The sequence below is a fragment of the Salvia splendens genome, chromosome 13 (genome assembly GCF_004379255.2).
Source record: "Salvia splendens isolate huo1 chromosome 13, SspV2, whole genome shotgun sequence".
NCBI lineage: Eukaryota > Viridiplantae > Streptophyta > Magnoliopsida > Lamiales > Lamiaceae > Salvia > Salvia splendens.
In genome coordinates, this window is record NC_056044.1 from 11,038,340 (window position 1) to 11,110,428 (window position 72,089).

General features: G+C 39.3%; 3 protein-coding genes and 1 long non-coding RNA gene across 4 annotated transcripts; 3 read left to right on the plus strand and 1 right to left on the minus strand.

Annotated features, from left to right (window-relative positions):
• The first annotated feature begins 12,387 nt into the window (after nt 1-12,387).
• Nucleotides 12,388-16,506, plus strand: LOC121761918 (wall-associated receptor kinase-like 14). The gene is made up of 3 exons (XM_042157633.1): nt 12,388-13,288; nt 14,960-15,037; nt 15,115-16,506. Exons 1-3 carry the CDS (start codon nt 12,562-12,564, stop codon nt 16,278-16,280), a joined length of 1,971 nt encoding a protein of 656 aa, XP_042013567.1. The 5' UTR covers nt 12,388-12,561; the 3' UTR covers nt 16,281-16,506.
• A 7,249-nt stretch (nt 16,507-23,755) lies between these two features.
• LOC121761939 lies at nt 23,756-24,749 on the plus strand. Its single transcript, XR_006042132.1, has 2 exons — nt 23,756-24,365; nt 24,496-24,749. It is a non-coding gene; the product is annotated as an uncharacterized LOC121761939 (long non-coding RNA).
• A 2,895-nt stretch (nt 24,750-27,644) lies between these two features.
• Nucleotides 27,645-28,463, minus strand: LOC121760478 (elongation of fatty acids protein 3-like; the record flags this gene model as incomplete). The annotated part of the gene is made up of 1 exon (XM_042156136.1): nt 27,645-28,463. A coding segment is annotated over one exon (819 nt), but the record flags the coding sequence as incomplete, so codon positions are not given.
• A 20,244-nt stretch (nt 28,464-48,707) lies between these two features.
• On the plus strand, nt 48,708-49,969 carry LOC121761928 (probable galacturonosyltransferase-like 1). The gene has a single exon (XM_042157641.1). The coding sequence runs from the start codon at nt 48,821-48,823 to the stop codon at nt 49,802-49,804; it is 984 nt and encodes a 327-aa protein (XP_042013575.1). The 5' UTR covers nt 48,708-48,820; the 3' UTR covers nt 49,805-49,969.
• The last annotated feature ends 22,120 nt before the right edge of the window (nt 49,970-72,089 follow it).

Below are 72,089 nucleotides of genomic sequence, written 5' to 3' on the forward strand. Positions count from 1 at the left end.
AGAAAGGTACAATCAAATCTCTATTCTTCATTCCTCTCCATCGAAACTTTCTTTGACTCCCTCATGCATATAGTGAGTGTAGGAGATTCAAATCTAAGGGTTTAATCGGTGAGAATTTGTGTTTGTATGTGTGTATGCGTTTTGAATGAAATTGTATGAAGATTTAATGAATCATTGGTGAACGATGTATGATTATATAAAAACATGAGTGTGAGGACTCTTTTAAGCATGTTTGTGTGTTAAAACCATGAAAAGGTTGTGTTTGAATGAATGGGGATAAAATCCTAATTCGATTTTTTAAGCATTGAAAACTGTGGATTCGGACAGTAGATTCCGACACGATTTTGACCGAACAAATGAACTCCTTTTTATATTCGATTCTTTTTTTCTGAGTAAACTTCATGATGTCTTCTGTGTTGTGTGTAAATTTCAACCCTTTTAGATAAAAGATGAATTTGTGGTGAATTTTTGAAGTTGACTGCGCAATTCTGCCTGAAAATATTTTTCTCGACCAGTAGGTTACGTTTTCGAATTGACCGACCAAAAAGGGGTATTTTGATATGAAATTTAAACTGGAAGTTATTTGATGAGTCTACTGCATTGTGGAAAAGTTTTAGCCCCAACGGAAAAACTATTTTTGCACTGAAAAACTATTTTTGCACTGAATTTTTGGGTTAATTTTAGAAAACGGACTATAAATGGGCATTTTTCCAACAATATGTGAGTAATGTGGCTTATTATCTAATTTCGGACTATCCAGGGACCTAGCAGAAAGGATATGGGGTGTATGGCACAATTTTCTAGAAACATGGGGTGTATTATGTGATAATGGCAAAAATGTGTGTGTATTAAATGAAGAACCTGCTTTTGAGGGGTTCATGTGCAAAATGCACCCCCCTTTACCTCGGCAAACCCTAGCCGTTGCCACTTCCTCCCCTGTCTGCGCCACTAGCTCTCCTCCTCCCTCGATTTCGACGATCCTGCCGGTGAGGGTGCTGGTGCTACCCGCCGCGCAAGCGGCGCTAGAGCCCGGTCTCCTCCTGTTGGTATGGCAGTCCCTGTTCCTCCTCGGCAGTTGCCATTTCGTGAAGCTCTCTTCCGCTTCATCTCGTCCCATCACTCCGGGTACCCTACGAGGATAAAGCACTGGTCTTTTGTGTGCTTTCTCCCCCCGCAATGGCTGCAGATCAGTCTGTTCCTATCATCTTCTGTCCGTCGCTCTTCTCCTCGACTATGTGTCTGCCCCGACCGTCCCCCACTACGTGACGCAAGTCCCGTCCCGATTCCGCCGCTGGTTTAAGGTTCTCTTCCTTCAGCAACCTGGGGTTTGAGTACTCTGTCCTTTTTTGCTTCACGCCGGACGGTCGCGTAGGCGTCCCGAACCGAGGGCAAGGGCTCCCGCTTGAGAATTTCTCTTCGGGTTACTTCGTGTTCGTCGTTGAGGGCCATTAGGAATTGGAAGAGCGTGGTCTCTTGTCTCTCCCGATTGTAGGCCATGATATCCTCCGGGTCCTTCATCGGATTTGGCTTCTTTCTATCAATTGACATCTAAAGGTGTCACGACCGCACTTTAGGGTTAATAAAAGCGGGCGATCGTGATTAAAAGGACTTAATGAACAGACATAGAAGACTAGGGTTTCAATAAAAGTTTGACCAAGAACTTAAGTTTAATAAATGAAACGACCAAGGGTATTCATGTTTAATAAATAAAAAGACTAAAGGTTTGACATTATTCAAAAGATAATAAGTTTTCAAACATCCCAACAAACAGTTTCATAGTTAAATAAAAATATAAGAAAAATATCACAGCGGAAGCATCCAAGAGAAGAGTGAAGTAATGTTTGAAGACACAACGACACTCGGAGTTTCGGAACAGCAATAGTATTTTATTAATTCTGCTCAACACCACCAACCGCTCGTCGCCGCTCAACCTGCACATAGAAAAAACACATGCAGGGCTGAGTACTTATGAAAATACTCAGTGGCTCATGCCGAAAACATTTTCAAATAAGAGTATATGTTATCATGCCATACGTAAGTAACCATCGGGGTTTTACTTTAGAAAGGCCCGAGGCACCCAAAATATTTTCCATTGATCAAATAGCGACTGCGCAGTCATTTTCCCATAGACTTCAGCCATATCTGCGACACTCGGAGTTTCAAAACAACCACTAAATTTCTGCGCAGTCATTTTCTTTTATTGTCACGAATTAAATGACGAATTGTTATGTGTTTGCTTTGGTAACCTAATTTTGATTTGACCGAGTCAATTTCGTTGATTTTATGACGTGGCTTAAATTAATTGATGTGGAATGAAATATATATTGCGGTGAATTATATTTTAAGGGTTATGAAATTAATTAGGATCATAAATAATTACCTTGCCATTTTATGGAGAATATTTCGACCACTATTAATTATTAGAGAGGAAATTCTTTTTCTTGGATTAAATTATTTATTTTGGGATAATTATCCAAATTAAATCCAAAGCCTAATCATCTTATTTCTTCATGATAAAAATCGACCCCTATTATTTTTCCTAAGGGAGATGTCGAAATCTACTAATTTTTGGGAGGAGGGGATTATTCATTATTTATTTTGATCCCTTAATTATTTCTTTCCATGTTTTAATTGGAATGTCCTAGCAAATCTTTCCCTACTTTATTTTATTAAATATTTGGAAATTATTCCTTGTGGGAGGAATATTCCACACGCCTACTACCATATTATTTGGGAGGATTTTCATTAATTTTCTGCTCCGTATTAATTTACTCTGCTCCGTGGAAATACCAAATTAAATCATGGCTAATTAAATAGCCATGATTTTTGAAAATCCTCCTTATTTCTCCCTCAATATTCACGCCATTTCCTCCCATCAAATCTCCTCCAATCTCTCAAATCTTTATTTCAATTATTCCCCCAAATCTTGAATTAATTCGGAAATATTGTTTTTTCCAACTCTATAAATAGGGATAACCCAAAACCCCCTAACCCTAGCCCTACTAATCACACGCCTACTCCACTCTCTCCCTCACGCCCATTCTCTCTTCTCCACTCCTCTCACAATTGTTCTTCTACTCTACTCAAGATCCTTTCGATTTGCCAAGAGTTTGTTGAAGAATCAAGAGTTATATTTGTTTCTACCGATTGTTTCGTTCAAGAAAGGTACAATCAAATCTCTATTCTTCATTCCTCTCCATCGAAACTTTCTTTGACTCCCTCATGCATAAAGTGAGTGTAGGAGATTCAAATCTAAGGGTTTAATCGGTGAGAATTTGTGTTTTTATGTGTGTATTCGTTTTGAATGAAATTGTATGAAGATTTAATGAATCATTGGTGAACGATGTATGATTATATAAAAACATGAGTGTGAGGACTCTTTTAAGCATGTATGTGTGTTAAAACCATGAAAAGGTTGTGTTTGAATGAATGGGGATGAAACCCTAATTCGAATTTTTAAGCATTGAAAACTGTGGATTCGGACAGTAGATTCCGACACGATTTTGACCGACCAAATGAACTCCTTTTTATATTCGATTCTTTTTTCTGAGTAAACTTCATGATGTCTTCTGTGTTGTGTGTAAATTTCAACCCTTTTAGATAAAAGATGAATTTGTGGTGAATTTTTGAAGTTGACTGCGCAATTCTGCCTGAAAATATTTTTCTCGACCAGTAGGTTACGTTTTCGAATTGACCGACCAAAAAGGGGTATTTTGATATGAAATTTAAACTGGAAGTTATTTGATGAGTCTACTGCATTGTGGTAAAGTTTTATCCCCAACGGAAAAACTATTTTTGCACTGAAAAACTATTTTTGCACTGAATTTTTGGGTTAATTTTAGAAAACGGACTATAAATGGGCCTTTTTCCAACAATATGTGAGTAATGTGGCTTATTATCTAATTTCGGACTATCCAGGGACCTAGCAGAAAGGATATGGGGTGTATGGCACAATTTTATGGATACATGGGGTGTATTATGTGATAATGGCAAAAATGTGGGTGTATTAAATGAAGAACCTGCTGTTGAGGGGTTCATGTGCAAAATGCACCCCCCTTTACCTCGGCAAACCCTAGCCGTTGCCACTTCCTCCCCTGTCTGCGCCACTAGCTCTCCTCCTCCCTCGATTTCGACGATCCTGCCGGTGAGGGTGCTGGTGCTACCCGCCGCGCAAGCGGCGCTGGAAGCCCGGTCTCCTCCGGTTGGTATGGCAGTCCCTGTTCCTCCTCGGCAGTTGCCATTTCGTGAAGCTCTCTTCCGCTTCATCTCGTCCCATCACTCCGGGTACCCTACGAGGATAAAGCACTGGTCTTTTGTGTGCTTTCTCCCCCCGCAATGGCTGCAGATCAGTCTGTTCCTATCATCTTTTGTCCGTCGCTCTTCTCATCGACTATGGGTCTGCCCCGACCGTCCCCCACTACGTGACACAAGTCCCGTCCCGATTCCGCCGCTGGTTTAAGGTTCTCTTCCTTCAGCAACCTGGGGTTTGAGTACTCTGTCGTTTTTTGCTTCACGACGGACGGTCGCGTAGGCGTCCCGAACCGAGGGCAAGGGCTCCCGCTTGAGAATTTCTCTTCGGGTTACTTCGTGTTCGTCGTTGAGGGCCATTAGGAATTGGAAGAGCGTGGTCTCTTGTCTCTCCCGATTGTAGGCCATGATATCCTCCGGGTCCTTCATCTGATTTGGCTTCTTTCTATCAATTGACATCCAAAGGTGTCACGACCGCACTTTAGGGTTAATAAAAGCGGGCGATCGTGATTAAAAGGACTTAATGAACAGACATAGAAGACTAGGGTTTCAATAAAAGTTTGACCAAGAATATAAGTTTAATAAATGAAACGACCAAGGGTATTCATGTTTAATAAATAAAAAGACTAAAGGTTTGACATTATTCAAAAGATAATAAGTTTTCAAACATCCCAACAAACAGTTTCATAGTTAAATTTCGGAACAGCAATAGTATTTTATTAATTCTGCTCAACACCACCAGCCGCTCGTCGCCGCTCAACCTGCACATAGAGAAAACACATGCAGGGCTGAGTACTTATGAAAATACTCAGTGGCTCATGCCGAAAACATTTTCAAATAAGAGTATATGTTATCATGCCATACGTAAGTAACCATCGGGGTTTTACTTTAAAAAGGCCCCGAGGCACCCAAAATATTTTCCATTGATCAAATAGCAACTGCGCAGTCATTTTCCCATAGACGTCAGCCATATCTGCGACACTCGGAGTTTCAAAACAACCACTAAATTTCTGCGCAGTCATTTTCTTTTATTGTCACGAATTAAATGACGAATTGTTATGTGTTTGCTTTGGTGACCTAATTTTGATTTGACCGAGTCAATTTCGTTGGTTTTATGACGTGGCTTAAATTAATTGATGTGGAATGAAATATATATTGCGGTGAATTATATTTTAAGGGGTATGAGATTTAATTAGGATCATAAATAATTACCTTGCCATTTTATGGAGAAAATTTCGACCACTATTAATTATTGGAGAGGAAATTCTTTTTCTTGGATTAAATTATTTGTTTTGGGATAATTATCCAAATTAAATCCAAAGCCTAATCATCTTATTTCTTCATGATAAAAATCGACCCCTATTATTTTTCCTAAGGGAGATTTCGAAATCTCCTAATTTTTGGGAGGAGGGGATTATTCATTATTTATTTTGATCCCTTAATTATTTCTTTCCATGTTTTAATTGGAATGTCCTAGCAAATCTTTCCCTACTTTATTTTATTAAATATTTGGAAATTATTCCTTGTGGGAGGAATATTCCACACGCCTACTACCATATTATTTGGGAGGATTTTCATTAATTTTCTGCTCCGTATTAATTTACTCTGCTCCGTGGAAATACCAAATTAAATCATGGCTAATTAAATAGCCATGATTTTCGAAAATCCTCCTTATTTCTCCCTCAATATTCACGCCATTTCCTCCCATCAAATCTCCTCTAATCTCTCAAATCTTTATTTCAATTATTCCCCCAAATCTTGAATTAATTCGGAAATATTGTTTTTTCCAACTCTATAAATAGGGATAACCCAAAACCCCCTAACCCTAGCCCTACTAATCACACGCCTACTCCACTCTCTCCCTCACGCCCATTCTCTCTTCTCCACTCCTCCCACACTTGTTCTTCTACTCTATTCAAGATCCTTTCGATTTGCCAAGAGTTTGTTGAAGAATCAAGAGTTATATTTGTTTCTACCGATTGTTTCGTTAAAGTAAGGTACAATCAAATCTCTATTCTTCATTCCTCTCCATCGAAACTTTCTTTGACTCCCTCATGCATATAGTGAGTGTAGGAGATTCAAATCTAAGGGTTTAATCGGTGAGAATTTGTGTTTGTATGTGTGTATGCGTTTTGAATGAAATTGTATGAAGATTTAATGAATCATTGGTGAACGATGTATGATTATATAAAAACATGAGTGTGAGGACTCTTTTAAGCATGTTTGTGTGTTAAAACCATGAAAAGGTTGTGTTTGAATGAATGGGGATGAAACCCTAATTCGAATTTTTAAGCATTGAAAACTGTGGATTCAGACAGTAGATTCCAACACTATTTTGACCAACCAAATGAACTCCTTTTTATTCGATTCTTTTTTCTGAGTAAACTTCATGATATCTTCTGTGTTGTGTGTAAATTTCAACCCTTTTAGATAAAAGATGAATTTGTGGTGAAATTTTGAAGTTGACTGCGCAATTCTGCCAGAAAATATTTTTCTCGACCAGTAGATTACGTTTTCGAATTGACCGACCAAAAAGGGGTATTTTGATATGAAATTTAAACTGGAAGTTATTTGATGAGTCTACTGCATTGTGGTAAAGTTTTAGCCCCAACGGAAGTTGGGTGAATTTTAATGATTTTTACAAAATGGTTGCGCAGTTCTGCCAGATTTTTATCTCTACAAGATGACTACATTGTTATGTTATAAGTGATATACATGATTTATATATGGGTTAAAAAGCCACTCTATGATGAAGTGGTGTATTATTCAAAGATGTATGCTATGATGTGATTTCCATATGTTGATGGGGAGAAGGGAACCGCCGGGGACATGCATAATATTAAGTCAATGTTTGTGACTAATTGGTAATACACATCATCTAAAGGTGATAACGCGCGCGCGAAGTGTGATAACAAAGGAAAAGTAGTACTTGAGATTCTAAACGGTCGAGGTGGGCTCTCTTTTAAATAAGGACTATGTCCTAATGTTTTATCGATGGAAATAACTATGATTATCATGCCTTGATTTGTTTTCACGTGCCTATCTGAGGTGGCTTTTTGCCACTATTATATAAATCGAATTCGGGTCCTCGTAGGGCCGCAGACCCTACTTGGATTAGTGTACACCTATGGTAGACCGTGTGCTAGCGTACGGGCTGGCCGGTCTAGTGACCTGGTTTGCGGCCGCATTCCTTATCATGTATTGGCAGATATGGCTGACGTCTATGGGAAAATGACTGCGCAGTCGCTATTTTGATCAATGGAAAATATTTTGGGTGCCTCGGGCCTTTCTAAAGTAAAACCCCGATGGTTACTTACGTATGGCATGATAACATATACTCTTATTTGAAAATATTTTCGGCATGAGCCACTGAGTATTTTCATAAGTACTCAACCCTGCATGTGTTTTCTCTATGTGCAGGTTGAGCGGCGACGAGCGGTTGGTGGTGTTGAGCAGAATTAATAAAATACTACTGCTGTTCCGAAACTCCGAGTGTCGTTGTGTCTTCACAGATGACTTCACTCTTCTCTAGGATGCTTCCGCTGTGATATTTTCCTTATATTTTTATTTAACTATGAAACTGTTTGTTGGGATGTTTGAAAACTTATTATCTTTTGAATAATGTCAAACCTTTAGTCTTTTTATTTATTAAACATGAATACCCTTGGTTGTTTCATTTATTAAACTTAAGTTCTTGGTCAAACTTTTATTGAAACCCTAGTCTTCTATGTTTGTTCATTAAGTCCTTTTAATCACGATCGTCCACTTTTATTAACCCTAAAGTGCGGTCGTGACAAAAGGCTTTGGAGTCGGTTCCACAGTTGTTCGAGGGTCATTTTGCCCTGTTTGATGTTGCTTGCTTTCCGGTGTAGGTCGTAGACTTGGAGTGAGTCTCCTCCACTGCCGTATGTCACGGCTAGCCCCTCCCAGAGTTCTCGAGCAATTGGGTATTGCGATACCTCATTCACGAGTTCGGGCTCCATGTTGTTGATGATCCACTCGAACACGCAGTGATCCAATTTTTGCCATGTCTCGTGGCCGGGATCTGTTTCTGCCGGTGGTTCAGAATCCTTCGAGATGTGAGAGGTTAAACCCTTTTCCCCCAATTGCATGTTTGATGAGGTTCGCCCACAGTGGGTAGTTGTCTCCCGATAACTTGGTTGAGACGACTACCTCACCGAGGTTGTCTGCGTTTACCGTCGTCGGTCGTGGGGTGATTGGCGCGGTCTGGAGGTGTCGGAGAAATTCTGCAAAGTTCATTGTGATGTCGTCTGAGAAGTTCACCATCGAACTTTTATTCTCGTTTTCTGATTCTGACATCATTTTTTCTGATGATTGCAGGTTATTGCCTCTTGGTCGGGGTTCGAGATTGGTATTTGGACGATGATGATGTTATATTCTGAGTCCCTATTGCTCAACCTGCTCTGGTACCATATTGAATTGGTTAACCGAGAGGGAAGAAGCAATAGCCATGGTTGGGCTGAATTTTTGTGTGTTATTGATCGACTGGAGCAACTCTCTTAATATAGAGAGTTGCCCTAATTTACATATGGAAGGAGATCCCCTAATTATGGTCCTATCAATTACACATATCAATTACATACTAATCCCATGATTTGTTCCCTAATTACAGTTATTCTATTTCCATATTCTAACAGACTTCACGAAGGTTGGCCACTTCGGGTAGATGCCGTCGGCAAGATAGTACCCCATTTTATAGTGCCGGTTGTTAGCGGTGAAGTTGATGGTCGGCGCTTTACCATCCAAAACTTCGGCGAAGAGGTCAGATTGGTGGAGCACGTTTATGTCGTTGTTCGAGCCGGGGACCCCGAAGTACGCATGCCAGATCCATAGCCGGTAGTCGGCAACGGCCTCGAGAATAACAGTGGGGTGGGTGCCTTTGTGGGCGCTCGTGTACGACCTCCTCCGCGCCACCGGGCAATTCTTCCAGCCAATCGACTGTCCCAGCCAATCGACGCTGCCAAGCATCCAGGGGAATCCGTGCACTTCTTCGTGAAGGCGGAGCAGAAACTGGCAATCTGTCGTGCTTGGGTTCCGGAGAAATTCGTCGGTGAAGGCTGCCCGGACGCCTTTACAGAATTAGATCAAGCACATTCTCCTAGTGCTTTCTCCAATGTGGAGGTATTCGTCGAACACATCCGTCGTTTGTCCAGTCGCAAGCTGACGGATTGCTGCAGTACATTTCTGCAGCGTCGTGTGGCTGGGACGGTCGACGGCGTCAAACCTTTCTTGGAAGAACTCTTCCCGGGCCGCCAATGTATTTGCGATGTGGAGAAATAGTGGTTGCCGCATGCGGAAACGGCGACGGAAGTAGGTATCTCCCCATACCGGGTTATCACAGAAGTTGTTGCGTACTAACCTTGCGGCGGCTTCCTCCCGGTTACGATGGATGTAAGTCCGGGAGCGTCTTTGGGGCGGCGCGGCTTCCTCCGCCTCCCTGCGTCGATCTTCTTCAAGTGATTCTTCCATTATTCGACGCATTTGCTCAAATGGATCCATTAGATCGATTAACTTTGAGAGAAGAATAAAAGAGATGATTTGAAATGAAAATTGGAGTGGAAAGAGAGATGATTTGAGAGGATTAGATGTATGTTTGTGTGTGAAATGAGGATGAAATAGGAGTATTTATAGAGTAAAAAATAAAAAATAAAAAAAGGGAAAACGGTAATATTACTGTTTTCGAATTTTATTTTTTTTTATTAAATTCTAATTTTTTAAAAAAATGATTAATTACGTCAGCGTGACGAAACCCACTCGCGGGCCGGCGAGTGGGCGTTACGCATCTCCCCGGAGCGCGCCACGTCGCGCAAGCGCGTGGCGATACAGCTCGCGCGCTGTCTCGGCATGACGGGGGTCTCGGCGGGATGGTGACGAAACGGGAAGCTGCAACGCGTCCCGCGCCCGTCTCGTCACGGAGGGACGGGACTCAAGCCACCCGCATAACGCGTTGCGGGTGGCCTAAGATTTTACTTGTTACAATGATTGAGCCTCTAACGTATTCCTAGGCGGTCACTTATAGTAGACGGATAGGTCTTCAGTTTGCATGCTCAACGTCTGAGGGAAGACTTGGACTTTTGCTTATAGAGATGAAAGATTGAGGTTTTGGATGACCCATAGCAGGTTCTTCATGTAAAGATAACTGCTACTCCCTATGTCCACCTTTATAAGGTCACATTTGACAGGGCACGAGTTTTATAAAATGTAATAGAAAGTGGGTGAGTAAGGTTAGTAGAAGGTGGGTCCTATATTTATTTATTAGTTTTATAATAAAATGTGAGTAGTATAAAGTTAGTGGAATGTGAGGTCCATTACCAAATAATAGTAAAAGGTAAATGGGACTTGTATTGGTGGACCGGCGAAAATGGCAAAATGAGACATTTAATGATGATAGAGGGAGTAGTATCTTTTTTTCCTAATATTTGTTTATGTTATACTCCCTCTGTCCCATTAAACTGAAACGTTTTCCTTTTTGAATTTTTACGTTAAAAATATAACATTTTCCTTAAATGAAAACAATATCATCTCTTCTTTTCCTCTCTCAGCATCAACTCACAAAATAATGTTACACAAAATCTTGTATTGAAAAGCTAATGTTTCATATTTACTGGGATGAGAGGGTATAGGACAAGCACAATAGGGAACAAAGATATAACCTTTGGGATAAGCCGAGGGATCACTTATTAGCGATGGAATGCAGATCGGGAATAGGGGGAGAAGACTTTAAAATCTTTTCGACAAAGGAAATGAAATATGGTAGAGGAAGTGAACGAACTATTTTAACTGGGGAAAGAAAAAAATGGTTGGTCTCAAGAGAGAAAGTTACATTATTGTTTACAAAACTGGAAATGTATCATCCTAGTAGCTAAGATGGAGGGAATAGAATGCAACATCAATCTTTCCTCTTAAAATTTTATACTCCCTCAATCCCAATTTAAGTGGAACATTTCTAATTCGACACGAGATTTTAGGTAGTGTTGTTTTGTGAGTAAAGTAGAGATAAAAAGTAGCGAGAGTGACGTTTCTATATTTAGAAATAAGTTATTTAGAGCGAAACATCTTTAAAAGGAAAATGTGTCAGTTAGAGTGGGATAGAGGGAGTATTTGTTTATATTTTAAAACCAGACTATTATATCAACTCTTCCTAAAAAATAGGCATAACTGAAAATAATGAAGGGCGAAATAATAGGAAATAGATAAATATCGAAAATCTCATCCATTACATAAATACTCATTTTAATTAAATTTAATTACTAAGAGTCACAATTTTGTTACCATGTGTCAAATTTATATTCATTCAATCAAGAGATCAAATGGCTCTCCTAGGGTATCCACTCGACAGCTACGGGGTAAAACTAAGGAGATTAACGCTACTCAATACTCTCTAAAGTCTCGTTAATATCATGCAAGTAAACTCTTAATCTTAGCTAAAATAGTGTCGATTCAACATATTAATTATTAACTTAATTATGTTGTTAGTGTGTGTTTTAGCTTAATGAATTAAATAATTGCTATCGCCTTTGAAATTAAAGCTTGTTTCGGAAACTATTGTTAAATGTCAAAGTAAAGTTTGAACATACGACAATGGAGTGCAGAAGGAAGAAAAGTTTCATTGATTGACATATATGGAGTAATACTCCCTCGGTCCCTCATTAATCGACACATTTCCTTTTAGCACGAGTTTTAAAAATATAGAATTTTGTTAGTTTAAATAGAGATGTTAGTTAAATAGACAGAATAAAATAAGATAGATTAAAAAGTAGAGAGAAAAATGTAAGAGAGAGAATGAAAAAAAAGGAAACGATTCATTCAATTTAGGACATCTAAAATTACTTAACACGGACGGAGGGGAGTACTCCCTCCGTTCCATACTAGTAGAGTCATTTTGTCATTTTGGTATGTTTCAAAGTAGTGGAGTCATTTCGCTTTTTAGTAAAAGTCAATACATTTCTTCTCACTTACTTTACTTTCTTTTACTTTATTCTCTATTTATCTATCAATTTTTTTTTCTTTTCTAATTTATTTTTTCTTTATTTAACTCACACTTAACATAATTTTTTCTTAATTTATGTGCCCAAAAGGAATGTCTTCACTACTAGACAGAGGATTTATTATTTATCATCATATATTTATCCTTAATATCGCCACCTGATCAACATCGATCCAGATGCGATGTAGATCAACATGTCCAAATTTCTCCATTGATTCTTCTTCAAATTAAAATTTCCACTTACCTAAACACATTGCAATTGAGTCCACATACATACATGTACACACTTTCTTGATTCCTCAAAAATGAAATTAAAATTCCACAATTGTATCATCTTTATTGTAATTCACACAATCCTCACGATCGCACACTCATCGGCCGCGTTGTGCAACCACACATGCGGCCGCCGGAAACTCCCGTTCCCCTTCGGCTTCTCCTCCGCCTGTCAAATCCAGCTCAACTGCTCCGGCAACGGCACGATCCTCGCTGCCGACTTCCCCGTCCAATCGGTCAACGCCGAAACCATCCTAGTCAACCTCCCGGCCGTCTGCGGCCGCCCCGTGGAAGCGCTCCGCCGCCTCTTCACGGCGAACCTCGCCCCGACCTCCCACAACGCCGTCCTCCTCCACGACTGCCGGAATCAGAGCAGCGGCTGCCTGATCCCGACGACGATGGTGCAGACTCACTTCGAGCGGCTCGACTGCGACGCCGGGAACGCCACCGTCAGCTGCTACTCGGAGCCTGGCAATACGACGTCGTTTATCGACTACGGTAACCTCGCGAGGAGCGGATGCAGATCGCTGTTCTCGGCGATTTCGATGGAGGCTTACTCGAATAGCTTGTCGGTTTCGCTGGATGTTCAGGTCGTCAGAGTCGGGTGGTGGCTCCGCGGGGGCTGCCGCTGCTCCAGGAATGCGAGGTGCGTTCGTGTCTCGCCGCCGCTGGGCGGTGATGAAACGACGGCGTATCGGTGCGAGTGCTTTGAGGGGTTCGACGGTGATGGGTTTCTCGACGGAGTTGGATGCCGGAAAGGTAAAATCTGACGTGTCATTTTTCTTTTTCTTTTTTTTGTTCCGTTAATTATGCTTTCTTTTGCCTTTTCTTTTCTTTATATTTGACTTGACCAATCAATTGCTTTTTGCTTTTATGACACGTGACATGATATTAGGTAGCCACTCATAATCAGAAGATGTTAACAATTTAATTCGAGAAACATTTATAATTTGCTTATTTTCGTGTGTTAGATAAAGATTGAGAATAGCATATTTAAGGTTAAACGGAAATGTTAAGTTCCAAAAGTTAAAATCATTTTTCCATTAAATTTCTCATTGTTTAATATAATAAGAATTCTCACCGAGACATAATCATGATGTGTCGTGGAATATTGACTGGTGGACATATATAATGGTATTGGAAGTCTACGCGCATTATAAAATTTGATATTTTGATTTGGTGGTTGTGTAAATCTGATCCACTATCTAATATGACAAATTTTCTCCCATCATGCTATTGTAGAAATTTCGTAATTTTCATCATATTTGATTTGATGCAAACATAATTAAATGAATACTACTGTTATTTGCTACAATCATAGTAAAAAGTTTCCAGAGAAAAAGGCATTAAAATGGGGCAGTTGAATTGTGATGTTATTATGCTAGGGGAGATGGATTTATTTGATGATTAATTTAATTCAGCGTCAATGGATAAGGAGTTTACGGGTAAGAACTAAGAAGCTTTGTGGTTTTGAGTTGTAGATGAAATATGGTCAATTTACGGCTAATGAGTTTTGAGTTGTGAATAATAATAATCCTTATCATTTTTATCTTTGTAATAATTGGTTATGCAATTTATTCACACTAAATACTGGTAATAAGATAGAGTACATAAGTTCATGTATGTAAACATTTTCATGTAAAGATCAGAAACACAAGTGACTGAATTCTTTTAAATATGTGTTCTAAGAAAATAATATTTATTAAATTAAATGGAGATAAAATAAAATAAAATAAAATAAACAAGTAAATAGAGAGTAAGCTGGAAAAGATTACAAAATGTGTTGTTTCTTACTAAAAGTGTAACATGAGATAATCAGAAAATGAATATGCATCACTTGTAATAGATAGAAAATGAAGTAAGTAGAAATTAGTCAATGTACTGGTTTATGTCCTTAATTGTAAAATTAATTAAGACTAAATTTATGAGTTTATAAGTTGGTGATTACGGATTAAGTTTAGTTTCAGGGCATTTTAATAAGTTTGATTGAGAAATTCTTTTTTAGTTCTTGGAAATTAAGGGTTAAAATAGTATACCGGACTATCGTTTATCTTTTCTATATTAATCAATATTTCCTCACGTTCCCTATTAAATGGCCTCGTTTGACTTGACACGAGTTTTAAGAAATATAATGGAAAGTGTGTGGAAAAAAATAGTGGAATACTGGAATGTGAGCGGAATGAATTAGTGGAATTATGAAGTTCATTATCAAAAGTAGTACAAAGTAAGAGTGCCAATATATGAGAGAGGAGCGGAAAAGGAAATTGAAGCCAATTAACGCGGGACAGAGGGAGTAGTATTGTAAACTTGCTATTCTAGTAAACATTACTTCAATTGAAACTAGGTGTTTATTCATATATTTATTTGAAACTAATTATGAATTTGTTAAGAATTTCTATATAATGAAACTAAATATATGTGGTATGACAGAATCACAAGCATGTAATCCTTCGAACTATTTGTCTGGGAAATGTGGAGGAACAACCAGAGTTGGCGTTCTAGTTGGAGGTATGAATTGACTTAATTACCGCTCTCTCTTGCAATTTCAAAACTGAAGTAGTAACACATAACCTTGTGCTTCTTAGGTGTCGGAGCAGGTGCTTCATTAATGGTGACTTTAGGTCTCTTGTTCTGTTTCATTAGTAAAAGATCAAAACTAAGAAGCCGAAGCAAGAAAAGCAAAAATCTATTGGAAACAAGTGGAATAACAATCCCCATCTATTCCTACAAGGAAATGGAGAAGGCCGCCGACTCCTTCTCCGAGAAGAGAAGGCTCGGCAACGGCGCCTATGGCACGGTCTACCGCGGTAAACTGAACAACGACACCACAGTCGCCATCAAGCGAATCCGCCACAGAGACAGCGTCGGCCAAGTCATCAACGAGATCAAACTCCTCTCCTCCGTCAGCCACCCCAACCTCGTCCGCCTCCTCGGCTGCTCCATCGACAACGAGGAGCAGATCCTCGTGTACGACTTCATGCCCAACGGGACCCTCTCTCAGCACCTGCACCGAGAGAAGGACCCCGTCATGCCCTGGCCCGTCCGCCTCACCATTGCCGCGGAAACGGCCCAGGCCATATCTTATCTTCACAACGAAATGAATCCTCCCATATACCACAGGGACATCAAGTCAAGCAACATCCTCTTGGACGGGGAGTACCGGTCCAAGGTGGCGGATTTCGGCCTCTCCCGGCTAGGGATGGTTGAGTCCTCCCATATCTCCACTGCGCCTCAAGGTACCCCAGGGTACCTTGATCCGCAGTACCATCAGCATTTCCATCTCTCAGACAAGAGCGACGTGTACAGCTTTGGCGTTGTGCTGGTCGAGATCATCACCGCGCTGAGGGTCGTGGACTTCGCCCGGCCTCAGAATGAGGTAAATCTGGCTGCTCTGGCTGTGGATCGGATAGGAAAAGGGTGTTTGGATGAGATCATCGACCCGTTTCTTCGACCGAGCCTTGATTTGTCAGTGCATAAGGTGGCTGAGCTGGCGTTCAGATGCCTGGCCTTCCATAGGGACATGAGGCCTACCATGATGGAAGTGGCGATTGAGTTGGAACAGATAAGGATGAGTAAATGGGGATTGAATGTGGTGGTTAAGAAGCACGAGTACGACGTCGTCGCCTTTTTTAGCAGCACGAATTCGATGGATACGGTCACCGACTGTTCTCCTATTTCTGCAGCGGAGTCATGGCAGAGTGATCAAAGCTCTCCGTCTTCGAATAGTCTGCTAAATCGCGCACCGAGCTGATTACAGTAAACTTGTTTTGTAATAAAAGAATGAGCACATATGTATGTGATTGCTAGGCGTATATCATAATGTTTGTTTTAGTGCAATTATCAGTAAATCACTTGTGACTCTAAATGTACCATGTTGGACTGTCAATATACATTCAAACATTCACTCAAACTGATGGAGTGGAATTGAGATGGGCCTCAATATTTAAAATGATTTTACCTTTGGGCTCTTCATTTCAGATGTCATGGGCTGAAAATTTAAGTGAGGCCTATATTTATTGTTCGCCTTATTTACTTTTCTTAGTTTTTATTTAATTGATCTTTGGTTAAAGCATAGTTAACAGTTGTGAATAAATTAAATTAATTGTTTGGAATTAAGTTTTCCTTGAATTAATTTAACTTTAGGCATGTGAGCTTGTTTGACTAAATCCTAGGGATTTTTTTAAAATTATTAATCTCTTGATTAATTAGTTTCTATGTTTTAATGTGAGATTTGCGGTTAAATATATAAGCGAAATAGGATATGAATCCCTATAGGATAGGTGCACATCCTCCGTTTTTAATTTATATCTCGAAGCTAAGTTGCTTATTTATTTTTCTCAAATAAAGACAATAGCAAGGAAGTAACTTCCCAAGCAGAGGTAGTTTACCAAAGTTGTAAGGTTAAGGTAAACTTTTCTATCCTACTATGGATAAAAATATGAAATATTTTGACGCAAATGATGTTGTCTTGTCGTAAATGATTTTGTTTTATGTAATTATTTCTATCTGTTTTGGTTATACCTAATGTGCTCTGCCAAAATTTATAAATTGAATTCAAGTCCTTGCTAGGGGAGAGTCCTAACTCGGACTAGTGTACACGAGGACTGTGTGTCATGGTAAGGGATGGCCAGACCGTGGAAAGTTTGGCCTTTTAAGAAAATCTCGAGTTTTACTGGGACGTTGGCTTGATAATACATTACAAATGTATAATTATATTTTTTTGTAATGCGTTCACTAAGTACCCATTTACTCAACCCTGCATGTATTTTTGAATGTGAAGGTTGAGTCGTGATAGGGGGAGTGTGCTATTCCAAGTGGCATACTCTCGGCAATTCATGTATTCATACATGCAACCGTATTTCATTTGCTTTCATTGTGTTTTTAAAATAAGTTGAACCTTGCAGTTTTCTTAAGACTCTGATGTTTGATAAGTCGTATTGTTAAAACCTTTAAATCAAATCTTCATAATTGAGTGTATCCTATTTTTTATTTACTTTCTAGTATTCTATTAGTGCATGCTCGACAATTTATTCTTCTCTGTTTCTACCCCACTTCTTAATTCCCACTGTTAGGCATGGATTATTGATCTTTGCTTTCCTTAGTAAAGTGTGTTTGTGACTGGTGAAGTTGTAGTTGAGTAGTGTTTTAATGTTTTGAATGCTCTAGTACTCATTTGGTGTGTTTACTTATTTAGTACTCATTTCCCAAAATCTTAATTTTCTAGTTAATGTTTTCAGGTGCTGATTATTAAGAATGTTTGGTGTGTTTACTTATCTAACTGTGTTAACAATTATTTCTTGTGTTGTGTTGTCACGACCGCACTTCCTAAGGATAGAAAGTATGGTGGGTCGCGACTAATGGGGGAATGAAGAAGCGGGGAAGAAAGGGGAAACAATCAAGGGGTACGACATGTAGATCAAAAGATGAAACTTTATTACCAAATTATAGTCTGAAATCACGAAGCAACAAAGTTCGTAGGAAAAATAGTCCAACACAATAAAGAAAACATAAGAGTTTAAAACTTTACGTAGCGGAAGCAATTGAGAGTTAGCTACTACTATGTATGAAGACACAATAGCAACCGGAACATTTATTGAATATGGTCTCGGTCCAATGCTCAACATTCTCCGTCTCCCGTCCACGCTCAACCTACACATAGGGAAAACATATGCAGGGGCTGAGTACTTGATGCACTAAGAGAACTCATGCCCAAAATACATTTCATCACTAAAGTTATGTCAAACCACCGTTGAGTGAAACTCGGGTTTTACTTTAAAAAAATGCCGAGAAACACTAAAATCATTTCCATCGTAAAACATGGCTGCAGCCCATCATCATCATCATCCTCCATCATGTACCATATCTGAACCATCATGTGAAACGAGAATGTGGCCACAAACTCGATCACTGGACCGGCCGACCACAAATGACGGCTCACGATCCCCATCAGTGCACTAGTCTGAGTAGGGATTCACTCCCTAGTCAGACCCGAATTCGTTAACCATCAAAGTCTAGTAGGACATTATCCTAGTAGACAATCGGATAGGCAATTCAAAACATAAAATACGGCATGACATAACATTCAAACCACCCTTATCTCACCATATACATATCATTGCAAATAAAAGAGTTTAAGTAAAAGAGCCCACCTCGAAAGCTTAGAATATCCTTAAATAACTTCTCGTTCCGACTTTAGCGGCCGTGCGAACCACCTTTTCGGAAAATACATAAAGTACACATCAATCTCAATAACGAAGACATTTAGAATGCATGCACTCTAATTAACGTCTTTTATTTCATTTTCTCAGGTTTCGTGCATTTTTGATTATTCGGCGGCCGCCCAAGGCGTCGCGTGCGACGCCGGTCGGCCGCTTACGGTCGTTCTTTCCTCCGTTGGCTCCTCGTATTTTCCATGACGTCGGAATAAATTTTTAAAAATTACTTAAGCGCATAATTAATTTATCGCAACTATATTCCCTCAGACTATATTTATTTCTGTCTTAAGATAGAATTCCTCGTTGAAATATTCCGGAAATAAATTAAAATTTCCCATGATTAAATTAAATCATTCTTTATGATTAAATTATCGGCCCAACATAATTATTTCCTCACCTTATATCTCCAATTTAAATTAGAAAACCCCAAATGAACTAAAAGAGGGCCTAACCTAAAAAAACAAAGGCCCAAGTTCCACAAAAAAAACAAAAGCCTATTCTCTTAACTCCCCAACATACACGTCTCTCCATCTTTCTCCCTATCTTCTTCTCTTTCTCCATTCTTCACTGGTTTTAAAATACCCATCGCCCCTCCACTTTCGCATCGAAGCCGCCGGCTTAAACATCCGCTGCACCGTGCCGTCGAGCTGTTCCATCGCTGCTGCTGTCCGCGTCGCTCGCTGGAGTCGCCGGCTGCTGCGTCTTCACTGCCGCTCGCCGACGGTTGCTGCTGGAGTCGCTGGGGAGGTGCCGCTGCTGTCGCGGTTTTGCTCGCTGTTGTCGCCGGCGCCCGAACCACTCCGATCAGCCCCGCACTTCACTCGAGCAGCCCTGAATCGTCACCGGCAGCCCCATCAACCATTCGCAACAACCCCGAACCGCCCCGATTACAACCGAACCGCTAAGGTCTCACTCAAGTTATGTCCTTTTCATGTTTTCAATTTAGTTACAGGTGGGTTTAGTTCGTGATTGTTCGATTGGCGGTGTTCGATTTATGTTGATTGTTGAATTTCTTGTGGGAGGTGGGTGTATGAAAATAATGTATGAAATATATACAAAAATTCATGCTTTGGTGAATTGATAGAGATTATACCTCAAAAGGATTGAACTTGGTGATGGAGGAGCAAGAATGGTAGCAAGGTCTCTTCCTTCTCTCTCAGCTCTCTCCACTTCTCGGCTCCCTCTCTCCTTTTTTTCTTGTTGTGAAGTATAATGTGAGAAAAGGATTGAAGGGGCTAATGTATTAACTTGTGTGACTCTTGGGTGGTAGAATTAATGGTGGAAGATGGAAGATAAAGAGTATTGATGATGGAAACTCATGGAGTTGGCATTCCATTTCATGTGAAGGAGGATTGGGCTTGAAAAAAAAGAGAAGTCTATGAAGAAATTGGGCTAAAAATATCTCCCACAACTTTAATTAAATTGTTTGGGCCCATTTAGTTGTAGAGCCCAAATTTGTAAAATTATTTATTTGTTGGACTTTTTCGATTGTCATGGCCCAAAGTCATTTTTATAAAAACATTTGGACTCAAATTTTATTTGAGAAGCCCAAGTATATATATACTTTACATTCTCGCATGTCTTTTTATTAATTAAAGTTCACGGAAAACTTTAATTAATTTCGTCGTTCTCATTTCCAACAAAGATTAAGATAGCTATTGTAACAATTAGTACTTAAAAATTACGGGCGTTACATTCTATCCACCTTAATAAAAATTTCATCCCGAAATTTGCTCATTTCTAACAAACAAATCCGGGTACTTCTCTTTCCTTTTATCCTCGAGTTCTCAGGTAGCCTACTCATAACCAGCATGGTTGTTGCTCGGGCACTCTTTGGTAAAATGTCCATCTCCACCACATTTGTAGCATACATTAGTCCCAATTCTGCATTCACCCCAATGATTCTTCTGGCACTTGGCGCAGGGAGGCGCTCTCTGACGGTACTCTCCACCTTGGTAGGGAGTAGCTTGTTTTCCTTTGCCCCGTGCAGAGTTTGGGGTACCTTGGAACCTTTTGTTGTCGAGGCATTCTCGGCTCCCATCTCACTTTCTCTTCTCGCGGAAATTTTGTTGTGGTGTAGGTGGTGTTGGGGTAGTAGGCGTTGTTGTGCTTTCTCGTTCCATTGCTTCATCTACATCCAAAGCATGAGACAGTGATTCGGCATACGAAAGCCTTCCACGGCATGCCAGGGCCATTCTTATTTCATGCCTCAGACCATCACAAAATTTCTCCCCCATCTTCTCATCAGTATTCACTTGCTCTGGTGCATATCGAGACATATCGCATAAGGCACGGTCATATTCAGTTACTGTCATCCGCCCTTGCTTCAGATTGTAGAATTCGGCTTCCTTAGCCTTACGGTAAATCCTCGAAATGTACTTATCATATAATTGCTCCTTGAAGTCTTTCCAAGTTAGGGCGTCCAGTTGTTCCCGCGACATCGTTCGCTGCTTGGTCTCCCACCAATATTCTGCGGACTCAGTGAGCTGGTAGATCGCGTAAGATAGACGTTCCTGATCGGTGCACCTTAGGAATTTAAATATACGTTCTATGGCACGTTTCCATGTTTCAGCCTTGGCCGGATCTCCCATTCCATCAAACACCGGAGGGCATTCTTTTCGAAATTCCTTTTCGATGTTCGTTCTGGTTGCGGTGGTGGTGGTGGTGGTGGTTGTCCCTCAGGTCCCACACTACTCTGGGTTTCATTGTTGGCCTCGTTTTGGTTATGAACTGGTGCGCGTCTTGGAGGCATTCTGATTAACATATACGTTAGTACAATTATCCCAAATTTTCACCACTTGGAATTCGCTATTTTCTAAGCCTCATTCATTCCATCGATAAATACATTGCCTTAATAAAAAGTATAGTCCGGGCGTATATGACTTAGCCTACATCTAAGGCCTTTGAAGTCTACATCTCATAATATTATAAATCATACTCCATTCATTATCACGTCCAACATCAATTGCATAAACATTTCTCATTTCAAAACATTTTACCTTCTCTTTCGTTGAGCGCGGCGAGACGGAATGTTGAGCCTTCAATGAATACTCTTTTTGTCTAGCGAAACGAGTCTACACTAGATTGAATAAAAGACTCTCGGTCTAGAGCGGAAGGAAAAATGGCTCTAATATCATTCTGTCACGACCGCACTTCCTAAGGATAGAAAGTACAGTGGGTCGCGACTAATGGGGGAATAAAGAAGCGGGAAAGAAAGGGGAAACAATCAAGGGGTACGACATGTAGATCAAAAGATGAAACTTTATTACCAAATTATAGTCTGAAATCACGAAGCAACAAAGTTCGTAGGAAAAATAGTCCTACAGAATAAAGAAAACATAAGAGTTTAAAACTTTACGTAGCAGAAACAATTGAGAGTTAGCTACTACTATGTATGAAGACACAATAGCAACCGGAACATTTATTGAATATGGTCTCGTTCCAATGCTCAACATCCTCCGTCTCCCATCCACGCTCAACCTGCACATAGGGAAAACATATGCAGGGGCTGAGTACTTGATGCACTTAGTGAACTCATGCCCAAAATACATTTCATCACTAATGTCATGTCAAGCCACCGTTGAGTGAAACTCGGGTTTTACTTTAAAAAAAATGCCGAGAAACACTAAAATCATTTCCATCGTAAAACATGGCTGCAGCCCATCATCATCATCATCCTCCATCATGTACCATATCTGAACCATCATGTGAAACGAGAATGTGGCCACAAACTCGATCACTGGACCGGCCGACCACAAAGGACGGCTCGCGATCCCCATCAGTGCACTAGTCTGAGTAGGGACTCACTCCCTAGTCAGACCCGAATTCGTTAACCATCAAAGTCTAGTAGGACATTATCTTAGTAGACAATAGTCCTACAGAATAAAGAAAACATAAGAGTTTAAAACTTTACGTAGCGGAAGCAATTGAGAGTTAGCTACTACTATGTATGAAGACACAATAGCAACCGGAACATTTATTGAATATGGTCTCGGTCCAATGCTCAACATCCTCCGTCTCCCATCCACGCGCACTAAAATCATTTCCATCGTAAAACATGGCTGCAGCCCATCATCATCATCATCCTCCATCATGTACCATATCTGAACCATCATGTGAAACGAGAATGTGGCCACAAACTCGATCACTGGACCGGCCGACCACAAATGACGGCTCACGATCCCCATCAGTGCACTAGTCTGAGTAGGGACTCACTCCCTAGTCAGACCCGAATTCGTTAACCATCAAAGTCTAGTAGGACATTATCCTAGTAGACAATCAGATAGGCAATTCAAAACATAAAATACGGCATGACATAACATTCAAACCACCCTTATCTCACCATATACATATCATTGCAAATAAAAGAGTTTAAGTAAAAGAGCCCACCTCGAAAGTTTAGAATATCCTTAAATAACTTCTCGTTCCGACTTTAGCGGCCGTGCGAACCACCTTTTCGGAAAATACATAAAGTACACATCAATCTCAATAACGAAGACATTTAGAATGCATGCACTCTAATTAACGTCTTTTATTTCGTTTTCTCTGGTTTCGTTCATTTTCGATTATTCGGCGGCCGCCCAAGGCGTTGCGTGCGACGCCGGTCGGCCGCTTATGCTCGTTCTTTCCTCCGTTGGCTCCTCGTATTTTCCATGACGTCGGAATAAATTTTCGAAAATTACTTAAGCGCATAATTAATTTATCGCAACTATATTCCATCGGACTATATTTATTTCAGTCTTAGGATAGAATTCCTCGTTGAAATATTCCGGAAATTAATTAAAATTTCCCATGATTAAATTAAATCATTCTTTACGATTAAATTATCGGCCCAACATAATTATTTTCTCACCTTATATCTCCAATTTAAATTAGGAAACCCCAAATGAACTAAAAGTGGGCCCAACCTAAAAAAAAAAACAAAGGCCCATGTTCCACAAAAAAAACAAAAGCCCATTCTCTTAACTCCCCAACATACATGTCTCTCCCTCTTTCACCCTATCTTCTTCTCTCTCTCCTTTCTTCTCTGGTTTTAAAATACCCGTCGCCCCTCCCCTTTCGCTTCGAAGCCGCCGGCTTTAACAGCCGCTGCACCGTGCCGTCGAGCTGTTCCATCGCTGCTGCTCGCCGCGTCGCTCGCTGGAGTCACCGGCTGCTGGGTCGTCACTGCCGCTCGCCGACGGTTGCTGCTGGAGTCGCCGAGGAGGTGCCGCTGCTGTCGCGGTTTTGCTCGCTGCTGTCGCCGGACAGCACAGCTGCTGTCGCCGGCGCCCGAACCACTCCGATCAGCCCCGCACTTCACCCGAGCAGCCCTGAATCGTCACCGGCAGCCCCATCAATCATTCGCAACAACCCCGAACCGCCCCGATTACAACCGAACCGCTAAGGTCTCACTCAAGTTATGTCCTTTTCATGTTTTCAATTTAGTTACAGCGGGGTTTAGTTCGTGATTGTTCGATTGGCGGTGTTCGATTTATGTTGATTGTTGAATTCCTTGTAGGAGGTGGGTGTATGAAAATAATGTATGAAATATATACAAAAATTCATGCTTTGGGGAATTGATAGAGATTATATCTCAAAAGGATTGAACTTGGTGATGGAGGAGAAAGAATGGTAGCAAGGTCTCTTCCTTCTCTCTCGGCTCTCTCCACTTCTCGGCTCCCTCTCTCCTTTTTTTCTTGTTGTGAAGTATAATGTGAGAAAAGGATTGAAGGGGCTAATGTATTAACTTGTGTGACTATTGGGTGGTAGAATTAATGGTGGAAGATGGAAGATGGAAGCTCATGGAGTTGGCGTTCCATTTCATGTGAAGGAGGGATTGGGCTTGAAAAAAAAAGAGAAGTCTATGAAGAAATTGGGCTAAAAATATCTCCCACAACTTTAATTAAATTGTTTGGGCTCATTTAGTTGTAGAGCCCAAATTTGTATAATTATTTATTTGTTGGACTTTTTCGATTGTCATGGCCCAAAGTCATTTTTATAAAAACATTTGGACTCAAATTTTATTTGAGATGCCCAAGTATATATATACTTTACATTCTCGCATGTCTTTTTATTAATTAAAGTTCACGGAAAACTTTAATTAATTTCGTCGTTCCCATTTCCAACAAAGATTAAGATAGCTATTGTAACAATTAGTACTTAAAAAGTACGGGCGTTACATGTGTGGTGTTAAAAAAGATCCAAAAATCTTGTTTCTTAACATTCAATTTTCTGGTTTTCACCTACCTTTTGTTCTTATTGTATTGCTTGTTCATTTAGGTGTGTTTAATGGTGTTAGAAGTCTATCCGATTGTTTTGAGATTTCTGTTGTCTAGACGGGTCCGATTTGTATGTTTGTATGATTCTTGTTGGTATTTTTTTTTCAGCATTTTTTCACCAATGTTAAGTGTTTCCTCAATGAATCTTCAAGTTTTAGCTTTTAGCTTGGAGTTTTCAATGCACATTTGGAAGTATAAGTTTGAGTTGGTGTTTCTCATGCATTGCTAATTGTTTAGCTACCATTTAATCTCTTACACTTAATTTTCGTGCCTTCAATGTAGATTTAGGAGCCAAATTCAGCTTTTAGAACCATTAGTTGTAGGCTTTTATCCATTATTTTTGCACATTAGGTAATTGCAGTTAGGAGACAACTAGCACATATTTTCTTTTCTCTTGTGGTGGCCATTTAGCTTAGTAATATCTGCACTCAACTTCCATTACATCTGATTTCAATTAGCATTTAGAAGTCCATACACTTAGGCTAATTATATAGGCTTTTAGACCATCTTTTTACATGTCTCTTTCATAGTTTCTAGCTTTTTTTCAGGTGATAATATTCGTGTTAATTTCAGCTTTGTTTTTATTTTTGAAAAATTCTATTATTCATTAAGTGCAAAAATTTCTTGTCACTATCTAAGTTGCTCAGTTTGTCAACTTAGCCAATCTGCGTTCAAGTTTAATTGAATCACTTTAATTTCGTTTTATTTCCACTTTTAGTTCCCATATTAGTTTGAGTCTTATTTATATTTCGTATTTCAGTTCCCTTCCCCCTAAATCGCCAAATTCTTTTAAGTGTGGAATACTTGACGGATACGGCGTTCCACGTTGGATCGACACCCAAACTTACCATTTGCTAATCATTAGTATCTTGGAATGTGAGAACTTAGAGCATCTCCACGGAAGGAAGGTAAATAGAAAGGTAAAGAGAAATAACTATTATATTTACCTCTTTTTTGTGAAAACTTATTTTTCAATGGAAATGGTATTTGAGAAGATATTATAACTTCTTCAATTTTAAAGGGGTATGTGTACCTCTTTTTAAAAAAAAGATAAATATGTTAGTTTATTAGAATTCACTTTATTTAAGAAGGTATATGTAAATGTTTTGAAAAGATAAATGAAAAATATACATTCTCAATTTATCACTTTTTCTTGAAAATAATCTTATAAATAGTTGAATAAAAGGAACACGTCCCTACTACACATGTGCAAAACCCCTTCGCTCAATAAAGCAATAGAAATTAACCTTTGTAAACACAGTTATTAAAAATAGGTTTCCAGGCTCTAAATGTCAATTAAAAGTTTTTTTTACATCGGGGTCTATAAAAGATTACAAAATGGCTATTAAACATGGCCAAATTTTATCTCCTAAGATTATACTACCGATTTGTAGATTCAGTACAAGTAAGAGAAAGTTCTCGAAGCAAATTTTTGCTCTCTCATTGGATAATCTTATTAATATCACTAATATAACAAAGTAATTATGTCTGTGACATACTTATCATCGTGTGATAAGCTAGTTTTACAAAAGTACTACTGTATAATCTTCCTAACAACGCCAATTAGATACTATAATCCTTGTTAGCTTCTACAAAGTTCTGTTTATCAATTAAAATAGACATATGTTAGCTTCTACAAAGTTGTGTTTAGTAAAAGTCAATACATTTCTCTATAATTACTTTACTCTCTCTTATTTTTTTCTCTCTTAATCTCTCTACCATTTTCATTTTTCACTTTATTCTCTCTTTACTTAACTCACCTAATACAATTTTCTTAATCTCCGTGCCGAAAAGAAACACCTCAATTACTATGGAATGGAGGGAGTACTTTTTTCTAACCATTTAACTCACAAAATAACACTACATAAAATTCCGTGCCGAAACGGAAATGCACCGCTTAGAGTGGAACATAGGTAGTAATTTAGAATTGTGGCTTTACAAAACTAAATTTGGTTAAATCACGTTATCGGTGACATTCAAGAGGCCAATGCATTTTTGTAGAGAAAAAGTCTAGAATTCAAACTATCATCGCTCCCTTTTCCTAAAAATCAAACAAAAAAGAATGTTACTTTAACTCCATTACATCTACTTTGATCGTCCGTATACAAACTAAGAATTCAATAAGCACAAAAATATCTCAATAAAATTAAACGAATTATACATTAAATCGAAGATGGTCATACTAGTTCTCCATGGTAATCAAGATCTTATATGAACATCTTAAGCAGATGTTGTTTAACATGAAAGATTGACCATCTCTCTATTGCGGTGTAAACAAAAGATATTTCGGTAATTAGAGAATCTCAAATGATCTGATTCCTAAAATGGTATCAGAGCCCTCCTGATTTAGGGGCAAGGTCTGTGTGGCTCAGGGTTCAGTGGATTACACTTGCAAGTTTTCCAATATCTCCCTGTGAGCTCGACCAAGACATGTGTGTGATCTTGGTCTTGGTATGGTGGTCTTAGTTTGAGGGGAGGATAGTGGGGGGAGCAAACTATATCCCACATCGGTGAGTAAACAAGAGTTGCGCAGACATATATATGGGCTACCACAACTCTATTAGTATGAGGCTTTTTGGGGAGTACCCAATAGCGGATGATATCATAATAATTTGGAGTTCGGGGGTGCGCCGTCGAACCCTAACAATAACCTGGATCTCGCTCGCTCAAACACTTCCTAACATAAAAATTGAGGATTAACAGAAGCACGAAGCTGTTGAGCACGGTGTTGAAAAGCCAGGCGCCCATGTCGTTGCATCCGCCCTTCCAAAAATGCAGTACCAACAGCCCGACATGCCACGCCGTGTTGGTCACCACCAGCGCAATCCGGCACAACATCACGAACGAGAAACGCCTCGTCTCTTGCTTCAACCCGACCTCGGTGCAGAACCGGAAGGCGTAGACCAACGCGAACGCCACGGTCATCGAGAGGATCGCAAGGACCTGGAACGACTGCGAGAATTCGAGCCAGAGATACGACATAAGGACGAGGGCCGCGTGGTTGATGACTTGGAAAACAGAGAAGCTCCCGGGGCGGCGGAGGAGGGTGAAGAAGGTGCGGAGGATGTGGAGGAAGCGGGAGAGGTAAAAGGCGTAGGACCAGAAGAAGACGCGGCCGGAGGGGCGGGTGCCTAAAGGGAAGCAGAGGAGCCACTGGAAGGGGGTCTTGTTGAGCTGCCAGAACCACCGGGTGTCCCGGATTTCGTCCACGGAGGAGGCCAGCATGCCGGCGAAGATGGTGGCCGAGAGGAGGGATATGGCGAGGCTGTGGAGGGCCGGGACAGGGCCCAGTGAGACCGGCTTCAGGCGGAGGCGGAGGAGGACGTTGAGGCTCGCCGAGATGGCGATGGAGGCCGTGATGGAGGCGATGAGGAACGACCACATTGCGCCCCACGACTCGGTCGGGCTCCACTGGAAATTGACGATGGAAGGGTGCTCCGACAGCCAAAAGTTGAGGTGTTTGGATCAATTGTCGACTCATTTGATTCGTTGGTGTATGTGAATTTGAAAGCCAAGGTTTTACAATTTATAAGGAGTTAGAATTTGGTATTGTTATGTCACTAATGATAAAACTAGTGGACGTTTATGAAGAAAGTAGTTAAAGAGTTGGAAAGAAATCAAGGAGTTAATGTGATTGATTCTTAATTGATCTCTAATTGATCATATTCCAAAATTAGGAGATTGTATTTACCATATGTAAATTGTATCTTAACTATAAAGATGTAATCTCTGCACATATTCATTAAGCAATAATAATACACCCTTCTTTCGATACCCAATTGTTTCTTCATGGCGTCAGAGCAGGAAGAATTCTGGCTCAGAGAATTCTCATCATAGCCGAGTGATACCCAATTCTCGGCCCTTATACCAAAACCAAACCAGAAACCAATCCAACCAAAAACCAATCCAAATAATGTCAGACACAGACAAAGACAAGCCAACAGGAGAATCCTCAAAATTGAGGACAAACAAGGGCGTTACCGTGGCGTTCAAATTGAACGGGAAAAATTACCCATTGTGGGCTCGGCTGATGAAAGTCGAGATTGGAAACAGGGGGGATACTCCCACATCTACGACAAACCACCGGAGCCAAACAACAAGGGATACCGGGAATGGGAGGAAACTGATTTGATTGTTTTCTTTTGGATCGTCAATAATATCGAAAATGATATTATCGCCGATTTCGCTCACCACCAAACGTCCAAAGCCTTGTGGGACAATCTCGCAATCACCTTCGAGAGCAAGGCGAATCCTTATCAAATTTACGACCTGGAAGACAAGATAATATACATGAGACAAGGAAATCTTGATCTTGAGACGTATTACCGTCGAATCCACGGATTGTGGGTGACAATTGATCGAAGTTAGAAACCACCCGTAACATGTTGCGACAAGGGGATCGGGGAGTTTCGACAACACACGAGTGAGAAACGGCTCATCAAATTCCTCACTGGATTGTGGGTGAGCAGCCTTACCCCTCAGTCGAAGAAGCCTACGGATGGGTGAAGAAGGAGGCGGCTCGACAGAAAATCATGCCACCGGCATCCTCTCCACCCACCGGAGACTCCACTGGCGTAGGGAGCGCCGATGCATCATCGGGGGAAATAGGCTATGGGTTCGGGGCTCAGAGGGATCGACCGAATCGAGGAGGACCGAACAACCGAGGAGCACCGCCACCTGCCGGAGCCGCACACCATTTCGAAGGAAGGCCGGACAAAAATAAGCTATGGTGTTCCCACTGTGGGAAGAACAAACACACGAGGGAAACTTGTTTCCTCCGTTAGGATATCCGGAATGGTGGGATGAGAATCAAAAGGCACGAACTCAGGCGAGATTCGCCGCCTTGGGAATCACTGAGACGGAGCAGCGACAAAATCCCCAAAATCAGAACAGGGGCGAAGCAAAGGGAGGGGAAAACCAGGCAAATACCTCTCGCCCAGAAATCAATGGTGGCAGCAACAGCGGCGGCGGCGGAGGCGGAGTTCGGGTAGGTAATTTTGTGGCAAGAACCGGAGGAACGACTGAATGGAGCAGCAGCGCAGCAATGGATGGAGGTAACGGGTTTGGTCTAGGACCAAACCCTAATAATCCCTTTTTATTGCAATTAAGCCCTCCAACTTGTAAAAAATTCCTTAACAACCCCACTGCCTTAAATCGACCCCTAAACTTCTTATATTATGATAAGTCACCCACAACTATCTTGAAATCCGAAATATACCACATATTGACCAAATTAAAACCCAAAATCGTTTTGCACCTCTGATAAAAAATTCCGCTGCATTTAACGTGCAAAATAGGGGTAAAATTGATACACGGGGATGGATCTTTGATTGTGGAGCCACTGATACTATGATTCCGGTGAAAACGGACTTTAGCGACTTTAGTGAGGTCACTAAGACATATTAGAACTGCGAATGGGGAGTTAATTAAAGTGGCAGGGGCCGGAACCATAGAAAACCAAACCTCCATTTGTCAAATTGTCTGTTTGTGCCAAGCTTATCTCAAAGATTAATGTCAGTGAGCCATGTCACAAGAGAGCTGAATTGTACTCTTCTAATGCGCCCAAATTGTTGCATTTTACAGGATATTCGGACGAGGAAGATCATTGGGCGTGGCACTGAGAACCAGGGACTCTACTACGTGGATGGGGTAGCTCAACATGGCAGTGCAATGCTGGCTCAAGGATCCACGAGATAGGAGACTTGGCTGTGGCACAGAAGACTAGGACATCCTTCCCATGGTTATTTTCAGCTTTTGTTTCCGAACTTTAAAATTCCTAGAGATTTTTCCTGTGAGACATGTGTTTTGGCTAAGAGCCACAGACAATCTTTCAAACCTTCAGATACTCGTATGAAATTTATGTTTGAACTTGTGCATGCTGATGTTTGTGGCCCTGCGCCCGTTACTGGGGGAAAGGGTTTTAGATATTTTATTACCTTTATTGATGATTGCACTAGGATGACTTGGATTTATTTCTTGAAACACAAATCTGAAGTAGTTGAAAAATTTAGCCTGTTTTTTCATATGATTCAAACACAGTTTCAAACCACCATAAAAATCCTTCGATCTGATAATGGGAGAGAATTTGTCAACAATGACATGTCTGAGTTCTTTCAAAAATGAGGCCTTGTTCATCAAACCTCTTGTGCCTATACACCCGAACAAAATGGGGTAGTAGAAAGGAAAAATAGAACGATTCTAGATGTCACCCGTGCTCTCATGATTGAATCCAAAGTACCCACCTTTCTTTGGCCCGAAGCCGTGGAAACCTCGATTTACCTCATAAACCGACTACCCACAAAAATCCTCAACAAAAAAACCCCTCTTGATATCCTCTCCCAACAAGCCAAAAAACCTGAAACCCTTAGTATGCTGCTTAAAGTCTTTGGTTGCACCGTCTATGTCCATACACCCAAACATGAAAGAACAAAATTCTCACCCTGTGCTTCCAAATGTGTCTTTGTGGGATACGGGGTAAACCAAAAGGGTTATCAATGCTATGCCCCAAATATTAAGAAAATCATCACCACTATAAACTGCAACTTCTTGGAAACCGAGTTCTTTTACCCACACCACCTTAGCAGTCAGGGGGAGCAAAATCCTGAAACTAATCATGGGGACTGTCTAAGTTGGTTTGTGTCGCCTCCAAGTTCCTCGATTGAGAAACCAACAGAGACTATTACGGTCACTGCCGCAGAGCACGCCTCCCCACCAGAGTCTACTCAACCACCTCTCGATCGACCTCAACCAATATCCCAGGTATACCCCGTACCTATCTCTGACCCGAATGTTGCTGTAGTTGATACTAACACTGCAGAAGAAGAAAACAATACCGTTGATGGGGACACGGGGAAGTACATTCTTCCATATCGGAGTACTCGAGGCATTCCCCCAAAACGATATTCTCCCGAGAGGATTGGTGCTAAGAGCAGATATGGAGTTGCAAACTTTGTGCAAGGAAATTTGAGTAAGATGGCACGAGCATTCCAAGCGGCACTCTATAAGGAAGAAGACATCCCACAAACTGCCGAGGAAGTAATGAAGCGCTCACACTGGAAAGAGGCTATGCTTACAGAGATGAAAGCATTGATGAAGAATAATACCTGGGTGAAAGGAAAGCTGCCAGAAGGAGTCAAAGCCGTGGGATGTAGGTGGGTGTTCACCATCAAACGGAGACCAGATGGCTCAATTGAGAGATATAAGGCACGACTTGTAGCAAAGGGGTACACTCAGACATACGGGGTTGACTATGCTGAAACTTTCTCACCGGTAGCGAAGATCAACACGGTTAGAGTTTTGTTCTCGGTCGCGGCGAACAAGGATTGGCCACTCTACCAGTTCGATGTGACTAATGCCTTTCTACATGGAGAACTACCTAAGCCCGTATACATGGATCCTCCGGCGGGTTTTTCAGATGAGTTTCAACCCGGAGAAGTGTGCAAACTCCAGAAGACGTTGTATGGACTAAAACAGTCCCCCAGAGCTTGGTTCAGCCGATTCACTGAAGTGATGAAGAAATACGACTACGTGCAGAGTAACTCAGATCATACATTATTCCTCAAGAAGAAGAATGGAAAAATCACATGTCTTATTGTCTATGTCGACGACATGATCATCACAGGGGATGACGAAAAAAAAATTGGCGAATTGAGAAAAAACCTGTTCAAAGAGTTTGAAATGAAAGACCTGGGCCTACTCAAATACTTCTTGGGAATTGAGGTTTAGAGATCAGAGAAAGGGATCTTCATCAATCAAAGAAAATATGTCCTTGATCTCCTAGCAGAAGTGGGCATGGTAGACTGCAAGCTAGCAGACACCCCAATGATACAGAATCATGGACTGCAAATGGTGGAAAGGGCAAAACTCACAGACAGAGGAAGATACCAGAGACTGGTGGGGAAGCTCATTTACCTTTCTCATACCAGGCCTGACATAGCATATGCCGTGGGAATAGTAAGTCAGTTTATGCACTCACCACAAGAGGATCATTGGCAAGCAGTTTTACGCATCGTTCGGTACTTGAAAGGCACTGCGGAGTATGGGGTATTATTCGAAAAACATGGGCACTTGGAGATCAATGGTTTTACTGATGCAGACTGGGTAGGGAACCCAAATGACCGAAAGTCCACGGCAGGATACTTTACGTTAATAGGAGGAAACCTTGTTACTTGGAGGAGCAAGAAATAGAAGGTGGTATCACTATCTAGTGCTGAAGCAGAGTTCCGTGTGATCAAGAGTTGTCTCACTAAGATATTATGGCTGAAAAGACTCATGACGGAGCTTGGCCTTCACGTGTCAAAACCATGCTGACTGTTCTGTGATAACAAGGCTGCGATTAGCATCTCCGAAAATCCGGTTCAGCACGATAGAACTAAACATGTGGAGGTCGACAGACATTTCATCAAAGAAAAGCTTGAAGCCAAGGTTGTTGAATTCCCATATGTAAAATCAAAAGATCAACTGGCAGATATTCTAACCAAGGCTGTGAACGCGAAGTCATTCAGAGAAGTACTAAGCAAGTTAAGTATCGGGAACCCCGTTGCTTAACTTGAGGGGGAGTGTTGAAAAGAAATCAAGGAGTTAATGTGATTGATTCCTAATTGATCTCTAATTGATCATATCCCAAAATTAGGAGATTGTATTTACCATATGTAAATTGTATCTTAACTATAAAGATGTAATCTCTGCACATATTCATTAAGCAATAATAATACACCCTTCTTTCGATATCCAATTGTTTCTTCATAAAGTTTATCCAGTCGACAGGTTACCTATGTTTTGGTCTCATTCGAGAAGAATTCATATCGTTTTCTAATTTATTCATGATTATATATTGTGGAAAAGTTTGGAGTATAAGAATATTAATGAATATATTCAGCTCAAACGTATTGACTTTGAGAATTCACATAAACTTTTCAAAGTATGCGATATGGAATGTAGAAAGTTTACTATTCTTCTTCCAAGTAAACTTAAGGGCGTGTTGGTTCTTTCAAATGATTTGGGAAATGTTCTTTAGATTTGGCAGTTATAGTTATGATTGATGTTTGTTTTTGTGTTTGATGATGTTTGGATACTTTGTTAGTAGGTGTTTTTCGAAGCTCTGTTTTTGAATTGGCAAAAAGAGTCAGTGGATTGAAAAAGTTAGTGGAATGTAAAGTCCTACTTTTATATATTAGTCTTATAATAAAATGTGAGTAGAAATGCGTTAGTGGAATATAGGGTCCACTATAAAAAAATGGTAAAAGTGAACTGTGACAAACTATATGGAACAAACCGAAATAGAAAAATGGGACAAACTATCTGGGACGGATGGAGTATAAAGGAAAGTGGATAAAAAAAGATAGTGAAATGTGAGACATATTTTATATATTAGTTTTATAGTAATAAAATGCGTGTAGAATGAAAAAGTGTTACCTACCATTTATAATAAAAGTGACCGAGACTATTAATGACGGACAGACTTAAATGATAAACTGCGACTCATAATGACAGACAAAAGAAGTATTTTTTTTTCTAGGACTAGGTCCCTTCCTCTTTATGCGAGCATTTTTATTTATAAAAAAAGTAATTCGATCTAAAATTGATTATATATGACTGAGCCCGAGCCCCCGAGCCCAAGATCCAACTTAATACGCCGTCCCACTTTAAGAGCATCCACAACTGTGCTCTTGCCAGCGGCACGGTTGTGGGCCCGACGCCACTATTCCTGCCTGTTCTCTGGCAAGAGCACAACACCCAAGTTAGCTCCGGCGAGTTGTCTAGCCACTTCTTCGGAGCCGACGTCGGATAGGGATACCAACCTTGACCGTTTGGAGGAGCCGCTAGAGGAGGATGTTACGCCTCCCATATACTCCGGGTGCGTCCGCGTATCCTGGCAAACATTGAGGTACTTGAACGACTTGCAGTTCATGGATTGGTAGGTGCTCAGCGTGGCAGTGATGATGTCGACCTCGCTACGGCCGCTCCTGACATTCCGCTGTTCCTGGAGGAAATAGCCATTGAACTTGCCAATTTCATCGTTGGCTCGACCGATGGCGTTGCGCACCATACTCTCGTTGCGCTCGATCGTTCCCGACGGCTGGTTTTCATTGTACCGGCGAGTGACGCGCCACCAAAAGTGCTCGCCGGATTGGTTCGTGCCAACCACCGCATCTTCGGAGATTTCCAAATACGCCTTGAACAATTTATCCATCTCCGCCGGAGTGTACGGTGTGCGGACACCGCAAGTAGGAGGAGTCGGAGTTTGGGAGGGGGCGGTCGGCCTAGGCTCCGGTGTCCACCCGTATCGCCCTTCGGAGGCACCTTGATCGTCGATTGGGTATGGCCGGTAGCCACCCGGAACGCCCGAACTTTGGGTTTGAGGAGGGGCCGAATATTCCGTTTCCGGACTAGGAAACAGTTGTGAACCGAACCATTCGGGGTTCCAACCGTGAGAGGGCGGGTGGTCATCGCCTTGGCCGGACATTGTTATGTTGTAGGGTGGAAGAAAGATTGAGAATGGATATGAGAGAATGAAGATGAGAATGGATATGGAAGAATGAAGATGAGAATGGATATGGGAGAATGAAGATGAGAATGGATATGGGAGAATGAAGATGAGAATTGTGTGGTTTGATGTGAATTTTTGGATGTGAAAGTGAGGGTATTTATAGATGAAAGTGTGTATTTTTGGGGGGAAAAAAATAAAAAAAAATTAAAAAGTGGTAAAAAACGGTAATAAACGGATATATTTTTTTTGGGAAGTGAATTTTTTTTTTAATTTTTAATCGATTTTTTTAATTAAAAAACGTTTTTTAATAAAAAAAATATATTTAAGCCGTTGCCCAATCGCCGTTCGCCACGTATCCTGCTCGCTGGCACGGCGCGAGCGCAGCGGCGACGAGCCTCGTCCTTGCTAGCGGCGCGGACGGATGCGGGGCCCGGCACCACCGTTGTGCATGCTCTAACATTTAAACCCCAAAACATTTAACTTGTGTTCCTATTAAGTCGTAGTATGACGAAAGAAGTAACATCCCTTCGTATTTTACAAATACTTTTACTATTTTAATAACATTTGTTATAAAATGAAAATTTTATTAATAAATACTCACATTCATACCAAAATAAAAGTCATACTTTTCTTTTTACTTATACATAATTATCCACACGATGTTAGATTTTCTTATAAATATTAATATAGTTACACTCTTCATTGTTTCTCCAATTAGCTTTTTCGCTTTCATCATTATATTCAGATATATTTTTATTCTTTCCACTTAAAAAATTATACAATACTCCCACCGTCCCAATTAAATTAAGTCAAAACTTTTTGGGCACGAAAATTATGAAATTGTGTTGAAAAATAAGAGAAATGAATAATGTAAAAAAATAAAGAAAGGGTAAAGTATGTGATGGAGAAAAGTAAAAGTGTTTTTTGCTAAAAAGGGAAATGACTCAACTTAGTTGGGACATCCAAAAAAAATACGACTCAACTTAGTTGGGACTGAAGGAGTATAACATCTCTTAAAACTACCCAATGGATGTAGTAATACATTGTGATTAACATTTATAACAATTTGTAGGATTTTACTATCGAATAATTCCAAAACTATAATGGCGGTGTTCGGTTTCTTTGACAAAATAGTACCAAGATATAATCTAATATTGAGTTGTGAGATTATTTTAGTTGGATGAGGTTGGCTATGACTAACTATCACATAATTATTCATCTAGATTGAGGTATAAGATTCAATCTCATAAACCAAACACACTATATATTTAATCTCGAAATACAATCTTACAAACTGAACAACCCCAAAATATATATATAGTTTATACATAGTAGGATTTTACTCTGATAGGTGGAGTAATACATTGTGATTAACATTTATAACAAATTGTAAGATTTATAAAAAAATATACAATCTAATATCTCTTAAAACTACCCCTATATTTTTGGAGAAATCAACAAATATAATCATTTTTACTATCGAATAATTCCAAAAAGGGCTCTAAGCCGGTTTTATAAAAAAAATATACAATCACCCGGGCGGGTATCCTTTTGCCACTAAGTCACCCGTGCGGGTGAAAAACACGCGAATTTGTGCAGTTTTGGCAGAAATGAAAAAATAAGAAGGAAAAGGGGCTCTTAGCCGGTTTCTACATTCTACAACCTACCGCCTACCACACTCCACTGACCCCCAAAAATACTTTTGAAAAGAGATTTGAAGATGGAGGACTACAAATCGGAGGATTGAAGTTTCCATTCCAAAGAATCATTCCACAGGAGTATCTAGTTTGCTTTTATTTAAATATTTGATTGAATCATTTGTCTTGGTTTTCATGAAGAACATGAGTAGCTAAACTTATTGTGGAGTTTTGGTGAAGACTACAATGGATGTATGTGATTAATTCAATAACTTCTTTAGATTTCTTAGCTGTTGTGGTTTTTTTTCATTCTTGTGCTTTATTAATTCAATTTCTTAACTACCAATTGAGTTTGTTTACCTAGATAGTAGTAATCGAGAGATACCTAACTAGGGGTGATAATAGAATGAACATCACTTAGATAATTTGCACTCGAGAGAGGGGATCCTTTGTGAGGGCTTGGGTCTTTGTTCCTTGAATTTAATCTAGACATATTAGAAGGAGACTTCAATATTAAGGGTTAATCAACGTGGTGAGTGTACTCGAGAGAGGGCTCAACCTAGACTAGCGACTTTCCTAGTAATCCTAGATACATTAAATGGGGAATCAAAGTTATTAAATTAATCGCATGTCGTTTCCATTCTAATTGGATCCAAAACTCTATATTTCTCTTTGTGATACTTTTCTCTTGTGTTAAAATTCGTAGTATCTGTTACTTTTCTTTTTGCTTATTATATGCTTTTAGTAGTTGTTAGAACAAACCAAATCCTTTTGGATTATCTATAGTAGTCAATATTTGTTCATGGTACTTAAGTTGATATAGTTTTGTCTCTGTGGGATACAATACTCTTGTTTACTAATTGATACACTAGCTCCATACACTTGCGGGTATTTCTTATGTTAAAATAAGTCGAGTCATAGTTATACATTAAATGGTAAATTTGTATATTCCAACTGTATAACATGTTAAAGATCTCATGGCATTTTTAATAGAAATACCTATTTGAGCAAATTGTCAAATAATCACCAAGTTTGGACAAATCACGGTAGATCTCATACTTTTGGTACACAAAATGTTAAAGTTCTCAAAGTGTTTTTAATATAAATAAATATTTGGAAAAATTGTCAAATAAATAATGAAGTTTGGTCAAATTTACTTGGATCTAATGCTTTTAAAAACAGAATGATAAATCATTAAGTTTGAAAATTTGTGGTAATACAAGTATTTTTTAATTTAGGCGAAACCAAAGTTGAGGTTTAATTTAAAGCATCTTCATGGAAAAAAGAGTTAAGAAGATAAACCGACGTCATCCAATAGCATTTTTTTCAAATAAATTACAAAATTGAATTTAATTTTGATTGATTTAGCACTTTTTACAAAATAGAACTATAAATCAGAGAATATGATTAAATTTTAATTGATTCCGTACTTTTCAAAATAGAACTATAAATTACAAAGTACTCTCTATGTCCGCGAATAGTAGTCCCATTTTTCTATTTTTGTCCGTCAGTGAATAGGAGTCCCGGTTCACTTTTACCAAAAATGGTAATAGGGTCTCACATTCCACTGACTCATTCCACTCACATTTCATTTAAAACTAATATATACAAGGGAGACTCATATTCTACTAACTCTTTTCCATCAATTTTTCTTAACCTTTCTTAAAATCTGTGTCGTCAAGGAATGAGACTCCTAATGGTGGATGCAGGGAGTATGAAAAATCGGCAATCATCCTTATCATATGAAAAATCGGCAATCATCCTTATCATTCTTAATTTGGTCGAAAGGTTGGTGTAATAGCCAAAAATATTTGTGCGAACAATACAACGTTGTTTAACACGGTAAGAGCATCCACAACCGTGCTCTTGCCAGCGGCACGGTTGTGGGCCCGGGCGGTACTATTCATGCCTGCTCTCTGGCAAGAGCACAACACCCACAACTGTGCTCTTCCGCAAGGACGAGCACAATTAATATAAAATTCAATTACACAACAACATTTTCATAATACTAAAATTCATTAAAAAACCACAATAAAAATTACAAATTACAAATAAAATAAAAAGACATAATTAAAATCCTAAAAATTAAAAATTACATAATTAAAATACTAAAAATTAAAAATTACATAATTAAACTCCTAAAAATTAAAAATTACATAATTATTGGCTAATATAACCCGAGGAAGACTACGCATCCGGCGGCACCAACCCCAATTGTTTTTGGAGACCCAATATCATGGACTCGTGCGTTTGAAGTTGCGTGGGGGTCATAGTTGACCTATCGGCCATATTGCGTTGGGCCAAAAGGGCCCACAACGAGTTGTTCGGGGGTGGAGGTGGAACATAGGGTGCGGGTTCGGGAGCAGGGGCAGATGGAGTCGCGGCGCGACGTCGTTCGGCCGCCGCCTTCTTCCTACCTTGCGGTCGGCGTCGGGAACCGCTTGGTCCGGCATCGGGGCTACCCAAGTTAGCTCCGGCGAGTTGGCTAGCCACTTCTTCCGAGCCGGAGTCGGATAGTGCTACCGACCGTGAGCGTTTGGAGGAGCCGCTAGAGGAGGATGTTATGCCTCCCTTATACTTCGGGTGCGTCCGCGTCTCCTGCCAAACGTTAAGATATTTGAACGACTTACCGTTCATGGATTGGTAGGTGCTCAGCGAGGCGGTGATGATGTCGACCTCGCTTTGGCCGCTCCCGGCATTCCGGGACTCCTGGATGAAATAGCCGTTGAACTTGCCAATTTCTTCGTTGGCTCGGCCGATGCAGTTGCGCACCATACTCTCGTTGCGCTCGATCGTTCCCGGCGGCCGGTGTGCATTGTACCGGCTAGAGACGTGCCACCAAAAGTGATCGCCGGATTGGTTCGTTCCAACCACCGCATCTTCGGAGATTTCCAAGTACGCCTTGAACAATCTTTCCATCTCCGCCGGTGAGTACGGTGTGCGGACACCGGCGCGAGATGGAGGATTCGGCATTTGGGAAGGGGCGCGAGGCCTAGGCTCCGGTGTCCACCCGTAGCGCCCATCGGAGGCACCTTGATCGTCGATTGGGTATGGCCGGTAGCCACTCGGAACGCCCGAATCTTGGGTGAGAGGAGGGGCCGAATATTCCGTTTCCGGAGTAGGAAACGGTTGCGAACCGAACCATTCGGGGTTCCAACCGTGAGAGCCGCTTGGGTTGTCGTCGTTACCGGACATAGTGGTGTTGTAGGGTGTGAGAGGAAGATGAAAATGGATATGAGAGATTGAAGATGAGAATGGAGATGAGAGAATGATGATGAGAATTGTGTAGTGAAAGTGTGAATTTTTGGGAGTGAAATTGGGGGTATTTATAGATGAAAGTGTGTATTTTTGGGGTAAAAAAAATAAAAAAAAATTAAAAAGTGGGGAAAAACGGTTATAAACGGATATAATTTTTTGGGGAAGTGAAAATTTTTTTTATTTATTTTTTATCGGTTTTTTTAATAAAAAACCGATTTTTTAAAAAAAAAAATAAAAAATTGTTTGAAACCAACGGCTATGCCGTTGGCGAATGGGAGAGTGACACGTGTGCGTCCGCTGGCACGGACGTGCTCGATACATCGAGCAGCGCCGTGCCAGCGGCGCGGTTGCAGCGGCGGCGGTTCTTCGCCTTGCCGCTGGCACGGACGGCGGTGGCGCCAACCGCCACCGCTGCGGATGCTCTAATGCTAAAAAACAAATTATTAAATAAGTTTGATTTTGTTGTTATCGCTTTTCTATACCTTCCATTTTCATTACTCCCTCCGTCTCACTTTAGGAGTCCCGATTGAGTTCGGCACGAGTTTTAAGAAATGTAAAGGAAAGTTGGTGAAAAAAGATAGTGAAATGTGTGTCCTACTTTTTTAAATTAGTTTTATAATAAAATGTGAATGGAAAAAAGTTAGTGAAATGTGGGGCCTAATACCATTTATGGAATATTTCAACCGGGACTCCTAAATTAGGACACCAAAAAATGGTAAGCCAGGACTCCTAAAATGAGACGGAGGGAGTATTTTTTATTCATCTCACCTACCTCTCTATCTCACACCCTCACTTGCTTTTTTTCTCTATTGTTAGTGCAGGCTAACATAGAATAAAGTGTTAAAAGGTAACAAAGAGAAGAGAAAGAAAAAAATTACTAATTTTGTTAATAATAAATATGAAAATTAATATTTATTTTAATGAAATAATGTTGTTTTGATCATCATTAAAGGCATTGTTTTTATGTGGGTGAGAAAAATTTAAAACCTTGTGATTTAATATTTTATTTTAAACATTTTATAGGATAGACTGAAAATTTACCATAATTTGTGATTTAAATCGGTATTATTTAGTACACATTTATATATGTCAAAATCATTCTCGGTTGTTTTTCTTTTATAGAGACATCCTTGAATGTTTTATGTTTCACTTTCGATATGGGACAAAATCACTCTTGGTTGTTTCTCTTTTATAGAGACATCCTTGAATGTTTTATGTTTCACTTTCGATGTGAGACAAAATCATTCTTGGTTGTTTCTCTTTTATAGAGACATCCTTGAATGTTTTATGTTTCACTTTCGATGTGGGACAAAATATGTTGAAGTATTTTCTTTTATAACTACATGTTTAGAGCATTCATTCATCTTTTTCTAATGTGGGATACAAAACTTTCTTTTGACTTCTACTTTTATTCATGTTTTGTATGATATATAAATAAAATTATTATTCAAATATATTTTTGATTGATATAAATAAAGAATTATTGGGAAATATGATTTGTATATAGAAAATATTTATTTGTATAATAATTATTGTTAGGTTTATACAATTTGTATAAGAATTATTCTTTCAATGTGTATAATATTATTTATTAGTTAACACATACATAAATTTATAAACATAAGCAAATCATTAATGACAAAGAACTAATGAATAATAGTTTATGTAATAATATTTGTTGTTAAATTAGAATAATAGAAGATAGAGTATTAATATAGACTAAGAATGATGGACGATCTATTATAGACTTACAAATAATGACTTTTATCCCACATTGAAAGAAAGAGTAACACATCCAAGAATTTGTAACTATAAAAGAGAATATTGCAATATACTCTCTTCCAAATTAAATCAAATCCAATATACTCTCATCCAAGTATTGGCATTTTAAAAATCAAATCCAACTTTAAGTACGGAGTATTCTTTTTTGCTTTTTAGTCTTTATTATGTATAAAATGTGCTTAAACAAATTTCAAACATTAAGGTGAAAATAACAATTTTATTGATAATAAATTTAAATAAGACTAAAAATTACAACTTATAATGAATACATTTTATTTATAAAAATTATTAAACACTACTTCAAGTTAAACCTTTAGATTTTTAAAATATCAATACTTAATATTGGACTTGAGCATTTAAATTGGAAGAGAAACAACCAAGAATGATTTTGTCCCACATCGAAAGTGAAACATAAAACATTCAAGGATGTCTCTATAAAAGAGAAACATCAAGAATGGTTTCATAAATTCGCAAGCCCATCAAATATATATGGGCTTTTATGAATTTCTTGTATTCATTTATTTGTAAAAAATATTTTTAAATATAAAAATCAATTTTTATAAATAAATAATTTTTTTTTAAATTTTGGTTGAACCGCCGGTTCATGAACCAGAACCGGCGGTTCAGGCCAAAAACCGGCGGTTTTGAACCGCCTTGTGAACCGGCGGTTTTTTGAACCGGAACCGTCGAGACCCTTGGCGGCCGGTTCCGGTTCATGCATATGATGAACCGTGAACCGTCGGTTCATGAACCGGAACCGGTGGTTCGGAACCGTTGTGCGTGCCTAGTGTGTGCGTTATTATGTGTAAAGTTGTGTAAGCACTCTATGTCAATATGCAGTGGCGGAATCACATGGGATCAAGGGTACCACTATACCCCAAAAGGTTCATAATGTATTGAGATATACTGATTAATAATTCACATACTTGGTTCAACAGTATTTCATATCTTTCACACATTATGAGATATACTGATCAATAATTCACATACTTGGTTCAACAGTGTTTCATACTACGTGTCACGCCCGCATTTTCTAAGGATAGAAAACACGGTTGATCGCGACTAGAAGATGATTAAAGAAGCGGGGAGTAAAGGGGAAAACAACGCAACTCGACCATAGCTCGAAACAAAATGGGAATAGCTCGAATAAAATCAGAGTATCTCAACAATCAACAACTCAAAAATGAATATTATCTCAGCGATACAAGAACTCAAACGAAACAACACTCAGCGGAAGCATTTCGAGAGTAGAATAATGCTATGTATGAAGACAAAACATATTCTAGACATTTGACAGACATTCTTCACTTTTATGCTCAACCCCCACCGCGCTCGTCACCGCTCAACCTGCACATTTGTAAAAAAAGAAATGCAGGGCTGAGTACTTGATGCACTCAGTGGACTCATGCCGAAAATATTTTATAAAAAGTATTTATCATGCCACCATTGAGTGACCTCGAGGTTTTAACTTTAGAAATTTCCGAGACACTAAAATAATTTCCATTGTAATGATTACTCCCCTTGATCAATTCCCCCGCTTTCTGGCTTTTTTCGCATATTGTACATGCTTGATCAGTTTGGCCTGGTTGCCTTAGTCAAGCAGCATTTCTGCACATTTAACACTTGCTTTGCGCGATAAAACCGATCAAGTACCGTACATTTTACCCCTAAACCGATGCATGATATGAGCCTTATCATATATCAAGATACGTTGGCAGCTGCATCGGGTCACTGACAACTAAAACGACTCAATATCATATGTGGCATGTGTCCAAACTTAACTTTAACCAAACTAGAAGCCTAAGAAAGCCTAAACCTAGGCTCTGATACCAAACATGTAACACCCCTTATTCGACTTATCAAACCGAAATATACATATCTATAAATCTTCAACTAAACATGCCACGTATACCACGTTAATTTTATCGACAAAAGAGATAATAACTTGACACACGCAGCTGCCCAGCAAGCGAGATCAGTCGCTTCTATACTCTGCAAGGAGGAGAAGAAAGAGGGTGAGCTGAAACTCGTAGTGTAATCACATTTCAACATATAGTCTCTAAAATTTTCATAAAATTACTATCGCAAAGCAATAACGATGTTACCTGAAAAGTCGTACAATATCCATTTATGTTGCATCCTCCAATCTGATATTAATCAATATATCATTTCACAAGATACAACTCTGTTAAAATCATATAACAAAATAACCATATAAATTAGACCATACTTTCTTCATTAGTATGGTAGTAACCTGTGGAGCAAACCATATTCGCCAACAAATAAATTTGTCGAATCATAGGAGTGGTAAAACAAGCATAATCATATAAATCATATAAATAAATAGCACTTTCAATGCTAACATGATACTTGTCAATCAAAGTAATATTATTACAACTTATATCCTTTTATCCTGTCAACTTTAGCATTTTATTTCATCAACACATTATATAGTTTGAGACAGCATAATTGTTTAAGCACATGTAACATTCCCAAATTTCTAACACTTATAGCCCCAAATAATTCCTTCAAAATCAAACGGCCAATATTTATATATAAATAACAACTTACTTTCACTAATGATTTGACACATGTTAACCAAAGTAATACATGCTACAACTGTAGCACAAATATAACCTATCGTTCCGACAACTTTTCACTTTAATTACCGATCAACACAATATATAGCTTTTGAGATAATCACTTCACTTTGGATAATTTTAGGCACATATAACTAACACATATAGCACAATATAACACATTATCCATATCACTTTCTTTGCTCACTATACCATGGGACTCACTTAAGCAATGAGGGGTGTAACACATATATTTCACTTTTCTTTTCACATTGCTCAACAAATAAAAGCCTTTAATTTACTTTGCATATCATACACATATTCACAGTTTTAATATATATAACTCCAACAATCTCCATCATCTCACTTTTCGATATCATTCCCGTCATATCACATTTATACAATCCGCACAAACTTTAATCATTATTCAACTATTTCACATTGTCACATAAAATGTGAGAAATCACATATATTCCAAATATATCTCCAAGCTCAAGCGCACAAGTATATCAATGACATAACATACGTAGTAATATTTATCAGAGTTAAAGACATTATATTCTAAAATACGCGTCCACTACCTGTACATGTCAATAAAACCTCATTTACTTACTCGTTTACTCCAATATCTTGTCCTTTCCCGTTCTTACTTGCACTTGTATCTGGTTCGCCACTTTTTAAATAAACACATATACTATAAACATTTAAAAAGTCAAAGCACAATCAATACTGACTATCAACTCTCCTTTGCCTTTTTAACCTTAGATTTTGAGCATTCATTAGCTCATAACTCATAGCATCTATTGACCTTTTATGCTACTTCGTTTTTCTCCATAATAATGCTAGTACATCCCATGTTCTAAGTTAAAGCATTTCCAATTATTCTAATGTTAATAAGAAAGAAAGTACTTCAATATAGATAGTCAAAAATCTCGATAAATGTAATTATATTGTGGCTGTTCCAAAACTTTAAACCCAACAAATACTCTTTCTCTATAATTGAATCACAGTTCATATAAAAAAGGCCAATCTCAAGTCAATTCGGAAAAAATAGAGCTCAACATTCAACTGCAAAAATAAACTTTAAACCAATTATGGGATGTTTCATTTCTTTTCTTTGTTCTACTTGCTCGTTCAATTAAAACATTTTTGTTGAAAATAAAGGATAAACTATCATAACCAAAACAACCAAAACAAAACAATTAGGCATGTCGATCTGTTCTAGTCTCACCAAAGCTCTCACTCTAGCCGGGGTTGACCCTCCCGTGTATCTCCTTGGCTCCGCACTGTCCTTTCCCAGTGACGCCAGAAAGTCCACTGCTTTGTTACCTTCCTTCTGGATGTGTGTTATCCTCCAAGTGAAAACCCTTTAGTGCAGTTCTAATATTAGCCATGATGTGCCTCGTCTCTATCGGCCCGAGCTGCCCCTTCTCCAACAAAATGATAGACATTAGATCTTCAAATCAAGGACCAATATCTATTATTTTCGAGTATCAATGTATCCAATAAAAAATGTCAATTAGGGTACTTATGTCAATTAACAATAAAGTAGTTATAAATAACTTTTTAAAAATATCTCAAAAGTTTAAATGCATATAACTATCTCAATTTAAATTATTTTTACGCACAATATATATCAAACTAAAGATAATTTTATAAGGATTTTAACGAGATATCACTTGCATATGTTCTGATGTCAAAATTTGAAAAAAATATTGAGTTTTCGTATTTTTGTAGTGCCAGATTAATGTAAATATAGCTAATAAAATATGTCAGCATAATACATATAAAATGTCAATTCGAAATTATGTTGACATGTTCCAAGCATCACATTGATATGTTTAATACACTATATTGATATTTTGATCTAAAAGCCTAAATTTAATAGTTCTTTTATTTTTAAAATTTAAATAATAATAAAACGAAATTACACATGACAATTTATACACCATTAGATTTCTAAAATCCTATGGTCCAAAATTAGTTGTAGTTAGCAATTAAGGGGTGAGTTAGCAATTGATCACACCCGTATTACAATAACACATGAAAAATGATGTTAATACAAAGTAAGTAAATGAACTTAGAGTATGATAAGTTCATGTACATAATTTGAACTTAATCATACTCCCTCCATCCCACAATAAGAGTCACACTTTGCTATTTTGGTTCGTCCCACAATAAGAGTCACACTTCATTTTTACCATAAATGATAAGTAGGTTCCATATTCCACTAACTCACTTCACTCACATTTTATTATAAAACCAATATAAGAAAATGAGTCTCATATTCTACTAATTTTTCCAACCCACTACTCTTTATATTTCTTAAAACTCGTGCCCATAATAAGAGTGACTCCTATTATGTGACGGAGGGAGTATTATTTAAGTTTATATTTAGTATAAAAGAGATATAAATACAAGTCATGTCTTATTTTTGCTTATAATTATTTTAGCATCTCTTTAAAATACATAAATAAAAAATTTAAACAAAGTCCAGCCCAGTCCAAGCCTAACAGAATTAATAAAAGCCCGGCCCAGCCCAGCATGCATTAGAAATAGACCTGGGCTGGGCTGGGCCGTAATATTGGAAGGCCTGGACTGGGCTGGGATGACCCGGCCCACTTGACAACTCTATTTATATTCCATCCCATAATAATAGACTCTTTTGGGATGACATTAGTTTTGATGTATAACTAGTAAAATATGATAGAGATCAAAAGAAAAAGTGATTGCAGTGTTGTTAGTGGATAATAAATCCTACCTTACTAGAAAGAAAATAAGTTACCAAAAATAGAATTAGACTATTTTTATATGATGGATCAAAACTAAAAGAGTATCTATTTTTATCTGACAAAAGGAGTACTCCCTCCCTCCCAACTAAGTTGAATCAAAATTTTTGGGCACGGAGATTAAGAAATTGCGTTGAAAAGTGGGAGAAAGAAAAAAGTAGGAAATATAAAGAGAGAGTAAAGTAGGTGATAGAATAAGATAAAAGTGGTTGGATGTTTTGTTTTTTTTTGTCAAAAAGGGAAATGATCTAACTTAGTTGGGACAGATAGAGTATTATAGATAAGTTGGACAGAATAATTTGTTCTTTTTCCAAAGACTTATAAATTAAATAAGATTAATTTATTTTTTTTTATTTTTGTTTATCTTTGGTTAAGCGCCTAATTTGTCAGTTATAACCAATCAGATAGTTGGCTAACGATCTTCATTCGGTCCCGATTAGCTATTTGGGCACTTTCACTAGTTGATTACCTTACTCGACGATTTGGTTATGAACTAAACCGATCATCTTAGCAAACTCAAGAGTATCTTAAACATGTTATCAATTTATTTATTACTTAGAGACTTAAACCTTGTAATTCATAATTTATGAATTCACATATTTACACAGTATCATTTCATAATTTAAAAAATAGAAAAACCAAAAAAATTATCGAATGGAATTGGGCAAAATTGGCGGGTTTAAATCGGAACCACATCCACAATTGCAACCATCGCTTGGTTCAAAATCAAGCCAAAAAAGTGTTTTTACCAATCTACTTTTCTCGGAACCGTAAATGCCAATGAATCAGACTCACCAATTAATGTAAGAACCGGCTCCTAATTGAAGGTAACTTACGTGAGGAATGTCTATATTATAACTATAGGTCACGAATATAAATTCGGCAAATCTCTTTCATGTCGAGTAATTGCACATAACCTTTTTGTTGAGTAATTTGGCTCTTTACATATCTACTAATTATTGCATACAGGTGAGATCTAATTAAATCACCGAAATAAATTCCCTTCGTCATATAAAAAAGAATGGAGAAGAACAATAAGGGGTCCCATCAAACCAAAGGAAGTTTCCATAAAAGATCTAGAATGAGTGTGAAACCTCTAAATCCCCTTCGAAAATCTTTGACTTAGCCCGGCCACCATTAAAATATCATTTTGACATTTTTGTTTTCATGTTTCATTTCGAATCCCAAACCCAAAAGCGTGTCCTTTTTTAACTTCAAACACAATCCCATATCAAATAAAAGACCCCTCTCCCACTCTCTCATTTTCAAAACCTACAATCCAATGAAGAAAATCCCAACACCTCCACTCTTTTCTTTTCTTATCACTCTAATAGTAATATTCTCACATGGTGCAACATCAATCTCCCAACAATTTAGGGAAGCCCCCCAATTCTACAATGCTCCCACATGCCCCAAACTGGGACAGGAGGAGGCAGCGCAGTTGGTTCCAGATGGGCAGATTTGCTCAAGCGAGGCAGTCCACGTGGCAATGACCCTCGACGCCGCCTACCTCCGCGGCTCGATGGCCGCCATCCTGTCCACACTCCAACACACCTCCTGCCCTCAAAACGTCTTCTTCCACTTCGTCGCCTCTGCCTCCGCCAACGCCTCCCTCCTAAGCTCCACCGTCGCCGCCTCCTTCCCGTACCTCAGTTTCCAAATTTACCCCTTCCGAGACTCCGCCGTGGCGTGGCTCATCTCCACCTCCATCCGCTCCGCCCTCGACTGTCCCCTCAACTACGCCCGGAGCTACCTCGCCGACCTCCTCCCCCTCTGCCTCCGCCGCGTCGTCTACCTAGACTCCGACCTCATCCTCCTCGACGACATTTCAAAACTCGCCGACATCCCGCTCACCGGCGGGAAGGTCCTCGCCGCGCCGGAGTACTGCAACGCCAACTTCACCTCCTACTTCACCCCAACGTTCTGGTCAAGCCCTTCCCTCTCCCTCACCTTCGCTAACCGGAAGCCCTGCTACTTCAACACGGGAGTGATGGTCATCGACCTCGAGAAATGGCGCGGCGGCGGATACACGGCGAGGATCGAGGAGTGGATGGAGGTGCAGAACCACAGATGGAACCAGCACGGCCTCGGAGGGGACAACTTCCGAGGCCTGTGCCGCGAGCTTCATCCGGGGCCAGTGAGCCTGCTGCATTGGAGCGGGAAGGGGAAGCCGTGGGCCCGCCTCGACGCCGGCTGCCCCTGCCCGCTCGATGCGCTATGGGCGCCTTACGATTTGCTCAAACCTCCCTATTCCTTCGATTCTTGAAAATCATTCTTTTTTTTTTTATTTTTTTGCTTTCAACTTGTGCATATTAAATTAATATCATCGGAAATGTATACATATTGGATGAGGTTTTGTGTTTGTAATTATATGTTATAGATACATTTTATGATCATTAATTCCAAAAAGTTGGATTATCTCATCTTCAAATTTGTGTGCATTTGATTTTATTCAATTACCTGATTTTTGTGGATTCGTGTTTTAATTTTTGATTCAGGTTAATCGAGTGATTGCCAGCCTGTTTGAAGTTGAATCAAAGTTTTTGCTTTCATGACTGAGATGCTCCACATGACATCAATTATTGTTGATCGAATGTTTCTCTTTCCTTAGTTCTTATATTGAGCTTAAGGTAGAAGGAAGGAGGGTTATAAAAAGTTATTACTCCCTCCGGCTATCAATAAAAGGGAAGTTGATTAAAAAAGCTAATAAAAGGGAAGTTATTAAAAAGCTTAGTGGAATGTGAGTTATACTTTTATACATTATTGTTATACTCTCTTTGTCCCATTCTAAGAGTCCTAATTGAGTTTAACACGAGTTTTAAGAAATGTAAAGAAAAGTTGATGAAAAAATATAGTGAAATGTAGGTCTCATTTTTATGTATTAGTTTTATAATAAAAATGTCAGTGAAATAAGGTTTGTGGAGTGTGGAGCCTATTACCATTTATAGAAGGTCCTAATTGAGACTCCTAAAGTGGGACGGACTAAAATGAATAATCGGGATTTCTAAAGTGTGATGGAAGGAGTAATAAAATGAGAGTGAGATAAGGTTAGTGAAATGTGAGGTCCAATATGAAAATAAGTAAAAAGAACAAAAATGAAATTATAATTAAAAAAAGAATTGAAAAAAATAATTTTGCAAGTATACTAGTCAATTAATGTAGAAACGGCTACATCGTCCCTTTATGAACATGGATATGGAGGACAAACTAGCAAGGAAAGGAAATGAAAGAAAGAAAGCATAAGAATGATTCTAATTTACTTTCATAATATATTATTTGATGCTCTTTTTAATTGCTTTTTTTTAATTATTTCCTTTGATTAATGAAGATGGACAAAAGAGAGCCTGCAATACACGCTGGCCTTTTCGAAAATACCTAACATGGAACAGCTAATTCTAGTTGTTATTCTTATTTTAAAACCAATGTCATATATTGAAATAGTATCAGTTCTATAATTTATAAACTAGATATGATTAATCTAATGAAGTACGATTATATTATGCAAACGCCAGCAGTATTGTCTGACGGTATTTGACTTATAATCTCTACACGCCAAGCTTCTTCTATTTTTCATTCACAACTATGTAGTAATTGCATACTAATTGTAACTTTATTTCTTGCTAAACTATACTCCGGCCATCCGCACTTAGGTGTCTGAGTTTACCATTTTAGTCTGTTTATTATTAGAAATTTTGGTTCACTTTTACAATAAATGGTAGGTAGCTGACTTATTTTGCACTAATTCATTCCAGTAACATTCTGTTATAAAATTAATATATAATGGATCTCACGTTTCACTATTTTTTCCAACCACTTTCCTTTGTATTTCTTAAAATCTGTGCTGAATTCGAATAGGCCTTCTAAAGGTGGACGAAGGGAGTACTAAAAACAAAACAGCTAAAAAAAGAAAAAAAAATACTCACCAAACATTGAAAGGTCGTATCACTGAAATTTGAATACGATTGGTCATGACTTTCAAAATATATCAAATGATGTAAAAAGTGTCAAAATTTGTTTGAAGATGTGTCGGTGGAACAATGAAAGCGCATAGAAACAACCCCACACGAAGATAGGTCGCTTAGATATGTATAAAGTCCACATCTTATAGCACTAGAAGTCAAGCATTTATTTTACAACTATAAATTCGGTAGGGGCCAAGATTCAGAAATTTATACTCTATACTCTTCCATTTATGCTATTGTATTAAGAGAATCTAGCGAGCCTTGTTAAATAAATGGATTGCACACCACTTTTAAAATGATATCGAGATTTTGAAAGAAATCTATAGTGATCTATTATAAATTGATTATAAATTGATGATATGAGAAATGACTTATAAAATTTACATAACAGTTTCAGTTATCTTTTAGCAAAAATGACATATACGATTCAATTAATCCCGTCAATAAACGGACGGACATCTTTTGGACTTTGATTATGGTTAAATTGATCTGGTTTTGTTCAAATGCATTTTCTTTTCTTTTTCGCTTATTTTAGTAAATTGGCATCCATTGAGTATCATCTAAATAGTAATTTGATATTATATTTTTAAATTGTTAAAATTAATCAAAATTTAATTAATCTTCAAATTTTTAATGACTATTATTCTTTAGACTAACATCCATGCCAAATTACTACTCCCTCCGTACCGGCTACGATGACACATTTCTTAGCCGGCACATGATTTTAGGAGTTATTGGTTAAAGTTTTTTAATTGGAGAGAGAAAATATGAGTGTAAATATTAAAATAGAGAGATAAAGAAAGATAGGTATTTTAATAGGAGTGAGAAAAAAGGTTGAGTGTATTAATTGGAGAGAAAAAATTTCAAAAAAAAGAAATGTGTTGGAACAAACTAAAAAGGAAAACATGTCAATTTTAAGCGGGATGGAGGGAGTAACATTCATTAACAATAACTAAAATCGAGTCAACTTATGTATAATTTTAATAATATCCAACAGCAATAAACATGAAACTATCTATCTCATAATTTATGGAATATAAAAGTTCATATCCACAAAAAAACACATCAAACTATTTATTTAAATAAGAGCATTCGCAACCGATGTTTTCGATCATGTTTCAAGGTTTCAAGGTGACGGTGCCTGGAAAGGAAAGTCCGAGTGACAATTTATGGATAAAAATGAAGTATTTTTTAGATTTATCTATATAAATGATGTTGTCTTGCCATAAATGATTTGTTTTATATGATGTCTATCTGTTTTGGTTATACCAAAAGTATTATGCCAAAAGTTATTAATCGAATTCGGGCTCAGTAAAGAGAGAGTCCCTACTCGAATTAGTGTACACGTGGACTGTATGTCATCGTAGGGGTTGGCCGGTCCGGTGACCATAGAAAGTGACAACTTTTTCGGCACAATATGTTCAGATATGGCTAATTACAAAAAAAAAACTTAGACTGTACAGTCAAACTTTAGTTCATAAGGAATTTTGTAAGCTTGGGTCTTTTAAGAAAATCGACAAGTATTACTATGATGGCTTGATGATATTCTCAATTGTATAATTGTATATTTAGCAATGTGTTCACCGAATAACTTTGTACTCAGTCATGCATATATATCTAACGTGCATGTGTGATTGAATGAAAGGTGCTGCTCCAAATGGGCTTACTCCTGTGTTTGTGAAGTACTATCAGAGGTTCATATTTTCAAACATGGAACCGCATTCAGTTGTTTACACTGTTCTTTGAAGCAAGATAATTCATTATTTTTATGAAGGCTTTGAAGCAAGTTAATTCATTATTCTATTCAAGTATTGCTTTTTTGACATAACTAAGTTATATGATTGATCCATGTATCCTTTCCCGTTTCTATCCCTTCTCCTTAATTACCACCCCTAGTCACGGTTTATCGGGCTATGTTATTCTTAGCAAATTGCAGACATGACAAACCCGTAAGCCAAATTCTTGAAAATTCCTTGTTGACAGTGACATATTAACTCCAACACCTTTTGTCACGACCTCCTTTACTAAGGATAGTGAAAGCTGCTTTTTAAACTGAAGTACTCAGAGTTCACATGTAAATTAAAACATGTAGAGCATACGCAACTTGATCAGGTCAGACAATAGACGGTTCAAGCTGGCTGATAACTACTGGTAGCTGGGTGTGTGAACGGAGAGACTTAGGGCTTTCAACACCTTAACCTACAATACTATGACTAGTAAAGGGAAGTAAAGGTCGAATCCCTTAGGGACAGATGCGAGTGGAATTGGAATTGAGACATTTGGTAGGTTTGGTTGCGGCCTCGCTTTTTAGAGGGTTAAGTTTAAACTAAGGAATATGAATTGCTCAACTGGCTAAACTAAACTGATCACAGACATTAAAACTAAGGAACAAACGACTTGATCAACTAAACCTAGAGCGGAAAGGTAAAAGTAACTTGGGATCACTGACACAAAATAAGCGCACTACCTAAAAGCTATAAACATCGAAAAGGTAACAGAGACTGCAATTCTAACAAACTAGTACCTTTTTTTTCGCTAACCAGCTAAATAAAAATAACGAAAGCAGATCTAAACAGAGCAACAAACATAAAAATAGAAATCAGATAAAACGAACACAGATTCATACGAAATCGACATAAAGAAAAGCAGATCTAAAGTATCTAACCTATTCTCATCCAAGTTGACGAACTAAAATGTAAATCTACCTACGAGAAAACATAAATAAGGCGGAACTAAAGCAATAAAAAAGAGAACATTAGATCCAACACAACTTTAACTAAAAACTCCATTTCATAAATGATCTTCGGTAAACGTAACTAGAACAGAATTTCAAACAAGGATTTAAAGAGCGATTAACAATGGAAAGGAAACTAGAGTAGCAACTGGAGGAAAAACATTAAAAACAACTAAGCTACTAAAAAGATGATCTGAAAACAGAATAAAATTATTTTAACTCCCTCGGGGTGCAACAAAAACTCCAACTACTAAGAATTCTACGCAGATCCAGGTCCCTTCTCCCTTTACGAGGAAGAAGAGATGAAAACAGAGGTGGAAACGGCGACTCCTGCTGCTAGCTCCTTACTCCATGCTAAGAAAAATAAGGTGAGAATGAGGTGACTGAAAGTGATGATGGTGTCCCCCCTTCTTGTGCACACTCTCTACGTATTTATAGGATGATGTTGGGCCCAACTCCCTAGGTTAAGCCCATCCTGTCTTGATATTTATGCCCTTGAGGTAGCATCTTTTCTTCTCTCTCATGTGACTCATGACTTCATGTGGTGAACTTCACTTGATCAATTTGTCGGCTAGGCAGGCTTCACTGCTTGTACGCAACTGATCAACTTGGCTTTGTTTCTAGCCATTTTTTCACTTCTTTCCAGAGTTGATCAAGTTGATCCTGCACTTGCCGTTTCTACATTTAATAACCCATGCACACTCAAATTCACCATTCTTTTTGCACATTATATGTCATGTTAGTGTAATAAACCCTACAAAACTATGATTGTAACGAGCCCTATCAAACTGCTCACACTTAAACCATGCTTGTCCTCAAGTATGAAAGAACATCAAGAAAAGGGGAAGTTACATGCCTGGGTCCCTGATCAACTCCTAAAACAAACAGACTCACAGATATTCACATAACTGACTTGAAAACAACACTTAAACAAATATTTATATCTCCATGTTTGAAACAGGCTCAACTTCTAGTAATATTCCCTACAAGCTTAAGGTAATTCCAAATATTTTGCAGTCTCAAATTCCTCCCTCCCCTTTTGTTCAGTCTGATCAGCCTATCAATTCGTCAAGATAGCCCATACTCTAGCCAACTGTTGAATTCACCCGGACACTCATTTCTCACCACAGATGTTAGGACCATTCACTCATTCATTTTGCCATACCACTAATGCTTGAGTTCCATAGGCACAGATTAGTTCCTTAAAGTCTTTTATTAGGGTTTTAATGGGGCCAGGGGTTGTGATGTAGATAGGTAGGGTCCTATGGGTCCTAAGTTCATAAAAATCTTGTAAAACGACTAAGGACATGTGAGCTCAGGAACAAAAGTGGAGCAGCCTCCCTATTACATCTGCAAACATCCCTTGGCCATTTTGGCCTTATTTATCTTTTCTACTACAGGGTCAGGTTACATAATTTCATGCCCTGTTTCACAAAATTAATTTTTTTTAGGGTCAGGTTACACATTCTCCTGCCCCTTTATTCAACTACTATTACTCTCTCTTTTTCTGGGTCAGGTTCTAAGTGCCTGCCCTTTTCTTTTTACTACCGTCTTAACTATAACTCATTATTTCCTATCCCTTCTACCCTTATTGTTTAGCTGCTCCATTCTATCCCCTTACTCACATGGCGTAGAGGCTCATGGTTTCAACAGAAGGTGAATTCATAATGTAAGCTTAAATTGGGTAACTAGAGGGTGCCTTTACAATGAGGTGGGTTCTTCTGGTTCGAAAAGAAAGAGACCCAACTGGTTATTTCCTATTGCCTTTAGTCCTCACTAGCATATGTCATTTTCCTCTCAGCATCAAGTGACAGCCACTCTTTTTTTTGTTTTAGTAGAAAGTGTTCTACTCTGGCTTATAACTCATTTTTAGAGGGCTTCACAGTTGGCTAAAAATCTTGGCTTTTCCATCGTTCTTACTTCGTCCAGACTGACTTCGACTTATTTTTCAAAAGAGGGGTCTCACAGTTCAACATGCATTTTTCTTCGACTTATTTATGCCTTCTGTTATTGCCAGCTCATTCATGTTTTCCTAACATAATTAGGACAAGCACATAAGGACTGATTCGACATGCTTCGCTCAAATGACTCACTATTCTACCAACTGACCTATCAACTGATTAAGTTATGATTCGACATGCTTCGCTTAGTTGACTCAGATGATTTAACAGGTAGAAAAGGTAAACATAGATATGTCAAGTCATGCTTATGTCGAAATACTCCACACTATTGCCCCCCTCTCACTTTATCTTAGCTTGCCCTCAAGCTAGCATGATAGAGTGGAAAAGAGTTTTAAATGCTACAACAACAGATACTCTAAAAACCTAGAAACCCTATTATCAGAAAAAAAAACTTCTCATACTTAGACCGAGCATTAGGCTAAGTGGGAAAAATCAGCACAACAAACATAGAAAACATATAAACAAGACACAAACTTCTCACACTTAGACTGGGCACCATGCTAAGTGTGATGAAGGCAAGACAGACACATATATATACATAAACAAAAAACTGAAATTACTTCATCAATGGGGGGGGGTTCATCTCCCTGGCTGATCCCTCCTGGAGTCAGCTGTTCTGGGGTGGGAGTCATCTCATCCAGCCGGACGTCTGCTGCTTGCTCCTTGGGCTGCATGCTGTGGAGTCCTTTGCCTCTGCGGGATTAACTCTCTGGCCATTAGGGTCATCATCTCTCGCACCACGTAGACCGATGTTCTAACATCCTCATTATATTTCATCTGTTCCTCTGTCTATGATGTTAGCAACTGCGCCTGGGCCTCAGAGCTCCGAGCTATTTTCTCAGTATTCAGAGCTATTCGCTCCAACAGCCCTTCCATTATGGCCCTCCAATCATCTAGATGTCCCACCAGCTCCATAAGGCTGGCATGTCCTGGAGACACCTCAGGTGCAGTGGATGTAGAAGGCATAGTAGGTTCGGCTTGTGCTCTTGTCTCCTTCTCCTTCTCAGCTTCAACCACCTCCATCTGTTTCCTCTTAGTTTTCTTCTTGACAGCCCCCACCATCTGTGAACCTAGCCTAGTCACCTCATAGAATTGAAGTATGCCGCCCTTCTGTACCAAGACACCTACATTCGTGAGGAATTGTACACCAAACAACTCCGGTTTAGGGTAGTAGGTCATCCTGTGTATCCTTTCTACGATGGTCATTTCTATACAGTTCTTGAAAATGGCCCCTAGGATATGACAGCCATTCAGATTGCAGGCAGCGCGGCTAGAGATAGACTGACAGGTGCGGGCAAGCCAATATCCCAAGTGCACCTTCCTCTTTTTCATCATACACCACATGAAGTATAATTCAGCTTGGCGATAGTGTTGGCTTGGCCTAGCAGATTTGCGCTTACAAAGACTTAGTCTAAACGGAGGATGGGATTCTTGATGCAATCAGTTGTGGATGTTGTTGGTCAATAAGCCTTAGTGCCCCTTGGAACCATTTCTTCCCAAGCGGCTTGCTCATTGAATTCTGGAATATCCTTTGGAGGACCAATGTCTCTCTCAAACCATTCAACCTCTTGGTCCGCAGTGTACAAGACAAATCTTACCGACCACTCCCTGATGCTCATCATCACCTCTCTCGTAAATAGCCAGAAGCTGATAGACTTGGCTCCTACATCAGTCGAGCATGTGAAATGGAATGAAGTGAAGAACTCCTGGGCCAACTCTATTGGCATCGCTGGTGTGTTCAGAACCAAAAGCCAATCGAATCTTATCCCAGTAATATACTCCATGAATTCCTCTATTGCCTCTAGTTCTTCCAAGGCAGGTTGGTTCAGTCATCTTCCAGACCTTGCTTTCCTGCCCCGTTCTATCTTGGCTACACATTCCTTTGTTATCTGGGGGTCGTCGAATGTGATCAGTCGTTCGAGTAGATCATTGTCCAGACAAACCTGCATCTTCTCAAATTGTATTTTAGCCAATTCTGGCCTTTGCTCAGACATACTCCTCACCCTATTGTTCCTTCGCTTAGATCTGCGCTCCATCCTCAACTCCTCTTCTTCCTCATCATCATCCTCCTCAATCCTCTGCCTTCCTTCGTGGATCATCAGAGTTGATGAAGCCTGTCGTGGCTTCTTTTTCACTGGGGTGGCGATGGCCTTCCCCTTTCTTTTTCGCTCTTTCATGTCTCTTTCACTTTCTTCCACCGCAGCAGGTGGATCTGGCTGCTCATAGCTAGGCACTGCATCCACTGGTGTGAAGATGACCTCTTCTTCTTCCTCAGGTTCGTCATCAATCAGGAGCCTTCTCCTGCGACGCGTAGGTCCTACAGCAATATTTACATCTTCCCATGCTCTCTGCCCAGGGGTTTCCCTTGATTGTTCCTTTGTAGATCTCTTGCATGAGGTCTCTTCTCTAGCGAGCCTCCGCTGATAAATGTGGACGGTTGCAGATCTTGCTCTAGCAACCTCATCTCTAGGAGCTACCTTCTCAGTCTTCAATTCTTCATCCGTTATGATCACCACTTCTCTACTCTCTGGTGCAGTTGTGTTTATTGCAATGCGCTTAGCAGGGCTTGTTCACACCCCCTCAGTAGGGTGCACCTCTTCCATTATCTCTAGTGTTTCATCAGTAGCTTTCTCTACCCTCTCAGTAGGGTTCCATTCAACAGTCCTACCACCATCCGCCTCCATATCAGCAGCCTCAGAATTCATTGCCGCCAAATTCACTGCGACTTCTTCAAGCGTGAGCAGGGGTTGCTCGGCTTCCTCCATTAGCTCATTTACTTTAGCAGCTTCCATGGGAACTAACTCTGCTTAAATCTCCTCCGGCTCTTCAGCCATTGAGCTTGGCTCCGCCTCCGTGTCTATTTGTCTGATAATCTCCAGAAACTCATCCTGTTGTACGGTAGGCTCATCTGCGTTCTTCCCTGCACCGGGTAGCTGTTGTTCAACCTCTTCGCCCTGTTCCACTACTTCACTCATTCTCATCCTCTCTGCTTCTTCGTATTCGTTACCATCAATTGTTTCCCCACTACAAGTTTCTAGATTTGTACATCATCAGTCGGTGGTAGGGTAGGTATGACTCCCATTTGAGCTAGCAACAGCGTAGCATCGACATCGGGTTTCAGGCTTTCAGCCCCTGGAGGAACTTCCTTAACCACTCCAGGGAGATTGTGACTGTGGTTTGACTGCTACTCCCAACGATTTGGGGTGTTGTGTTGGACGGGATTGCACCTGACATGTCAACTCCTTGCTGTGTGGGTTTCGAAATTCCGGCGGATTTGGGCACGGAGACACTTCCTGAAGCATTCTGTGACTTTCCTTCCATTTCCTCGGTGGATTGTGATGGATTTAGGAGCTAGGGTTTGCTTTCACCGGAATCTGCTGAGAGAAATTGTGGTGAGAAATTTGGGGAGTAGTTGGGGGAGTGGAGTTTGGAGGTTTCAAATATCACTATTCTATTCGAGACTCTGCAGTTTCCCTCCTAAAATCTCCGTTTCCCCCATTTTTTCCCTACACGCTCCGGTCATCCCCTCTTTTCAATACTTAGCGAAAATTAGAAAATTTTATCTATAACTTGGGAATTCAGACCAGTTGGATCAGGTAAGATTTTAAACTTTCCGAAGAGTGTAGCTTGCTCCACCTGATCTGAATCCCTGAAAATATTTTTTTCGATTTTTGAAACTTTTACTTTGTTTGAATTTTCATTTTAAAACTGAAAAAGACACTATTCACAACTATGTACAAGCCTTGTAACTGTTCTAGAGGTTCACTTGATCCATTCATTATTCGACATGCTTCGTCCAACTGATCAAGTGGATCACCTAGAACATTTGCAAGCTGATCGACTTAGGCGAGAACATCAGTTGTGCACCCTTGAAGTTGTCCATAAATGGTTTCACCCGATGTCCATTAACCATAAAACGGGTAGAGTTAGGATCACTCCCTTGAAGTTCCATGGCCCCATTCGCTCTCACGGAGATGATGGTATATGGTCCCGTCCACTTGGATTTCAACTTTCCCGGAATCAGCTTGAGTCTTGATTGAAACATCAGAACTTTTTGTCCCACCTGCAATTCCTTGACCCGAAGGTTTTTGTCATGCCACAGTTTGGTTTTCTCCTTGTACCACATGGCAGCGTCATATGACTAAAGTCTAAGTTCCTCCAGTTCTTGTAACTGAAACTTCCGTTCCTCCTCACATGCTTAGGGCTTCATATTCATCTCCTTTACTGCCCAATAAGCCTTATGTTCAATGCCAAATATAAGCCTGTAGGGCGTCATTCCAACGGGAGTTTTGAACGCAGTTCGATAAGCCCATAAAACATCGTCGAGTCGGTTGCTCCAATCTTTCCTAGAAGGGTTTACTGTTTTTTCCAAAATAGCCTTGATTTCCATGTTTGAGATCTCTGCTTGCCCATTTTCCTGAGGGTGATAAGGAGCAGATAGCCTCTGATGAACCCCATACTTTCTCATCAGTGCTTCGATAGTTCGGTTGCAGAAATGGGTTCCCTAATCAGATATAATAGCTCGGGGTACTCCATATCCATTGAAAATGTTGGCCTTTAGGAATTTCGCAACTTCTTTTGACTCACATGATCTTGTAGCTTTAGCCTCTATCTATTTAGACACATAATCCACTACAACCAATATATAAGTGTTCCCATATGATGGTGGGAAGGGCCCCATGAAATCCATTCCCCAAACATCGAAAATCTCACAAACTACAACAGGTATCTGCGGCATCTCATCCCTAGCAGAAATTCCCCATGTCAGCTGACATTGATTACACCTCCTGCAAAACTCATAGGCATCCTTGTGCAAGTCTGGCCAATATAAACCACTACCGAGGACTTTCCTGGCTGTCTTTTTCGGACCGAAGTGACCACCGCAGGTGAGAGACTGACAATGAATCAATATATCTTCTCGATCCCACTCAGGGATGCACCTTCGGATGACTTGATCAACTCCCGTTTTCCATAGATAAGGGTTATCCCAGAAATAGTATTTTGCTTCACTCTTAATCTTTAATCTCTGCGCTCTGGTCACCTCTGGTGTAGAAGGCAGTTCTCCAGTTAACAAGTAGTTCGCTATATCAGCGAACCACAGTTTAGATTTCCTTTTGCTTAGTTCATTTAAAAAGGCTACTGGATCAGCTGCGTCGAGCACATCCTTCCAGCTGATCAAGACATTCGATACTTGGGCAAAATACAGGTGCTCCACTGGAAAAGCGTCGGGCACATCTTCTTTATCCTCTCCTTGATTTATTCTGCTTAAGTGGTGAGCCACTCTATTCTCTGACCCAGCTTTTTCCTTTGCCCCCCAATCAAATTCTTGCAGTAATAACACCCAACGGATCAGTCTGGGCTTTGACTCTTTTTTCGCCAAGAGGTATTTGATTGCTGCATGGTCAGTATAAACAATAACTTTGGACCTAAGTAAGTAAGGGAGAAAATTTTCAAAAGAGTACACTATAGCCAGCATCTCCTTCTCAGTTGTATCATAGTTCTTCTGAGTCTGATTGAGAGAGAAGCATAAAAGATGACATAACTTTTCCCATCTATTTCTGTCCACGGAATGCTCCCACTGCAAAGTCGCTAGCTTCGCTGATAAGTCGTATTCTTGGCCTTGGTTACTGGTCAATATGATGTGCATAATTGATTATATCTGCAAAACAGTTGCACAAAGTGTGCAGGTTGAGTGTTCTAGCCAGTAGGCAAAGCTTCAGATACTTCAGGTGAAAAGGGCGTCAGAATGATTACGTACTGACCAGTATACATGCAAAAATGGCTCGGGAAGGAGAAGAAGGATAGCTGGGACTGATCAACCACAATTAAGAGCAAAGAAGTCATCTCGCCACAAGGTTTTACCATAAAATCAAGGGTAAGCCTCCCTATAAAAGGAAGCCACTTGGAGAGAGAGGGCACGGATAATTTTCATCATCATCACTCTTAGGTAGAATTCTCTCGGTAGTTCAGTCCTTCAGCCCAGTCCAGAGTCTCGTTCCTCGCCACAGCCATGGTCACTTGAAGATCATCAGTTCGCCGGAGTTCCATTCTCTCGTTCCAGCCAGTTTATTCCGTAGTCGTAGCAGTTCCATCGCCCGGAGTGGCAAAACAATCTTTATTTGCTTTCTAGTTAATCTTGTTTGTTTTCTCTACGTTGGATCTTTCGCATTTCCAGTATTTTGCTTATTTTGAAGCCTTGGTTGTGATCCAAACATTTTCTAAATGCTATGAAGTTGTTTTCCAACATCGGTTCGTGTTTGTTTTCGCTTCTTTCTGCCTAGATAGCTTAGATCTAGCTGTTACGGTAATTTCCAGTGTGGAATCGCATGTTTTAACTTCTGTAGTTGATCTCTCTGAGTTTGCAAGTCTAGATAGCTGTTAGATTTTAGATCTGAATTAGTTAACTGTGAAAACCCAGTTTACGTGATTTCTGACACCCTGCATGTTGACCAGTAAGCATAATTGCAGTTTCAGTGTTCGATCTTTTGATTCGAAGTTTTAATTGTAGATCTGAGCTGTGAAGTTTGTGAATCTGTGTTTCTCGTTCATGAAATCTGAGATTGTTGATCTGAGTTTATTCATGTTGAAGAAGATAACATCCACATCCAAGTTTGGGACCACTTTTACTTTTTAGTTACTTTTGCTTTTGTCCTTTACTTTTTCTACCTTTTCAGCTGGTACCCTACAGATCTGTCAGTCTAGTCACCTAACTACCTCTTTTCCTCTGATATTCTGTTTAACCTTTTATAGTAAACTAGTACTTTCCATATACTTCCTGAAAACCATGTTCCTCACTTTCCACGTACACAGCCGCCTGTCCAACACCTTTCCCACCTCCTAGTTAGTAGAGTACCACCTTAAATTCCAGTCTAGATAAGTCTCAACCCAAAGCGTGGTAGCTAACCAAACCTTTCCAGAATATCACCACAGTTCCCAAAACGCATTCATCTCTGTGGGATTCGACCCCTACCTTCACTATACTACCCAGTAGAAGAGAGTTGAGGAATTATTGATACCAGGTTCAGGTTTAGCAGGGGATTGTTTCATCCTGATCAGTAGGATACATCCTTGTTTGAAAGACACCTACGCAAACCTGCTCTTTCAAATGGCGCCGTTGCCGGGGATGAATGGCGTTATTAGCTGTTATTGAGAGTGATATTTTGGCGTATATACTGTTCATAATTTTTCTCTTTTCTTTTCGTTTCAGTTTATGAGCAGCAGCTCGGCTCCTGACCAGTGGAGGCCGAAGATACTTCAGCGAGGATCTATACTCGTAACCACTCGATCCGGCTTGTCGACGGCTTTGTCTGACTTAGGTTCGAGTAGTGACGAGGAGCAATACACCATAGAAGGACCAATACCGGAAGAGGTACCGAGGATAGAGGGAAACCCGAGAAGGATGGCCGCTCAAGGAGAAGAAGATCCTGAGATCGGGACGCTGAATGCACATACTGAGGGAGAACCACCTCAAGCCATAGTTGTGACCCCAGGGCAAACTGCCTGTGATGTGAAGCCTCATGTGATCGTAATTCTGCCTACATACTGCGGGAAGAGTTGCGAAGGGCCTTACGAGTTCCTTCATGAGTTTTGTAAGATTTGTAGAGCGCAGAGGAGGCCAGCAGGGGCGACTGAGGATGATTACAGATTGAAGGCTTTGCCGTTCGTTTTGAAAGGGGAGGCAAACACCTGGTTCATGCGCCTGCCCCCCGACTCCATTAAGAGTTGGGCCGATTTCAAGTCAGTGTTCCTAGGCGAGTTTTTCCCGTCATCCAAGATAAGCGCACTGAAGAGGGAAATAACTAGTGTGAAGCAAGGGTACGATAAACCCTTGAGCGATTATTGGGCGAGGTATATGGGCCTTTTAGATGCATGTCCCAATCATCGCATGGCGGACATTAAGATACATCATACCTTCTATGAGGGGATGAACATAACAACCAAGGACCTGACCAATTCGTCGTCGGGAGGAAGCTTCACGCAGCTACGGGTCAGCGAAGCAAAGAGGGTCCTAAGGAAGCTACTGAGTGCGAAGAAGGAGTATGACCATTCAAGGGATGAATACAACCGAGAAAGGGTTGCAAGTGCCTCGTCTACTGACCAGGAGCAGAAGCTTGAATAGAAGATGGATGAGCTGAAGAAGTCACTCCTGAGCGCAATCGAGGAGAATACACCGCCGACTTCCCCAGTTGGGAACTACAAGGGTGCAGAACAGGGAAACCAAGGACCTAGCTATGATCAGCCAAACGACTTGGTCAGTATGGAGCAAGTCAACGCTGTCGGGTACTACAATTCTAGTGGGCACTGGATCCAAGGGAGACAACGAGATGCACCATGGAGGGATCACCCAAATTTTCGATGGGGAGATGAGAACCAAAATCAAAACCAAGGTCAAGGTCAGAACCAATATAACCCCCACTCGAACTAAAACCCCAACCGTGGGATAGCAAACCCGGACCACCAGTTCAACTGGTCAGGAAAGAACCAACAATCCCAAAACCAACACCCACAAAACCAGAACCAAAACCCTGTTTATGTACCACCCCACCTGAGAAACTTCCAAAATCACCAAAATCAGCCGAATCAAGCACCCCAACACCATCAGAACCAAAATCAGTTCCAAAACCAAAATCAGAATCAATCTCACCAAGACCAGTATAACCAATACCCACCTAACCAGAACCAGCAAAACTTCCAAAATTTCCAGCCCAACCAAAGTTCCCATTATAACCAGCACCAAGGCCCAAATCAGTCACAATATCCCAACAGGACAAGACGATCCATGGAGGACATGATGGGAGAATTGCTCGCGTCGCAGCAAGGTATCAAGGGCGAGTTGCAATCCCACAACGAAGTAGTGCAGGGGATGCTAAATGCCCAGAAGGAACATAAAGCCAACATGGATATGATGAATAGGCAGTTGGCCCAACTGGCCAGTTCGATGGGTGAAATAAGAGGAAATGCAGGGAAACTCCCGTCTACAGTCCAAATACCCGAAAAGGTGAATGTGGGTAAGGTTACATTGAGGTCAGGAACTACTTATGATGGACCTCGACCGAAACAACCAAGTGGAGAGCCGAGTGGAACGAAGATAGGGGGCGACACCATCTCAGTGGAAGAGCTTAAGAGATCCATGCCTCGGATGCAGGACCCATTTTTCTTGGGGGATATGCCATGTGGAGGAGGTGAACCCGAGAACGTACTGGGCAGGAAGGAACCCCATCAAGAGGTAGAATCCAGAACGGAGGCTCAGACCCAGAATTTGCCCAAGGAAGATTCCAAGAAGGTTGCTGAGGGACCGATAGAGGAGAAAAAGGGGGAGAAACCATTCCCTTTCCGCTTTGTTACAAAAAGAAAGAAGGATAACCCGGTGGACTACTTGTCGATTTTTGGGAAATTGGATGTCACTATACCATTCCTCCAAGCCGTAAAGCTACCCCCACTTGGGAAATTCATTAAGGAATTCATAGTAGGGAAAGCACAGGAGGATGGAAAGATCATGGTAGAAGGGACCGTCAGCAATTGTGCAGGAGAAGCTACCGCCCAAGAGGGCTGATCCAGGTATGTTCACTTTGCCTATAACTATAGGAGATGTGAAAGTCGAGCATGCAATGTGTGATCTTGGAGCTTCTATTAATGTCATGCCTTTGTCGATCTATAACCGATTGAAGGGAGTTAGATTGTCGAATACTAGGGTGTTGATCCAACTGGCTGATAGGTCATGCATAAGTCCGGAGGGTGTTTTAGAGAATGTGTTGGTTAGAGTGCATGATTTGACCTACCCTGCTGACTTTTATGTGATCAAAATGAGTGAGTCCGAGGCTAGGGAATCGAGTGTCATATTGTTAGGAAGGCCATTTTTGAGGACGGCCAAGACAATAGTAGACATGGCTGAGGGAATAATTTGCATTGATTTTCATGGGGAGAAGTTTACTTTTGATATCAATGAGGCCATGAAGAAGCCTATTGATTCTGAAAATGTATGCTATGTTGATGTGATTGACCCCTTAGTCCAAGATTTTCTTGAGACCGAACTATTGCAGGAGAAATTCCAAGCTTTGGATGTGTATGAGCTATTGGGGTTTTATAGCCCCTTGCACAGCGGAAGACTTGTACAAACAAATAAATCAGACGTAGGATCTATTTGACAAATTACGGGATTAATCAATTCACATGTTAACACAAAATTGCATGCTCATAGAATATAAATCCTAAATATGAATTCTACGGAGTTAGCCAATTTACCTCGTTGATTCTCCAAAGAATCGTTGATTGCTTGCGCCTTCTCCACGATGATCTTCAATACTAGACCACAGATCTTCTGACTGATGTCCCGAACTGTATCTCGACATCAGGGTGGGCTGATCTTATCGAAACACTAGGACTCGAATAAAGAAGACAGATCTTTCTCACGGAGGAGAGCTGAAAAACTCACGGAGGAGAAACTAAGAGAATTTTCGAGCTCCTCTTGATAATAGAGGGGACGAAAATTATCTCTCTAAAATTGTGTTTTCTGTCTCTTTTATTCTCCTATTTATAATAGTTCATATTGGGCCCAGTCAGGGATCTATGGAAGGTTTTGGATATGGGCTCCCCCAATTAGCTTTTTACTAATTAAATTGAACCCACAATTTAATACAAGCTTATATTGGAATATTACGAGCAGCCACTACAGAAGTAATATTGAACTCCCCATCCAAATCCGAAATTATAAGTATTCTGGGTTTCCATTTTGTTTATAATTTATTTCCCGCGCTTAAGATATAAATGCCCATTAATTAATTAAAGTCTGCTATGGACTTAATTAATTAACATCTTATTAATTCCAAGAGTAGACTTAGCAAGAAACACTTATTTATTATTCATAGAGTAATAAAACTCCAACTGGCCAGTTTCCGAATAATAAAACCTTGTTCAAGCTCCTCTTGAGGACATTATCAAACGAGTCTCACCTCGTGCACGATTCAATATAATAGCAATCCTAGCACCACTAGATAATGATCACCACTACCCAATATACCTGGATCGTTGGGTGACGAAAAACCCGCACCTTTGGTAAGTCAAAGTAGTAGATACTCAATGTCGTATGCTCAATGCTAACATATGTAGATTAAGAAATTAATTATCAAGACCTCGTCTTTCAGTAGATAGCATAATGACTAGTCTTGTTGTTAGATCCATTTAGTGCTATACCACACCAACGTCATCTTATTTCAATAAGGCTTAGAAATAATCGGACTGACATTGCAACCTTTCACGATAGGTAGCCAAAGCCTATCTAGGTTGTGAAATTCTTCTTTTTCTTTTGCAAAGCATTGCATAGAACCGACTGTAGTTACCTTAAAGTGGACGACGCCCACAACCAGTTTACTAAGCAAAAGACTTAGGCTTTGTTTACTTCTTATGCTTTTAAATGTTTATAAAATTTCTTATAAACGCACAAGCAAACACAATGTAATAATATATTGATTCTATTCATGCAAACTGGTCGAATGATACTGAATCGGGTCAAAAGTGAACTGTAGAGTTTTTTTCGTACACAAGCAAGATTCTATTCGTGCGAACTTGCTCGAAACATGCTTTTCAGTATACTAAACCTAACAATCTCCCACTTATACTCAAAACATGCTTTCGAGTATACCCACTGCCAAAAACTCTCCCACTTATACACAAAGCAGGTATTGGAGCTAGATATATCGAACTACCATTCATTTCACATCATGTTTAAAACATGTTGCCACAAAGGCATTTTTCTGTGAAAAATCTGCTCGGTTGTTCTCTGATAATATCTTTTGCGTCACTATGTCTTTGCTGCGTACTTGATCTTTAATTAATTTCATCTCTCTATGTGATTGTTTAGCTTATGATCTCGTGTTCCTTTTGAGTTAGCCTTTGCTAGAGTAAAAATACTCATAGGTATACTCAAACTTACGATCAAAGCTACTAGGAGTATACTCATAATGTAAACACATAAACTGAGGATGACTTACTCGATCACTGATTAGTCATAAGACTTAGTCAGTGTAACCCCAAGGACATTACATGAATGACTGGTAAACTAGAATATAGCGATTAGTCTTTCTCAAGTACTATGGTATATTCATTACCTCATTCAAAGTCCTTTGCCATGGTTAATATGATATATACTTGCTATGCAAAAGCACAACTAATATCAAACTTAGTACACATCATAGCATACATGAGACATCTATCTGCAGAACTAGTCTCATAATTCTTGTTCTCACTAAGCGTCAAACGACACTTGACTAGAGACAAGACAATTCCATCTTGAAAGGTAGAAACCTTTGCATAGAAATTCTAATGCTAAAATGTTCCAAGCTGTGTGTAGATATAGGATTCCTAAGAGAATCTCAACATTCTTTCTAGCAATCTTAAAGACTTAGATGCTTAGAATGTAATTAGTTTCTCTTAAATCCTTTATCTTAAACTAGGTAGACAACCAGTTTCCTACGCTAGATGCCAATCTTAGTTGTTTGCAACTTTTGTAGATTTCATCATCGTAGAGTACCAATAATACTATATTTAATGCACTTTCAACTTCCTTGTGCTTACAACACATTTAAGTGCACATGTCAAATTTCAAACATTTGACAATCTTGATAAAACACATATACTCTGACTTAGACGCTTGCCAAAGACCACAAAGGTCTTCATAAGCTTCCAATAATGTGTTCATTGCCCTTTATTACATACACATTAGGATGTTCCATGTAGATGATTTCCTCAAGACTTCTATTAATAGAAAGCTGTCTTGACAATCATAATACATACATTCTAATTTACGTAAGTACTGATAGACAGAAGGATCGAACAAATCTTGGCACAACGACAGCAGGAAGATGATATTTTTCTTTGGGCATAGCCCATTGTCATTGTCTAGCCATTTGAGATCCACATTTACACTTGCAAATGTACTAGCTCCCACTGACTGACACAACCTGTAGGTAGTATTGCAAGTCTTGTAAAACATGTTGTCTATCTAAGATTGTAGTTTGGAATCTATCACCTTTCCAAGGATGAATATCCAAATGAACCAATTATACATTGTAGTTAAAGGGATTATGTTCAAGTTAATCTAAGACCGAGTCTTTCGACACTCTTAGACCCATGAACTTGTCATGTTCCTGGGAACGCTCCCACTACGACATGGTTCTTACAATCTTAGGTGTTGAAGTTGATTTTATTAGTGCAAAAGTTTCTAATGGTATGACTCTTTGGTAATATGGAAAATCCGATATCTCTCTATGTCCTGAGAGGTATCACGCTGTTAGGCTTTTAGTTCCATTCTTGATCTTCATACAAGAATAATATCTTTGAAGATTACAGAACTTATAATCTTACATTATTTGGGACAACATACCTCAGTACTCAACTCCAATTACTTGAATACCTTTCCAACATGCGTTGGAACAATATTACACCTTGAGATGTGCTAGACTAGAGTCACTCTAGTCCACAACTCGTGTTTTATAGAAGGTACTGATGATGGTAGTTTCGTTAAGGTGTATCTCGTTATATCTAACGCTTATCCCATCAATGATAAGATTTTCATGAGTACAACTCATCACTTGATCGAACTTGTCTTAGAAAGACTTCGATTCCTTCTTACATAACTATCCCATTCTTTGAAAGAATGCTTGGATTCGTTAATGGAGATTAGACTCCCACTACTGATCATAAAGCTTTGCTCGTCTTCTTATTGGTGTAAACCATTGAGACTTGCTAGTCTTTCTACGTTGCACTTCTATAATTATTCTGAATCAAATGATTCTAACTCATAGTGCATCGAACAGACTTTCTCGACTTTCAAGCTATTTAACATATTGTTAAAATCTTGATAGTCTAGATCAGTATGAACAATAACTAAGTATTTTCTTGGCCTTAAGACTAAGAGCCATAAATGCTTTATCATTCATTGTTTAAGAAGTTGATGTGTTGTTTAATACTCAATCTTGTTGCATCTATATTGTTTCAATACTATGATGCCTTAAATATCAACCATAAAACAATAATTGAGCATTGATAGCTCCCACTGCAACAAATGCCTAAATGGATCAAGATCTCTTACTTAGAAGTTGCACTGTCATGTAGTCATTGTCCTTTTTTAAAAGAGGTCAATCCAACTTACAAAGCATCTTCACTCGCTTTAAACAAACTTTGATGACTAATAAGGCTCTGTCATTTCCATATCTAGTCTTTTGTTCAAAAGAACTTGGACTTAGGAAATATGCAGCCTTTATGAATTCGTCATCTTTCATGTTACTTTCCTCTAACAGTAATATAACGACTAATATTCTGAAGGTTTTCTACTTTTTAGTTAAACCTTCTTGTAGTCATTTTTTATTACTTTAGGTGATGACTTGAGTCAGAAAACTATTTGAGTGATCAAAAGATTCCTCAAAACATTCTGTCCCTCTAGGATATTCCAATCGAATCATCTTGACAGATTCTATTGATATCCACCTTTCATCGTCACTAACCAAGACTTGTCATGCTACTTATAAGAAAATAGCTTGACCTTATTCCTCAAAGAACTTGTCAAGTACATGCAAAAAGCATTCTCGAATAATCTTCGTGGAATTATGTCTAGGAAATGGAGGACATGAATCATTGAGTATAAACTCCAAGTTTTAGTGATAAGAATCTTATCCATTTTCATTTCCAGTCTACATAATTTTGGCATTCGAGTTCATTTCTTTAAGGATCGCAGACAAAATATGAATGACATAATGAAGATTTGGCATATAAACTTATTATCACATACTTATGCTCAATACACAATCGCAAATAACCACAAAACAATTATGTATCTTGCAACTGTAAAATTAAAATTTTGTATCCTCCAGAGGAAGTCAATACGCATTAAAATCTTACAATTTTACTGGTCACAACACCGACGAATAGTCCAGAGACCACAGAGTGGCATGGCCGCCTAATGTTGCCTAAGCAAGACCACCAAATTTAGCATTACAGAGTCTCATTTCTACAACACACTACAATGCTCATGTGCTGCTAACAAGATCAAGCTCTCTCATAAATTCTGTGTGAACTTCTGAATCTCGCAGTTTCTTAGGATTATTGTCCCCACAGAGCAGGTGGCGATAATATTGGAAACCACATTCTAGTTCATACTATTTATTCTTGAGAAATCCGCCCTCATGAACTCGCTATTTCTTAGGATTATTGTCCCCACATAGCAGGTGGTGATAATATTAGAAAAAAAGCTTCATAAATTGCAGACCAATTGATGGAGACCATATACAACGCACTTGTTGTAATTATCGCTTAGATATTTTATATAGTTTTTGCATAATTATCACATAAGCAGATAAAGCAGATAATCCACTTACAAGGATAAACACCCAATAAACAGATAAATCCATTTAATGCATGACATTTAAACACACTGGATAATTAATGACAATTATTTAATGTTTATCTTGTATATTAATTATCCAATTTCATTTAGGATTTATCAAGATAGTGTTAACTATCTAAATCCATTTAGGATCATTCTAGATTTTATTTTGATAAAATCAAATCCTACAATTCAAGATAACGTTGATCTAGGATTATCATTATTTAAATCATTCTAGGATATTACTAGATAGAAACGATTCCATCATAATCCATACGATAAATAAAATCCAACCAACCAAGATTTATACAAATCTTAATTCTGTTTAGAATAGATATCTAGAATATATCATACATAACTTAGGATTTCTTAGATAAATAAGTTTATCTAAATCCAATTAAATACGGATTTTCTTATATATTATCTTTATCCTAATCTATCTAGGATATAAATCCAAAAGATAAGGATAACTTGGATTAACGCTTATTTTAATCCATCTAAGATTTGTCTATTCAAAT

Bases quoted from the DNA above. Each gene is read 5' to 3' on its own strand.
- LOC121761918 (XM_042157633.1), top strand. From the start codon at position 12,562: ATGAAATTAAAATTCCACAATTGTATCATCTTTATTGTAATTCACACA. The intron at 13,289-14,959 runs GTAAAATCTGAC...GTGGTATGACAG, and splicing joins CGGAGTTGGATGCCGGAAAG to AATCACAAGCATGTAATCCT. The intron at 15,038-15,114 runs GTATGAATTGAC...TGTGCTTCTTAG, and splicing joins AGTTGGCGTTCTAGTTGGAG to GTGTCGGAGCAGGTGCTTCA.
- LOC121761928 (XM_042157641.1), top strand. From the start codon at position 48,821: ATGAAGAAAATCCCAACACCTCCACTCTTTTCTTTTCTTATCACTCTA.